At 36.2% G+C, this 69,041-nt stretch overlaps 8 protein-coding genes and 1 non-coding gene across 13 annotated transcripts in view; 7 read left to right on the top strand and 2 right to left on the bottom strand.

The window, feature by feature from the left end:
* The first annotated feature begins 13,230 nt into the window (after positions 1 to 13,230).
* LOC121754407 lies at positions 13,231 to 13,623 on the top strand. The gene has a single exon (XM_042149770.1). It carries the CDS (start codon positions 13,231 to 13,233, stop codon positions 13,621 to 13,623), a length of 393 nt encoding a protein of 130 aa, XP_042005704.1.
* A 9,038-nt stretch (positions 13,624 to 22,661) lies between these two features.
* LOC121754408 lies at positions 22,662 to 23,159 on the top strand. The gene has a single exon (XM_042149772.1). It carries the CDS (start codon positions 22,662 to 22,664, stop codon positions 23,157 to 23,159), a length of 498 nt encoding a protein of 165 aa, XP_042005706.1.
* A 13,065-nt stretch (positions 23,160 to 36,224) lies between these two features.
* Positions 36,225 to 38,819, top strand: LOC121753914. 4 transcript variants are annotated; one of them, XM_042149208.1, is made up of 7 exons: positions 36,225 to 36,436; positions 36,927 to 37,232; positions 37,558 to 37,629; positions 37,710 to 37,777; positions 37,875 to 38,025; positions 38,178 to 38,258; positions 38,341 to 38,819. In XM_042149208.1, the coding sequence occupies exons 2-7, from the start codon at positions 36,987 to 36,989 to the stop codon at positions 38,500 to 38,502; spliced, it is 780 nt and encodes a 259-aa protein (XP_042005142.1). In that variant the 5' UTR covers positions 36,225 to 36,436; positions 36,927 to 36,986; the 3' UTR covers positions 38,503 to 38,819. The 4 variants fall into 4 exon arrangements, with proteins under 4 accessions (XP_042005142.1, XP_042005141.1, XP_042005140.1 ...); XM_042149207.1 differs by having other exon boundaries at positions 36,944 to 37,232; XM_042149209.1 differs by lacking the exon at positions 36,225 to 36,436 and adding an exon at positions 36,507 to 36,539 and having other exon boundaries at positions 36,944 to 37,232.
* Positions 38,820 to 45,137: 6,318 nt separating this feature from the next.
* LOC121753919 (UDP-glucuronic acid decarboxylase 6-like) lies at positions 45,138 to 47,594 on the top strand. Its single transcript, XM_042149214.1, has 13 exons — positions 45,138 to 45,193; positions 45,442 to 45,563; positions 45,675 to 45,761; positions 45,858 to 45,945; positions 46,071 to 46,162; positions 46,312 to 46,376; positions 46,453 to 46,541; positions 46,623 to 46,700; positions 46,786 to 46,879; positions 46,966 to 47,032; positions 47,119 to 47,182; positions 47,275 to 47,315; positions 47,410 to 47,594. Exons 2-13 carry the CDS (start codon positions 45,477 to 45,479, stop codon positions 47,590 to 47,592), a joined length of 1,035 nt encoding a protein of 344 aa, XP_042005148.1. The 5' UTR covers positions 45,138 to 45,193; positions 45,442 to 45,476; the 3' UTR covers positions 47,593 to 47,594.
* Positions 47,595 to 48,209: 615 nt separating this feature from the next.
* On the top strand, positions 48,210 to 48,281 carry TRNAT-CGU. The gene has a single exon. It is a non-coding gene; the product is annotated as a tRNA-Thr (tRNA).
* A 2,516-nt stretch (positions 48,282 to 50,797) lies between these two features.
* LOC121755075 lies at positions 50,798 to 53,283 on the bottom strand. Of its 2 annotated transcripts, none has more exons than XM_042150356.1 (4): positions 52,666 to 53,283; positions 51,507 to 52,138; positions 51,172 to 51,429; positions 50,798 to 51,099 (listed from the first exon to the last, which is right to left on the bottom strand). In XM_042150356.1, exons 2-4 carry the CDS (start codon positions 52,127 to 52,129, stop codon positions 51,054 to 51,056), a joined length of 927 nt encoding a protein of 308 aa, XP_042006290.1. In that variant the 5' UTR covers positions 52,130 to 52,138; positions 52,666 to 53,283; the 3' UTR covers positions 50,798 to 51,053. The 2 variants fall into 2 exon arrangements, with proteins under 2 accessions (XP_042006290.1, XP_042006289.1); XM_042150355.1 differs by having other exon boundaries at positions 52,661 to 53,283.
* Positions 53,284 to 54,676: 1,393 nt separating this feature from the next.
* Positions 54,677 to 56,324, bottom strand: LOC121754253 (PLASMODESMATA CALLOSE-BINDING PROTEIN 2-like). Its single transcript, XM_042149628.1, has 4 exons — positions 56,174 to 56,324; positions 55,850 to 56,092; positions 55,724 to 55,760; positions 54,677 to 54,920 (listed from the first exon to the last, which is right to left on the bottom strand). Exons 1-4 carry the CDS (start codon positions 56,232 to 56,234, stop codon positions 54,728 to 54,730), a joined length of 534 nt encoding a protein of 177 aa, XP_042005562.1. The 5' UTR covers positions 56,235 to 56,324; the 3' UTR covers positions 54,677 to 54,727.
* A 7,756-nt stretch (positions 56,325 to 64,080) lies between these two features.
* On the top strand, positions 64,081 to 67,382 carry LOC121756266. The gene is made up of 3 exons (XM_042151764.1): positions 64,081 to 64,437; positions 65,335 to 65,476; positions 65,976 to 67,382. Exons 2-3 carry the CDS (start codon positions 65,338 to 65,340, stop codon positions 67,103 to 67,105), a joined length of 1,269 nt encoding a protein of 422 aa, XP_042007698.1. The 5' UTR covers positions 64,081 to 64,437; positions 65,335 to 65,337; the 3' UTR covers positions 67,106 to 67,382.
* A 1,409-nt stretch (positions 67,383 to 68,791) lies between these two features.
* The window catches only part of LOC121755047 (zinc finger protein ZAT9-like), a 2,163-nt gene continuing 1,913 nt past the window's right edge, over positions 68,792 to 69,041 (top strand). Inside the window, exon 1 of the mRNA XM_042150335.1 lies at positions 68,792 to 69,041. This exon is cut by the window's right edge and continues 1,913 nt beyond it. The gene's annotated coding sequence lies outside the window, so the exon portion shown is untranslated.

Here is a 69,041-nt window from a genome sequence, read left to right on the forward strand (position 1 = left end):
GCACAGACAGTGGAGGCCAAATTTCCCTAAATGACCAGGTTCTGGAAAAGCTGCAGAAAAGCACAAAAGACAAGCAGAAAGCACAAACATGAGCAGATCAGATCCTGACTACTAACAAACTTCGTCTTCTTCATGAATCAAACGGGAATAACATACTGAAACAAAGCATCAGCCACCATGAAAACAGAGCAAGATCCAAATATGAAATTAAACAAGAACCTTAAGACTAAACTCGACAGATTTAAACTACTGGGTCTAGCAGATATGAGAACAAACAGTAAACAGTCATAATCACGCAGAATTTAAACAACAACTCCAGATACACCACGATTCACGAAAATCACAAACGTCTCCATAACCGGATCCAACAAATCCAACAACAATCCAACAGATCCTAACTCCGAACATCCAACAAACAACAAATACGAAATAGAAAACCAGCAAACAAACATCAACTACACGAGATCCAACAAAAATAAATAGAAACTTCCATAATATATACACTAAGCTTGATTCCAGCAGATCCAAGTCAGAACAAAAATTACTAAACTAAAAACCAACAAGTACTTAAGAAAATGAAAGCTAATCCAAGACAAAATGTAAAATATTGTTTCTTCGCCCACGTAGGACGGTGTTACACAGCAGCAAACGAACGAAAACCACCACGGTAGCCGGAAATCACCCCATATCCAAGTGCACAGCAACTGAAATGTATTCCTGAAGTGTGGAGCTAAGTGAGTGAGCTAGGAGCCTCCCTAAAAGTGATCTAAAAGCGTATATCCCCCTTCCTCAATGTTGAGTCTTTATATAGGTAAGACTCTGATCCCTAAGGCATCTTCTTGGTGAATTGACGTTTGTGCCCTTGAATATGATCTTTTAAAGTCAGCTCTTTGCTCCATTATGCTCCTGTCGCCAACTTCCTGATTCTCCTAGGTCCGAGCGACGACTTCTGATGTTTCACTCCAAAATTCATCTCTTTTGCATCTGCCAGGTCAATTAACACAAACTCCTGGGTCCGGCAGATTTATTACGCACCTGAACTTAGAAACATTCATTAGTGTTCCAAAAACACAGAATATAACCCAAAACCAATGCATGAAACGAGCCTTATCAGCTGGCCTGAAAGCCGATAAAATTTTTGTCGTTCTGTTTGTTTGACTCATAATTGACACTTCAATGATTATTTTTATAATATAAATACAATAACCTTCAATTTTGTATTAAATATACATATGACTACTTCCGCCTCTTAAAAAATAGACAAATTTGTAAATGACACGAGTTTTAATATGCAATTGGTAAAATAAGAGAGAAGTACTGAAAAATATAGAAGGGGGGAAAGTTAGTGCAAGGAGTGTCAATGAATTGTAGGATCCACATTAAAAATGATGCGTATGATTATTATTTGTTGAAACCTTTCCATATTTCGACTTAGTTTAATTTTGGAGGACAATCCAAAATAGTAAAACTCGTCTAATTTTTAGGAACCGATGGAGGATATGATAAGTTTTTTGATATAATAATATATAAACAAATTAGAAACTTCAGATTCACTAGAAAAATATTTAAATTTCTAAACATGCTTTAAAAGTTTTGAATATATTTATGTTTTATTTTATTTATACAAATCGTAAAATTAGCATTTGATCATGTTTGAATTTGAGCATATATCTCAAATTTATCATAACTAAAAGTTTTACCTCCTACAAATATAACTAACTTTTATTGAAAAATCGTATGTTAATTTTATCAGTAACCCGATTAGCCCGAAGGATAGAGGGAGTAGTAAATTGTGCTTTAAAATATAATAAAATAGCAAAATTTAAGAAACTTCAAATTCACTAGAAAAATATTTAAATTTCTAAACATGCTTTAAAATTTTTGAAATATATTTATGTTTTATTTTATTTATACAAATCGTAAAATTAATATTTGATCATGTTTGAGTTTAAGCATATATCTCAAATTTATCATAACTAAAAGTTTGTCCCAATGTGTCTCAATGTGGGACCCTTATTCCACTACACACATCGATTTAATATCTCTATTTTAACATTCAACCCATCAATTTCTTAAATTCTGCTATTTTATTATATTTTGCTATTTTATTATATTCAAAAACAAAAAAGATATATAAAATATTTGTTAAAAAGATAGGGTGAGTTATAAGGCGGACTATAGTCCATCCCATTGCAAATGAATGGGTAGGACTATAAAATGTTAAAGCTGATCGGTTTATTTAATACTCTATTCTCAACGATTTAGAAATAAATAATTATGGAGACGTCATTCTTGATTTATCCAGCATAGAAGTATTTGCATCCTAGTGATAAAAATGTAATCAACTATTCAACGTATTAATTTTATAAGTAGAGGGTCGACTGAAGTTGGGCTATATAATGAAGGACAATCTGAATTGGGATCCTCAATGGAGCCAGCAAATTACAAATCATGTATTGTGTACCAATTTAGGTCTTAGTTTTTTAGGGTGTCCACAATGGGGGAGCCGCGGCCCGCGGCTCGGCGCGCGGCCCCCCATTGCAAAGGCCGAGAGCCGGGGCGGAGAGGCGAGAAGCGTGACTGAGCCACGGCCGCGGCCTTCACGCGGCTGATCCGTGTGAGCCGCGGCCCTCCCATTGCAAGCGCCGCAAATCGCGGCTGTGCCGCGGAATATAAATTTTTTTTTTTTATTTCGAAATTTTTTTATAAATATACACTCTCATTTCCATTTTTTCACTTCATTCTACACTTCAAATCCCTTCATTTTACACTCTCAAACACTACAAAAAATGCAAGGTGGAGATGGTAATTCCCCGGGGTATGGAGACTCGGGATACGGCAACTTCCCCAATCAGACGTGGAGTCCGCACTCGCCCCAGTTCCGGGTCCAGCCATCCCAGCAGAGGAACTTGGTTCGCCAACCATCGGGGTTCGGGGACTACCGACCGAATATGGACGCGATCAACAACCCATCCCAGCAATTCCAATCCTCCCAATTCCAATCCTCCCAATTCCAATACTCCCCGTCTCATCTGTCTGAATCTGATAGATTCACATGGGAACAGTTGATGGGTACATCGAAGACCCCGACATCCGGTAGTGTGGAGACGGAGGCCACCACCGAGGGTCGCCGAACCGGCGGTGGTGGGGGGCGAGGTGGCAGCGGTGGGATGGGAGGCGAGGCGGCGGCGGTGGGAGTGGGAGGCGAGGCGACGGCGAAAGGCGAGGCGGTGGGGGGCGAGGCGGCAGAGAGCATGGGCCCACCAGCAGCGGGCGAGGTGGAGACAAAGAGCCGGCCACCGGCGGTGGCCGAGGCGGTGGTGATCGGCGTGGCGAGAAGTACAACGACGACGAATCCCTCGCTGTTGCGCGGGCTTGGGAGGCGGTCACGACGAATCCGGTCATCGGCACGGATCAGACCGACATTTGCTTCTGGAGGCGCGTCCTGACGGTGTAGAACGGCTTCAAACCAGAAGGCAGTGCCGGACGTGATGAAGGCCAGATCTGGAAGAAGTTCGGCCGGATCAGTAGCGCTGTGAAGAGGTTCAGGAACATTTACGAGAGACAGCTCCAGAATGCCGAAAGCGGCCGCAGCGAAGGCGACGTACGGGCGTTATCGTATCAGTTGTTTAATACTGAAAGCTGGCCCAAGTTCACCTACTGGAATGAATACATGCTTCTCCGAGACTCCCCTCAATTCAAGGCGATCTGCGACGATGAGACCGGTCCTACTGGGAAGCGGACAAAAATCGGGGCCGACGGCACGTACAACAGTGGTACCGACTCACGTGCATTCGACCTGAATGACGATGTGAGGGATGAGCCCCCCTCGACAATGTCGAGGCGCCAGCGCCCGCAGGGCAAACAATCCGCCATCCGGGAAGCTAGATCCGCTTCCCAAGTCTCTCGGGCGAGCGCGGCGACACCACACCCTTCAACACCGACCGCGGCGTTGACTCAAACACTGGAGGTGCACTCCAGGATAACTTGTCCTTGTACGAGAAGTCGACGGACCCTATCACCAAGATGATGTACTACGACCTCATTCTTAGGTTGAGGTCGAAGTTGGGCTTCTCCGATGGGTCGGCGACGGGCGAAGCAAGCGGCAGTGGGGCCGGTGTCGGCGGCGGTGGAGGAGGTGAAGAAGATGTGCCGGATTCCGATGACGCCACCGAGTAGGAAGCGGTGATGTTTTTTTCTTTTTATTATTATGTTGTATTTTTAAAATATTTTCGTTGTAGAATTTTCCCCTATTAATAGTACGACGAAAATTTGTCTCTACTTCTCTCTTTATTAAATTATTTTTATTATCCAAATTATTAATCTACTAAAATTTAATAACATTAAATTAAATTAAAAAATAACATTAATAAAAAGCAAAAAAAAAATTAACATTTTAGAGGGCCACATTTGGTGGCCCTTTGAATTTGCATTGACTTTTTTACATTTGCCATTACAAAGGCCACATGGAAGCCACAATTGGTGGCCGGGCCACAAATGGTGGCCTTTGAAGGCCACCATTGTGGACACTCTAAGGGTGTCCACAATGGGGGAGCCGCGGCCCGCGACTCGGCGCGCGGCCCCCCATTGCAAAGGCCGAGAGCCGGGGTGGAGAGGCGAGAAGCGTGGGTGAGCCGCGGCCGCGGCCTTCACACGACTGAGCCGTGTGAGCCGCGGCCCTCCCATTGCAAGCGCCGAGAATCGCGGCTGGGCCGCGGAAATTATTATTATTATTATTTTTTAATTTTTGAAATTTTGTGCATAAATATACTACATTTCCACTCCATTTTCCAACTCCATTTTACTCCCATTTTCCTCCAATCTTCCCTTCCAACTTCAATTTAACCTTGCAATTATGGATTCCGACGATGAACAATTCCAACAAGCGGTAGATCTAGAGTTCCAAAACCTTGTTGCGGCGGTGCAACGTGAAGAGGAAGAGGCAGAAGAGGCGGCGGAGGCGGCGGCTGAGGCGGCGGTGGCAGTCGGCCGGCCATTCCATCATCGGTGATTTTTCGATCGTGATCATGTCGGGGCAGACCGCAGGTTGATGGAGGACTACTTCAACGACAACGCCCGTTATCCGCCAGAAGTTTTCCGTCGGCGATTCAGAATGTCGAAAAATCTCTTCGTCCATATAGCGACGTGTTTGGCGCAGCGGTTCAGGTGCTTCAACTTGCGATATGATGCCACCGGCCGACCCGGCTTATCGACTTTCCAGAAGTGTACGATGGCAATTAGACAGCTTGCCTATGCCGGGCCCGTTGACATGTTCGATGAATACCTACAGATGGGCGAAACGACTAGACTACAGACGTTGAGGCAGTTTTGCAGGGGGATCAAGGATATCTTCAAAGGGGAGTATCTACGGAAGCCATCGGCCGATGATTGCCAGAGATTGATTGCTATGCACGGGATGAGGGGCCGCAAGTGAGATTCACGGCCAACGGAACTCAGTACAACATGGGGTACTATTTGGCCGATGGGATATACCCTCGCGGGCCCGTGTTTGTGAAGACGATCCGACAACCCGTTGGGCCGAAGCAAACCTACTTCGCGAAAAAACAAGAGGGTGCTAGGAAGGACGTTGAGCGAGCTTTTGGTGTACTGCAAGCGCGATGGGCCATTATACGGTGCCCGACTCGACATTGGCACGAAAATGATGTCGCAGACATCATGACTGCATGTATCATATTGCACAATATGATAATAGATGACGAAGGATTTGCTGCAGAGCGATGGACACCCGAAGAAGGTGCTAGTACGAGCTCGGGTATTGCCATGGAGCCCATACAGATGGGTGTACCACGTAGTAATGAATACTTGATCCAGAGGTACACCGATATGCAGAGCCAAATATCGCATGATTCACTGCAGGTTGATATGGTTGAAGAGGTCTGGAACCGTAGAAGGGGCGCTGCAGAGTGATTTGAGTTTCCTTTCGTTGTATAATTTTCCTATTTCAATATAATACAACGAAGTTATTGTTACATTTTTTCTAGGTTGTGAATTTTCTAATTTACAATCCACATTAGTTTACTTTAATTAAATTTATAAATATCATAAATTTAAAACTAATAAAATTTATTAGACTTAAATTAAAAAATAATATTAAAAAAATAAACAAATTAATTTTTTTTAAAGAGGGCCACATTTGGTGGCCCTTGTTATTTTTGATAGTTTTGTTGACTTTACCATTACGGAAGCCACATGAGAGCCACGAATGGTGGCCGGGCCACAAATGGTGGCCTTCAGGGCCACCATTGTGGACACTCTTAATCACATTCAATTTTGTAATTTGGTCGACATAGGTCAACGATCTTACCAGTTACTGAGTTACGAATAGGCTTGCATTTTTGTGGTAAAAATTTCTATGATGAGTTTGGTATAGGTTATAACTTGATATACTCTTTTTTATATCTTAAATCATACACCAACATTAAGTCTATTTAACTTATTCTTTTTTTAAAAAAAAATTATACCTTTATTTTATTATTTATCAATTATTTTGATATTATTTGCATTTATACCATTTATTATGTCTATTTCACTTATTTTTACTATTTCTTTTGAATTTACACCTAATTTAAAATTATTGATTATTTCTTACACCATATATTAAGTATGTTTCACTAATTTTTATTCTTTTGAATCTACATATAATTTACACGTATTCTTATTTTTTTGAATATACACTTCATTTTTTACGTACTCCATCACTTATTTTTATATTATTTGAATTTAAACTTATATTAGTCTACTTCACTCATTATTATTTCTTTTGAATTTATACAATATTTAAAATTTATGAAGCGTACTTGACTGATTTTTTTCTCTCATTTGAATCTACGCTGTAATTTTAAGTTTATATATATTGTCTAATTCTTACACCATAATTTATACCTAATTCTCATAATTTATGTCTATTTCTCTTTACCTCATTTCCTAATTTTATTCTTTTCATTTATACTAAGTTGAATGTTCTCCAATCCATATTTCTTTTGAAATTTACACCATGATTTATATCTATCGATTATTTCTCTTTACCTCTCTAATTTTTATTTTTGATGCTGATATTGATTTGCTCAACAACTATATTGTATCTATCTTTAGTTTTTATCACTCATTCATTAGTTCATTTTGTCTTATTACTACCTCTCTTGAGCAAACTTTACCACCAATGCTACAATTGCTTTAAGCAATGCCGACAGAAAAAAAAAATCTTCGCAAGTATTTACATTATTTTGAATACAATCGCTATTTCGATATTCAGTATCCACAATTTTATACCCCTATTTCTAGTTTAATTCTTTGAATGTGCACAAAACAAACTAGCAAAACCCCACACTACACACTCATATATAGTTATATATACGTATAACAACCTAGATTGACAGATTGAAAACAAAAGTATGAATATAAAGTGTCTCAACTTTTCTTTTCCGCCTGTTCATGACTAAGTGTCATATTTACTTTTTTATACTATTTTTAATAATAATGAACCACACTTTCACTAACTCATCTCACTCACATTTTATTATAAAATTAATATATAAAAGTAAGACTTACACTCCATTAATTTTTCAATCTAAATGCCAAATCAAATTTGTGTTGACATACTCATGTCATTGTGTTAACATTTTTAATACACAATATATTAAGTAGGTAGCAAATTGCTCATTAAATTAGTTAGCACTTTAACAAAAATCTTTTAATGTAATCTACAAAAGCATGAATAGAGCAATGGATTTCCAAGTGCATAAGAAAAAGAGAGGCAAGTGTATAAACACCTAGGAAGAGTGTCATCCCACAATTGGTTTACTTTTATCTAACTTGCCATATTAGTCATTGTTAACTTTAAAGTTTTTTTATCATAATTAATGACGAAGTCTATCCTTTTACTTGAGATAATATAATTATATATATAAACTGTACATGTATTAGAAATCATTACAAAATCGGATGCACTTTATTAGGTTTGTTTCAACTTCCATTTATATAAATGGCATATGGGGTACCATTTAATTTTAAAAATGCTTTATAATAGTTAGAAATATGTTGTGCAGTGCTAATTTGTAATTTGGTTCATTGGATGTATCCACCCACGTTATACTACATGCAACTCTTGGTGCAAAGAATCTACATGTAAATTTAGTTTATATTAAAAAATTAATAACCACGCTATTCGTGATATTCCTAGTAGGAGTAATAGGTATAATTTTGTTGCTAAATAAATTAAAATCTCTTTCAAATTAATTAATAAAGCTTTGCGATGCTTCAATTATGAGAGACACCCCGGGAAGATGCAAAAAATATTTTTTAGTAGGTGTTCTTGCTCTAGTATGTATCTTCTTCCTCTTCGAAACAGTGGACGTCATTGTTGTTTTCTTCTGCAACTTAAAAATATTTGATATAGCCCTCTTATTATCCCATCATTTTCCTCTCCCAAATATTTTTTTAAAAAGTAGACTATTATTGTCTTTTTTTTTTGCGTTTTGATTTGTTATATTTGTGGGATTAAGAAGTTGTTAGCTGACCAAATATGAGAGTCCATCCCAAAAGATTGGGGGAGAATTTAACCGATGTCGGACAACTTGCACTGATTTAATGAGAGCATTCGCAGCGGTGCTCTAATGCAAGAGAACCCGTCGTGCCGTCGGCGCGGCAAGTACTGTGCTCGCCGCTGTGCTCTTGCCGACGGCACGGACGTGCTCGTTGGCAAGAGCACCGCCGTGCCGAAGAGCACACTGACGTGTCGCATCCCCATTGGCCAACGGAAGAATTTCTATTTTTAAATCGAAAGTAATTCCAAAATCTAAAAAAATATTTTTGGGTTCCCAAAAATATAGCCGTTTTATTACAGTTATTTTTTTATTTTAAAAAATTATCCCAAAATTATCTATAAATACACACATTCATCATCCATTTTTTACATCAAAATATCTCTCACTCATACTTCTCTCATATTTTTGAATTTCTCTAACCTACATCTTCCTCTCTCACTCAAACACTGTCTAAATTAAAAAATGGCTCCGAACGAGATCATTGCGGAAGCGGAACGCGAAGAACAAGAATACTATCAACAATATTGTGCCGCCTATGAAGCCTATGTCACCGAGTAGTGGGTTTTTTTAATTCAGCCACGAGTAGTGTGTTTTTTTTTAATTTTATAAATTTAATTATTCAATTTTTTTATTTTTAGGATTTTAATTATGTAATTTTTAATTTTTTAGTAATTTGTAATAGTATTTCAGGTATTTTTAATGCATTTTAATATTGTGAAAATGATTTTAGTAATTGAAATATTTAAATTGAATAATAGAATGATGGAACCCTTGAGCATGCTCTTGCAGAAGAGCATGAATGTATGTTTTGTCCTCTTACATAAGAACACAGAATTAAAAATGAATAAAGGTGGGTCCGGGCCCACACCCGTACTCTGGGCAAGAGCAAGGATGTGGATGCTCTAACAATGTTCTCGTTAGTTACGACCAGATCCTTGCCCAGAATGGTAGTCTACCAATCTGAGTAGCCAAACCTCCCAATAAAAGAACTAAAATTACAAACTAAACAAGAAACTCTTACAAATAACTAACATATTAGGAGAAAGAGTCTATATATAACAAAAACACATACATACGTATATTATTTTAATTAATGGCTTGGGAAAAAATGAAGGAAACTAGGAATATCGAAAGAGAGCCAGTGAGAAAAACAAGGACAATGGCTGTGCAAACTATATGGGCAAGTTGGAATGAGGTAATAAGAAAATTATGCATCTTGTGTTTGTGTACGACGTCGTATTTGGATGTGTAGTTCCATCCATTTTTCTCCATCTTGTAATGATATGTGTTGAGCCTTTCCTTCATCCTCAAATTTTCCACTCTCCTTATCAAAACACTCATGTTCGTATCCACTGCCTTTCGAGAATTTCCTGTCAATTTAGATATTAATTAGAGAGAATTTAGATATTAATTAGAGAGAAAAAGAAGTCAATATATTTTTGAACATCAATTTAGACATATAATTATTTATTTTATATATGGATACATGATTATTTTGGATACCACAAACAAAACCAAATTAATCATCCAATTTCCACTTTATGTGTGTGTTGATATATGAATCACAAAATAAAGCTCTCTTAATTATTTTCGTGTTTGAGATTTTCCACCAAAAAATTGTTCAACAATAGAAATTAGGTCAAGTTGTAGATCAAAGTACAACATTGTAAAGTATGAAAGATGCCTTCTTCATCTCCAAAATTCTGGAATCTAGCTTGTGGAATAAGTTGTACCTTGCTCCTGCAGGAGAAATAGGGATTGCTTGATTTACAAAAACTACTACAACCGAAAGAGGCCATCTATGAACTAATACTACATCAATCTAACTCTTTTAATTTTAATATTGGGAGCATTTTAATAAGTTTCTACACTGTTTGCTCTACGTACTATATATAAATAGGGTTATATGTAAGGAGTTTGTGATTGGGCCATCTATTTAGTTAACTTTATATCACATGGACAGTTGTCTAATTAACTAAATGCTTCCTCTTCTACCAAATTATCATAAATTTCAAATTAAAACTGCTATTGAATTTTCAGCCAATAGTTTTCAGCACACTTTGGACTTTTGAAACTGCTGGAACACGAGGCATAGAAAATCATGGTGCAGTACTGTTAAGGGACACGTCCTCCTTAACGTCGAATTCCACACAATCAAGAAACACACGCCGGAGTTGTCAGCGCCCAAGAGGTTTGGGTCGGCGATTCTTCCGGCGAAGGGGGTTGCTGAGCGTGAGAGAGATTTTCGTCGGCAGCGATAGAGAAATAGAGTTTTGTGATTCAAGCCAAGTTGGGCGAAATACCGATTTTATTAATTGACTGAATGAATAAAATGATAACAACATATCCCTATTTATAATACTAGAATACTAGCTTATGGAACAAGAAACAAATATAAGAAAAGATATGCAAATCCCTAATATATCTAAACTAAATAATAATAGTATAAGACTCGTATCAACTCCCCCACGGTTAAAATCCACCTTGTCCTCAAGGTGGAAACCATGAAGCAAAAAGGAGAGTTGAAATCCGAAGCTTCGGCGAGACAACTCCTCCTGGATCAAACATACACCGAACAACTTACGGCAGCTAGTTGTGCCGGGCAAGACGAACGAACCTTGAGACTGGGAGCAACAACAGGAAATGTCGTTGTGCGGTGACCCAACGATCGGTCGCACTGCGGTGGCTGGTACATAGGTTGCGCGTGCAGCACTTCCGGCGAATCCCAACAGGTAGGCAAGCATGGAGGCTGGTCCGGAGTTTGATTGGTCACACGCGTGGGCTGATTGTATAGGTCCCGCGGTGGCTGTTCGGTGGAGTAGCGGGGCCGGTGGGAGGCGGGCTGGACTCGCAGCTCTCTCACCTTCTCCTGAGGGTGAGGTCGGTCCCAGCACGTCTTTGAGCGTCGGGGCCGGTCAAAGGTTAGGTAGCCGAGGTCCTGCTGTTGCGCCAATGGGTCCCAGCAGGTCGGGCAGTGCCGCTGTGTTGCGGGTGTCGGGTGGCGATCAAACCCTAATTGGCTCTGATGATCTCCGCGATCAGATAGGTGTCCACCCCTCTCGACGTAGCCACCGCGGTGTCGGGGCCAAGCGTCTTGCGCGCGATCGCGGTACCCGATGGGCTGGTATCTCGGCCGTGGGCGACGATCAGGTGGATCCAAGTGGTGTGAGACGTAGGGTGATTCTGGATCAGGCCACGACGACGGACAGAGTACTTCCACCCGGCTACTCGGAGGGTCCCAACTGGTTACACGGCGAGGTTGGACGGGCTGGTAGGGACGGAATGGCTGTGTGGCCTGAGGGAAGTCGTATTGACGACGGCGATAGCCGGCGTAGTTGTATGACGTGTCAACGGACTGAAGCGTGATTGTGGTAGAAATGGTGGTGATGCGGCTGGGGTAGGAGACGAGAGGAGGTGAGTGTTGGCAGTAGGCCTAGATTGAATTTGCAGCCTAGCACACTACCCGTGATTGAGGTTACTGCTCCGGAGAAGCCTAAGGCTGAGATTGCTTCTCCAGTTGTTGTTACCGTGAGGCCGGCAGGGAGCAATCCGTTTGGCCAGGCGAGGCCAAGAGAGGAGGTGTTGAAGGAGAAGGGCCAAGATTGGAAGAAGATTGAGGAGAAGCTCGAGTCTACCAAGATTAAGGAGGTTGTTTCTGATGGACCGGATCCTCCTAGGAAAAACTTTTGGAGTGGAAGAGAGAGGCGGTAGGCGATGGTAGTGCTGCGGAGGGTGAGCTCTGGATGAAAGCACCAGTTGTTAAGGGACACGTCTTCCTTAACGTCGAATTCCACACAATCAAGAAACACACGCCGGAGTTGTCGAGCGCCCAAGAGGTTTGGGTCGGCGATTCTTCCGGTGAAGGGGGTTGCTGAGCGCGAGAGAGATTCTCGTCGGCAGCGATAGAGAAATAGAGTTTTGTGATTCAAGCCAAGTTGGGCGAAATACCGATTTTATTAATTGACTGAATGAATAAAATGATAACAACATATCTCTATTTATAATACTAGAATACTAGCTTATGGAACAAGAAATAAATATAAGAAAAGATATGCAAATCCCTAATATATCTAAACTAAATAATAATAGTATAAGACTCGTATCAAGTACTATCTCAATTATGATGATCATCATCATTACTAGTATTATTTATATTACTCTTATTAGTATTTTTTTTTGCGATGAGAACATTTTGTAATGATTTAAAACGTTTTCTTGCATGTGTTGGGAAAAACATTGTGCGACAATCTCAACTGAAAGAAGTCATTACTTAGATTTCAATTAATGTCCTTTGATTATGATTTATGCATGCATGGTTACCGTCGTCCATTTAAGCACTGGGTCATTTTTAACTAACTTACTTAGAGCATCCACAATAGTGGACGAGTCGGCGGACGAGCGACCGGTGAGCCGCTCGTCCGTCGCACTCGTCCACTATTGCGACTGGCGAGAGCGTCGCAAAGGAGCTACGCGGACGACCCCTCGTCCATCAGTTCGTCCGCCCTCTCGTCTGCTATTGCTGCACCCAAGGGACGAGCGCACGGACGAGACGGTTTTTTGATTTTTTTAAACTCTATATATACGGCTCGTTTCGGTTCGTTTTCATTCACACCACTTGTATTAACGAGTTTCTCTTCTTTCACTCTACAGTTCTCGACATCCCGAAATGGATAGTGATAGTGGTGGTGCTGATGGTAGTGGTGCGGGTGGTGGTGGCTGGGATAGTGAAGCAACGCGGAAAATCCGCGAACAGATACGGGCCTATACGTCCGCTGAGATAAATCGCCTGATGAGGGAGGCCTTGCAGCAGCAGCAGCCGGCGGTACCTCGCCCCATCCAGCATCGAGGTGTAGTACACCGCGACCACGTCGCTGCACACCAACGGTTGTTTGACGACTATTTCGCTGAGCAGCCGCGATTTGGGGACAACTTCTTCCGGCGGCGTTTTATGATGCACCGGGATCTATTTATGCATATCGTGAACGCTTTAGAGCGTCGGTACAAGTACTTCCGATTCAGGGAGGATGCGAGTGGCAGACCCAGTCACTCGCCTATATAGAAGTGCACTGCTGCAATTAGGCAGTTGGCTTACGGAGGCGCGACCGACATGTCGAGTATCTCCACATCGGCGAGACGACTGCCCGCGATTGTCTCAAGTATTTTTGTCAGGGCGTCATTCAAATATTCGGGGAGAGGTACCTGCGAAAGCCTACCCCCCAAGACTGCCAGGAACTGATGGATATGCACGGGGCGGTGCACGGGTTTCCTGGGATGTTGGCTAGTATAGATTGCATGCATTGGGAGTGGAAGAACTGCCCCACCGCCTGCAAGGGTCACTACACGACCGGCTTTAAAGGCAAGAATCCCACAATGATCCTCGAAGCGGTAGCTGACTACCGGCTTTGGATTTGGCATGCATATTTTGGGGTAGCCGGAGGGAACAACGACGTCAACGTCCTCCAGTCGTCGCCCCTTTTCAACGAGCAGTGCCAGGGCGTTGGTCCGACCATCAGTTTTGTCGCCAACGGCAACCAACATCATATGGGCTACTATTTGGCGGATGGGATATACCATAGGTGGCCCGTCTTTGTGAGGACAATCAGATATCTGCTCGAAGATAAGAAGGTCTACTTTGCGAGCCGACAAGAGTCAGCGCGCCAGGATGTGGAGCGGACATTTGGTGTGCTCCAAGCTCGATGGGCGGCGGTGAAGGGTCCAACCTGTTTGTAGTATGACGACTGCATTGCTGATATCATGTACGCATGTATTATGATGCACAACATGATCGTCGAACAAAAAGGTCCAGAACTGACTGATTGGACCAATGAAGATGTCGTCGGGCCAAGCCACGGCGTGGCCACCGCCAATGTACGAATGTGGATACCTCATGATGACGCTGGGCGGCTCCAACCCAATGCCGACATGCGCCAACAAGAAGCCCATATTCGACTCCAGCAGGATATAATTGAAGAGTTGTGGGCGCGAAAGAATGCACGTTGATATTTATAATGTAATTTCTTGAAATTGATTTTTTAATTGTACTTTTTTATTGCTTTTAATTTAATGAAATTCTGATTGCATTTTTTTCGTATTGGTGTCGAAATTTTAATCCCGTATTTAAATTCCGTATATAAAATGTGAATTTGTTTGTTGGGAAGTCCTAGTAGCAGTCCACTATTATGCAGTGGGAAGTCCTAGTGATGTGATAGTGGGGTGGGAAGTCCTAGTGACGTGGCAGAAGGTGTTTTTAGGAAGTCCTAGTGCTAGTACGTGGGAAGTCCTTCCTATTGTGGATGCTCTTAAATTGGTATGGTGACCTAACTTTAGTACCAGCATAAATATCAAATATTAACTTACTTGCTAGTAGGTTGTTAGCATATTCACTTCTATTATTATTTTTCACTTTTTTCTTTTAATTTGCTCATGCAAGCTAATACTCCCTCCGTCCCCTAATAGGAGTCGTTGTTTGACCGGGCACGAGTTTTAAGAAATGTAAAGAAAAGTTGATTGAAAAAAGTTAGTGGAATGTGGGACCCACTATTTTATATTGATTTTATAATAAAATGTGAATGGAGTGAGTTAGTGGAATGTGGGACCTACTACCATTTATGGTAAAAATGAAGAGTGACTCTTAATGGGGGACGGCCCAAAAAGGAAATTAGCGACTCTTATTTGGGGACGGAGGGAGTAATATTTTGTAAAAATGGTTCAAACGAAAACCATTAATTCTCACGAGAACAGGGAACTAATTTAATATCAACTCTTTAATTGTAAAAGTCTGGAGGTTCAAAATAATAAAAATCTAGTACTACTATAAATTATGAAAATTCCTTCTTTATAAAAATTTGAATCATTGACATATTTATAACTATTTTAGATTATTCAGATTATGTTTGGCTCACAAAAAGATTTTTTTTTGGTCAATCTCCCAATATATACTATTAATATATACCTTTTAAAGTCATTTCAACTCACATGATATGCTGCCTTCCAATTAATATATAGTATATACACACATTATATAAATTAATAAAATTGAGCTATTCAGAATTCCAAACACTACCATAAACAGCATGGGAGGAATATTTATACTACTTGACTATATAAAGTAAATTAATTATTAATATCGAATGTAAGTAAAGCTTTTTACAATCTAACCCAAGTATCATGCTAATCTTCGACGATGTATTTAATTATTTATTGTTGCTATAAATTGACGTGAGAGGCACATGTCTATACATGCAAGGGTGCGCCCATATAAACAATTACTAATATATTTACAAATCATGAAAACTATTAGCATTAATTAGACATGATCTCACGATTCGTGAGTCACCAATACTTCATTTGGCGATAAAAAAAGTAGGCGATCTGCCTAAACCACAGAAGAATTAGGTATATAGTAATCATTGACATAGCTATAGTGGTTTTTCGCCTCCCAATAATTAAAAAATAATTGCCATTTTCATAATTTTATGTTGCAGTAATAAATTACTAAAATATTATTACTATTATTATTAGTAATTGGTTATATTTGAAATTTTAGTTTGTGGTTTAATAGAAATAAGTCCAATCACTAGTAAATACAAAGACTATTTCTATATTTTAACTATACTTATAATTTTTAATAAAAAATATAGTAGTACTAGTATATTTTTTTGTTGGAATTAGGCGTAGCAAAAATTTCATACTTGAAAACTTGGTTCTTCGAAATCTAATGTAAAATTTAAAAGTATTACAATTACAAATTAAAGCTCTTTATGGAAGCTTTCCAATTTTACTTATTGGGCTTTGGCTATTGAAAGTATTCAAAAAAGGCTAGAGACATGTTTCCGTAATTTTTTTTCTCTTTTTATTGAAATTAAATTTGATTTATATATTGCTAATGTTGAGAGATTTTAAATATTGGTACATTAGAATTTCACATAGAACTTCGAAAAATTATCAATTGAATTTGGACAAAAATACTGTAAACACATGTTTTCATGATGTAGGGGCTAATCAGTTCCAATATATCATGCTTAAACTCTAATGAGATACTTACTCAATTTGTTAAAAGCATTTCTTTGTGGCATTCTTGATCAATTATTAACTAAAGCAAAAAAGAAAAAGTTACTAAGATGAATTAAAAAGTTAATTGAGAATCAATTAGTGCAGATTTATCGAACTGAAAGTGTAAATTAATCACAAGTGGCACCAAATAAAATCTAATCATTGTGGAAACATGCTAAAAAAATTACTATATGGTTGACTCAGAACAAAGTGTTATCAGCCTCGTAGTACCATTTTGTAATACCCTCATATCTCTACAGCATGCTATGAATTGTTCCATGCTTTATAATTTATATGTTATTTTATTAGCATCACGCAAACATAATTATAGTAAAGAGAATCAAGTATTAAATGCTATGAATTGTGGCTTTTTGCATGATATAATTCGGGTTTTCGGGTTTGGTTTCGTACAAAAAATTATGTTTTGAATTGCTTATATTGTAAAAAAATTATTTTTTTTATTTTAGTAAGAAAAAGATTATTTATTGAGATATATGAGATATTAGCTTACAATTTGAAGCTTTTTTTTCTTTTTTCTAAATAAACCTTTTGAGTATCACAGATCACTTTATAATTTCCTAAAACTTACATAATTCCTATATTTCACAAGTAAAGTGCCTTTTCCCGGCCTTTGCGAAATTTCCAAAAATAGTACTATTACTCCTTTCATCCCGTCATAAGATATTTGTTTCTTTTAAGTAGAGATAAAATAAAATAAGAGAGAAGAGGGACAGCTCGATTTACATGGGGCATCCATAAAAAAACGAATTGCTTATAAGAGAACGAGGAGAGTAGTAAATTTTTAATTAAGAATGTTAAGTTACACGACTTAGCTAGGAAACGGGAATAAATTGGGCTTTTTGATATTACGATAACTAAATACTCCTTAATACAATTAAAAAAAACGAGTTTGATAATATTTTAGTGAGGATAAGCCATAATCAAGAAACAACAATCACTTAGGATTATGATCGGGCCAATGGTTAAATCGTAAATCAGCCCAGACATGAAAATTGTATTTGTGTACTCCATACACAAATGAAAATCATATTTGAATCATTAAAATTAATCTCTTCGAGCGTGTTCGGTTTACAAGATACTATTCTGAGTTTAAATATATAATGTGTTTGGTTCATGAGATTTAATCTCATATCTCAATTCTAGATGGATAATCATGGGATAATTAGTCATGATTAATCCTCTTAAACTAAAATAATCTCAAAACTCAATCATAGATTATATTTTAATACTATTTTATCTAGGAAACCAAATATCAACCGAGAGTGTCTTATAGTCGATTGAGAAATTTGTGATTAGAACTCGACTTCAGTGGGGACTGGGGTGCTTTTTGTTTATACTATATAACTTTGTTTAATGTCGGGGCATTAAAATGTGAATTTCCAATTAGTTTTTAATAATTACTATTAGAAGTCTATAACATTTATTGATATTGATTATGTTCATCTCCGTTGTCTCATTTCGTCACTTTTTGTGTGGATGACATTAAACTACAGAGTTACTGAGTTTTCAATTTTCATATAAAAGAAAACGATAAAGTTGGATCATCTAACTTACCTGCTCAAATTACTAAGGTTATCTGCCTACCATTTTTTTCCACGTGGAATACACGTATCACTTAGGAAATTATTTGGTCCAACTATAAAACTTCAAAATAATCGGTTTTCCTAATTTAGGAATCTCGAATTATTTAATCACCACTTCCACGGTCAACATCATATCTACGATATTGTCCAATTTAACTCTAGCAGCAGATTCTATATTGGTTGTTCAACCTATTATATATTGGAGTTATATCTTAATTAAAACAACCACTTCTAATGTTATTTTCATATTAACAGACTAACAGTACATAATCATATAGATATAATATGTGAATAAGTGTAGAGTAATTACTGTTTACCTATTTCATCCTTTCTTATGCCTCCTTTATGTTAAGTTTTTGAGTTTCACTTTCAATCATATCTTAAAAAGGAGTACATAACTAAAATTAAATATGGTCAATTAAAGTTAAAAGATGGAAAGTTGTATATTTTGTTGGTTCGAGTGCTATACAAATACAAAAATAACATCACATTGGTAAAAATATCCAACAAATATTTACATGCACAATTCGAAATATACTTACATATTATCATTTTGATATTATATATGGGATATTGAATTTAGGTTATTACTTACATAGTACATTATATACACTCACAATAGCGCCCATATTTTCGCCCTAAGCAATCGGCGGGTTTATAAGCACTATTGCATGGGTTCGCCTAGTCGTCTGCCCTTAGGATAGGGTGCGCCGATCGGCTAGGACGGATTGATAGGTGCTCGATTGCGCTATTACAGCACATTCGGCCAAAAATTCCATCGATTTTCATTTATTTTTATTTGTTACACTATTTTTATTTTATAAATATCCTATTTTTCACCCCATTTATCGCCCCTTCACTTCAATCTCTTCTCTGATCTCTCATCTCATTTATCATTCTCAAGAAAGAAAAAAAAGAAGCTTGGTGATTTTCCAACAAATCCCAACGAAACTCCGATGTTCCCTGCCTTTAATTTATGTTATTTTTCTATTTTCTTTTATTTTATAACACCAAAAAAATGAAAAGTAGTGGTGAAAATTGGCATGGGCTGATTTTAAGGGAATAATTTATAGTACTATTGCAATTGTTGTGACTGGAAGATAAAAGCTGGCATGGCAGGGAATCAGGGATAAACGGATTTATAGGGAAATTTTTAAGGACACTATTGTAAATGGCCTTATGCCATCGTGAACGTTGTCCCTTATCCGTCTCTTAACCGTCTCATCTCTTTATTATTCATGAGCCTCACTGTACTTTTCATCTCATCTCTTAACTAAGAGACAACACCTGCAACCCTCCATCTCTTAACTATCTCATCCCTTAACTATTCATTCAATTTCATTTTTTATTTTTATTTCCAACAAATTCAATTAATAAAAACACACTTCATTAAATAACATAAAATTACAGCTTAAAATTAAAAAAAAAATACATAATTAAAATCCTAAAAAAAATAAAAATTACATAATTTAAAATACAATTTTATAGAATTTATAAAAACTACTCCACCAGCGAATCATCCCCCGAAGGCGGTGGCGGTGCAGTCAAGCTACCTAGAGGCGGAATACCAATTTGTCTTGCCATAAACTCAATTCCGGCAAGATGAGCTTGATATTGGGGAGGCGTCATGCGGGAAGTGTCAGCCATCGGGGAGGTCAAGTACATGGACAATAGGGTGTTTGAGCCCGAGCCCGAGCCAGCCTGGCTTGATTCACCTCGGCCCCTCCTCCCTCTAGCCGCCTTCGCCGTCTTGGTCCCTTGCGGCCGACGGCGCCCACGGGAGGACCCCCTGCATCGGTGGTCGTGCCCTCAACCTCTTGTGAGGAAAACTCTTGTAAGGTGTTGTCTGACCCGCCCTCACTAGACGAGTATTGGCCACCCGCTGTGTTCTTCGTGCGTTTCGAGCTCGAGCCCGTGCTAGACTAGACATCGACGTGTTTGAATTCTTTGCAGTTGTCGTCAAAAAAGACTCGCAAATCCGCTCTCAGAATGTCGGCTCCACTGGCTCCGCTTTGGTAATTCGCCACTTCATTCTTGTAGATTCCGTAAAATTTTTTGACATCTCTGTCGACTCGGTCAAAATGACTGCGAATCATCTTCATGGTGCGGCGGCGGCCCCTTCGGCTTGTTCTCGTTGTAGGCGTCGATGACCTTTTCCCAAAAACACTTGCGGGTTTGTTGATTCCCGACGATGGGATTGTACGAGACGCTGACCCAAGTGTTGAATAGAGTCATCGTCTCCTTGCGGCTGTATGGATGACGACCGATATCCTCCTCCTTCGCGTTCTCCTCTTCCTCTTTCTCCACGGCGTCGAATGCGCGACCCCCGGAGCTTCCACCGCCTCGTGCTCCTTCCGGAGTGGGTTCATTCAGAAAATTCTCCATAATTTGGGATAATCCCTGCGAATACCTCGGGGCGGAGGGACGAGTGTATGCATCCACATCAAAATGGGGTGGTTGGTACGCCTCCAAGATCTCTACTTAACCCTTTGGTTAAATGATCGGCTAAATTGTTATGAGTTCTCACAAACTCCACAGATATCACACCATCCGTAATAAGTTCACGAATCATGTTATGTCTAACACCTAAGTGTCTTGACTTTCCATTATACACTTGACTATATGCCTTAGCCAAGGTAGCTGCACTATCATATCTGATAGATATAGGTGATATCGGTTTAGGCCACAATGGAATTTCATAAATTAAATTTCTTAGCCATTCATCCTCTTTACCAACTGCTGCTAATGCCACAAACTCTGATTCAATTGTTGAATTAGTTAAGTTTGTTTCTTTGATGCCCAACATATAGCACCACCTCCAAGACGGAATACTCAACCACTTGTGGAAGAATGATCTTTCATATTGGTAATCCGACTTGCATCCGAATAACCTTTAAGAACAGAAGGAAATCCAGAATAAGACAAACTATAATACATGGTTCCTTTTAAGTATCTAAATACTCGATTCATTGCTTGCCAATGGATTAAACTTGGATTGTGAGTATATCGACTCAATTTTCCAACTGCAAAGGCTATATCGGGTCTAGTACTAATCATAGCATACATGAGTGATCCAATAGCCTTTGAATATTCAAGCTGATTCACAACAACTCCTTTATTAGGCACGAGTTTTGCACTAGGATCAAAAGGAGTCTTAATTGGAGAACAATCTTTGAAATTAAATTTTTCCAGCACCTTCTCAATATAATGTGATTGAGAAATGGAAATTCCTTGTTCTCCATGTGTGATCTTAATTCCAAGAATCACATCAGCCTTCCCCGTGTCTTTCATCTCAAACTTAGATGACAAAAATTCCTTTGTTTTATCAACTTGATCTTGGTCAGTACCAAATATCAACATGTCATCTACATATAGCCAAATGATCACCCCTTTACCAGTAGTATCAAATTTGCTATATACACACTTGTCTGCTTGGTTTAATACAAAACCATTAGACAACACCACGTCTTCAAACTTTTGATGCCATTGCTTGGAGGCTTGCTTTAATCCATAAAGAGATTTTACCAATTTACATACCTTAAGTTCATTACCAGGCATGACAAAGCCTTCTGGTTGTTTCATGTAAATCTATTCATCTAATTCACCATTCAAAAAGGCAGTCTTAACATCCATTTGGTGAATTATAAGATTATGTATAGCAGCAAGTGCTAACAATAATCTAATGGTGGAAATCCTAGCAACGGGAGCATAGGTGCCAAAGAAATCAATTCCTTCTTTTTGTCTATATCCTTGGATAACCAATCTGGCTTTATATTTGTCTATGATTCTATCCACCTTCATCTTCGTTTTGAAGATCCATTTACTATCCAAAGGTATACACCCAGGTGGTAAATCAGTCAGTTTCCAAGTATTATTTTGGATTATAGAATCCATCTTATCTTGGATTGCCTCTTTCCAAAATGCAGCATCCCTCGATGCCATAGCTTCTTTGTAGGTTCTTGTATCATCACCAATATTAAAAAAATATTGATATTGAAAGTTAATTTCATTCCTTGATCCTTCTACCAAGTACAATTGGAAATCATCACCAAAAGACTTAGCTTTTCTTGCTCTTACCACTCCTCCTAGCCTCAGGAGGTGCATTGATCACTTTATTAATCACATCAGAGTTACTAGAGCTTGCGATCATGCCTCCAGGTTTAGGTAAAGACGTGAATCTATCCTCATTGTCAAAATCAGCATCTCTTGACTCAATAATAGAGTGCACAGATACGTAGTCGTTAGGTTCTATTGTAGTATAAATAGTGAGCTTGAGCTCTCTTGTTTTTTGATTGAGATTTTATAAATAATATTCTATTTTCTCTCAATTCTCTTTATTTTCTTATTATCAAAATGAATCGTGTGATTTAGTTTTTGTAAATTTCACATGGTATCAGAGCAAAATTGCTTCCGGTTATCATCATCTTCTTAGTTTTTTGTAATGGCGGCTCGGAATCCTCGTGGTGCTAATGCGGCTCCAATTCCTCCAATTGAGGATAGCTCGAGCCCGTATTACCTCCATCCAAGTGATAACCCGAGTTTTCAGCTAGTTCCTCACGTTCTAATCGGATCCAATTACATCAATTGGAGTAGATCCGTCACCAAAACTCTTTTGGCGAAGAATAAGATCGCCTTCGTCAATGGCACTCTTCCTCGGCCGACTGAGGACGATTTGTTATTTTCAGCATGGCTTAGATGCAACAGTACGGTTGTATCATGGCTCAGAAATTCCATGTCAGCTCAGATCTGCTCGAGCATCATGTATATTGATAATGCGCACGAGATCTGGTCCGATCTACGTGATCGCTTTTCTCAATTGGACACAGCTAGAGTTTATCAACTGCGACAGAAGATAATGTCACTCACGCAGGGGAATGAAGATGTTAACACATACTTCACTAATCTGAGGATACTCTGGGATGAGTATAGGCATTCTTAGCCTATCACTTGGTGCATTTGTGGCACTTGTCGATGCAATAGTGCATCTAAATGGAACACCTATCAGGAAGAAGAATAATGCATGCAATTTTTGATCGGCCTCAACTCCAGTTTTTCACAGATCCGGTCTAGCATATTGTCTATGATTCCAAAGCCTTCTTTATCCAAGGTGTTCTCTCTTGTTTTGCAGGAGGAGAGGCAGCGCACAATTGATGGAAACTCATCTTATACATCAGTTGTTACTCCTTCAGTGAGTGAACAACTATACTCTGCTAATGCTGCTCAGTCTTATAACAGGAACAGGATATGCTCTCATTGTGGTAAAACAAACCACACGGTGGATAAATGTTTTGTTCTACATGGATTTCCACTGAGTTTTGGCAAAGGCAAAGGAAAATTTAATGCTAAGGATGGTGGAAGTTTCTCCAAATCTGTCAATTATGTGGAGAACAGTTTTGATGAATGTGAGAAGAGTTCTATCTCCACCAGTGTTGCTGTGCCATCTCCTGAGCAATGCCAGCAACTCATTCATCTACTGCAAACTCAGCTTGCTACAGCTGCTGCCACTCCCTCTCCACTACCTTCAGCCATACCAAATAATCCTCCTACTACAAACTGTGCCTCATTCACAGGTACTATCTCATTCACTCCCTTTGTTGCTTCTGTAATCACATCAAAGGCTCATTGGTTGCTAGACACTGGTGCTACTCACCATGTTTGTTGTGATTTATCCATGTTTAGCACCTATTCATCCACTAAAAATGCCTCTGTGCACCTTCCTAATGGTGCAGCTGCTCCAGTCACACAGATTGGATCCATTATCTTAAACTCATCTATAACCCTTGCTTCTGTTCTTTGTGTTTCTAGTTTTAGTTTCAATCTTATCTCCATCAGTTCTTTGACTTCCTCACTTCAATGCACTGTTGTCTTTTGATGTAAATCAAATAATGCTAATTTTACTCCAAGATTTCTCCTAATTTTTATATTAAATCATATATCAATTAATCATTAAAGATTCATTATTATTTAGTAGTTGATATATGTACATGTAAGTTGGAGATATACGTATTATACAGTGCAATTTGAGTTTTATTTGTTTTGATTAGCTATAAACTTGGGGCCTAGCAATTAGATAGAATTAAAAAATAAAGTAGTTAGGATTTGGAGAAAAAAAAAGATGGCGAGACATACTTGGGCAAGGAAAAAAAAATATAAAAGAGGAGTCAAAGGCAGACGCCATTTTTTGGAGAGCATGACACAGAGAGAGACGCAACTTTTGATAGAAGAAAAACTACAGAAGCTCTGGAGGAATATTGAGCGTGAGGAAATTAAGAGAGAAGAGAAAGGAGAAAATTCCAGCCATCATCTACTCTAAATTTACTCCATGGTTTCTAGGGTTTTATCTCCATTTATCATTGTTCTTGGTTTAATTATGTTAGGCTAAGAATCTTGTGTTACTCCAAACACGTAGTATGACATTTTGATTTCGTGATTTATTCTATACTCGTTTTTATCTCATGTTCGTTATTACTACTTATTTAATTGAATGAATTTATTACTTTAGGTGCATCTTTAGTGATAATTCTATAGTCTTGATTTAATGCCTCTTTAGCTTGAATTGGGATGGATTGTGGTGGTAATGAATTATCAATTGGAATTGTTTAGATGATAACTTGATAATGGATTTTGATCTTAATTGCAATTTTACTTTGAATCTCGCGCTTCCGTAGGGTTCTTAGGATTATTGAATTTGTTTTAAAGAGTAAGTGTTTAGATATTCTTTGACTAGTTGATGCTTAGCATGTTTAGTGCTTGCAAGGTGAATAATTTTAAATTGTCCCAAACGTATGAGATAGAATTGAATGCATATGATTAATCTGTGTCTTGTCAGCAAGTGTTTGGAGTAACAATTGTCTCACTTGTGTTAATTTGAATTCAACTTTATTTTTCATTATTTTCAGAAAACAAACTTCAAACAAAAACCTTCATCTTTATTGTTATTTTTATTTATTTGGAGTTAAACGAACTTACCTTCCCTGTGGATCGACACCTTAAATTACTACACACGAAGCTGTACTCTTGTAGTGAAGTGGTAATATTATGGGTAATTTTGTGAACTTGAGTGCATATCTATTCTGATTTAAAAAGACCTAAAATTACACATCAAGTTTTGGCGCCGTTGCCGGGGAAGGCAATAGGTTGTTTTACTTATCTTTTATTTTTATTTAATCTTTTTAATTTTATTTTATAGGTACTTAATTCGTGTTCTTACGCGTGATAGCCATCTACCACGTCTGGACTCGAAGACGAAGGAGTGTTTTATTTGTGGTAGTATCTTTCTAATTTCTTGTGTTTTATTTTAAGTTTGCTAGTACACATTCAAGCACACAATTTTTCTAAGACTAACCCCGAAGTTCTCGAGAGTCTCGCTTTCGGTAGAATTGGTATATTTGAGTTGTGCTTGGTTTCTTTTCTGTTGTGTAGGTGTTGTAGAAAATTAAAAACAGAAAAATAAAAAAAACAGTGGATGCGAACCAGATCTAAGGGTACACCGCAATTTGGGTTATTGATACATCATAGAAGAGGACAGAATTCAGTTGTGGTTGATACACATCAGGACTATCAGAGTCCAGTGAGAGAAAATCCACTTTTTGAGACAAATTTTGAGAGTAGTAGCAGTGATTCAGAAGCTGAGTCGATGGCCGAAAACAATAACAATGCTCCTCCTGTAGAAAAGTTTGGCGATACTGTCAGATCGGGAGTTGATCACCCGGGAAATTTCGCCTATGCTACGGATAACATAAGCATCCCACCTCACTACATCAGCTTGGTGAATGGTGGTACCTTGTTCCATGGCCGTGAAGACGAAGAGCCCATAAGCCACCTCAATGCATTCTATGAGTTGACCATGAACCACATACCTGCGAATGTGCCACATGATATTATCAAGAGAGCTCTCTTTCCTTTTTCGTTGAGAGACAAAGCACGAGAGTTGTACGACTCACTTCCGGGGTACAATGTGGCAACCTTTGAAGATCTGAAATCCAAGTTTCTCCTGGAATATAATTCACCAATGAAGATCGAGAGATTGAGGGATGCCATCATATCTTTTCGGCAGCAAGAGGATGAATCTTTTGCTGAAGCATGGAAAAGGTTTACTGAGATGTTGAGAAAGTGTCCTAGCCATGGTTTTGCTCTTGGCCGTGATCTTGTCAAATTTTTCCAAGGCTTAAACAATGAAAGCATGGGACTTATAAATGCAAGTACTGGTGGAGATCTTGATAATAAGACACATGAGGAAGTGAGGACCTTGTTTCAAAAACTAGCAGATAATCAAAGAAACTGGTACAATCTAAGGAGAGGGGTTGAGAAGAAAGGAAATACCTTTGGAGCTTCAGTAGAATCTGAAAGAATGACAGCGGTTGAAGCACAACTAGCTAATACTAGCACTCAAATGTCATCGGTGGTTAAAGCAGTATCTTCCATGCAGCTGAACCCACAACCTCAAGTTGTTGCAATGGTTAAATGTGGACTGTGCCAAGGTGGGCATCACACAGATCAATGTCAAATGATCCAATCCCAAGAAACAGTCGAAGATGTGAATTACATAGGCAATAACCGCCAAGGTTTTAGCCAAGGAGGTCAATTCAACAACAATAATCAGAACTGGAAGTATCAACAACAAGGGAATTGGAATCAAGCTGGGTCAAGTAACAATGGTGGGAACCAATGGAGAAACAACTCCCAACCCCTTAGTTTTGATAAGAAACCTTCACTAGAAGATCAGATGGGACAGATATTCTCTTTCATGTCAAAGAGTCAACAAGAGAATGAGTTCTTCAAAGAAAACCAATTGAGAAGTTTAGACAGCTCGAGGCTTCTATGAGGAATTTGGAAACACAAATAGGGCAGCTTGCTACAGCTTCTCATACAAGAACTCCCGGCACCATTCCAAGTGATACGATGCCCAATCCCAAGGGAAATGAACATTGCAAAGCAGTCACCCTGAGAAGCGGAAGAAATTTGGATTCAATGCCTTTAATGGACGACCAATGTACTTCCGACATCTCGCACGTAGGGGCGGATGAGATGTTAGGCTTGCATTCCTCGCACGCAGGGGCGGACGAGGCATGGAAGGGAAGTCCTGCGTTGGTGCAGGATGCCCAACATGGTCAAGAACAGGCTGCATCTGGCAGCAAGGAACAAGACGATGAATCTAAGTTAAATGGAAAACTTACAGCAGGAGAGAAAGACAAAAAGGCCAATGAGACAGAACCTAAGAAGAGCAAGTCCAGTATTCCTAACGACATTCCACCGCCTCCATATCCATTCACGAGAAAGAAGCGAGTGCGGCAAGAAAAGAGTTTTGAGTGGATGATGAATGTGATTAGAAAGGTGAATGTAAACATCTCATAGGTGGATCTTTTCACCAATTTTCCGAGATTCTCCAAATTCTTCAAAGACATGATGGCAAATAAGGAGAAACTTCAGGATGAGGGGATTGTGGCATTGAGCACGAATTGCTCACAGCTGATATCTGGAATCATGCCGACGAAGAGAAGAGATCCAGGAGGTTGCATAATACCATGTGAAATTGGTAACACAATTTTCACAAAGTGTTTATTGGACCAAGGTTCAGGGATCTCACTGATGGAATTGAAAACTGCTCGTACCATTGGTTTGGTGGAAAGAATGGAGTCTATCGACATCGCTCTACAATTGGCTGATCACTTCATAGTGAAGCCCACTGGAATTGTTGAGGATGTCTTGGTTAAAATCGATAAGTTCATCATTCCCGTTGATTTTATTGTGCTCTACATGCCAGAAGATAAAGAAGTGGCAATTTTATTTGGTAGACCATTTCTAGCAACAAGAGATGTATTGCTTGGAGCAAATGATAACTCTGTTACATTCAGAATTAATGGTGAGCAACTGACCATCAATGTTGAGAAGGCCTATGTTGGTGGTGAAAGTGATAATGAAGCAAGAGAGGTGGTCACATTAGAGAGTCCGAAGTGTAGACCGAGGATGATGAAGGTCGAGCCAACGACTATAAAAAAAGGCGTTGATTGGGAGGCAACCCAAGTCTTTTATTGTTCTTTTGTTTTTGCTTTCATATATTGGGGGTTTTGTTTGCTCAATTTTTTCCCTCAATATTTATTTTGAATTGAGCATTTTTTATTTTTTATTTTTGTTTGTTTTTGTGTAGGAGTGAAGATGGAGGTCGTATCTCTGCTGTTGGAAAAAAGAGTCGCCCGACCCACCCTCCCATGAGCTTCACAATGACAGGGGAGTATCTTTATACCTACCTTATATTTGTCTTCTACCTTGGGGACAATGTAGAATTTAAGTTTGGGGGAGGTTTGAAATTCTGAATTCTGTGTGTGCATGTTAGAATGATTTCTTATGGATTGTTACTTGATCAATAGTTGTTGGGAGTCACTAAGTGGACTTAGCTTTTCCTGTGAACTAGTGCTATGAACTTAGTTGTCACTTACTTGCTTCTGGAGAACAATGAGTCTTACTTGTTAATTTAGGAAATAATAGTGTTCTTTGGTGTCCGATTTCTTGAGCTAAGGAGAGAGAACTATATCGGTTTTGAAAATGAGTTAAAAATATCTATATGGTTAATTTGCATAATTTGAGTAGGACTTGAATATATTTGTTGATGTCGATGCACAAAAATGATCTAGGCATTAGGACTAAAAGCCTCATTGCCAAAATATCACATGTCTGACCCTATATGAACCCCTAGCGAGCCAGTTTGAGCCTTATAGCCTATTTTCTTTGTTAAAATTTTGAAGTCACTATACTAGCCTACATGATATTTCCTTTTGTTAGCCCTTCTTTTCAGTCCTTGTCACTAAAATTGAGGTGCTAGCACATCTTTGGGTAGTTGCTGTTGGTGGCAAGAAAAAAGGCCATAAGTTTAGATGCTTGTTATGTAATATCCAATTTATGCTTGAGAAATAAAGTGCAAAGTTGCTAAGTTAAAAAAAATAAAAAGAATAAAAAGAAGGCAGCCTGTTCATAGAGAAAAAGTCAAGGCAAAAAAAAAACTCAAATTAGTGCTCGAAAGAAAGAAAAAAAAAGTAGTAGCTTGATTTGTTATGTTGAAAAATCTTAAGTTTGGGGGTGGTGAGCTGTGGAAATTTCATGCTTAATTATTATGAAGCTTTGGGAGATGTTGTCCTATGGGATGTGCTAGTATTCTTGATTTTGGTGGAATGAGCTACTAACTAAATTTGATATCCCACCTTAACCAAAAGCCCCATTACAACCACAAATAAAGACCTTTTGATTTGTGCAAAGGTGTTGATATTTTGTTGATGAGTTCTGCTTTGAGTTTTGTGGAAAGACCTTATAGATTTAAAATAGAGAATAGCCGAATGAACTTCTTTTGACCATTTAGCAACGATGGTTTGAGACACTAGAGTCATTGCTTGGACTTGGATTGCTTGTTGGATAACTAGATCTTAGGAAGCTAGTTTGTGTTCATACTTCCATTCTAAGTCATGTTCAAAGGAGAATGTGGAGTTAGCTTTGTTAATCTCTTGACTTGTGAGAGTTGTTATGATACGAATTTGGGAGATTATGAGTCTTGTTTTGAAGTGAAAACCTTTGTGCTTGATTGCTTACCTTGCTCGAGGACGAGCAAAAACTTAAGTTTGGGGGTAAGATTTCTCCTAATTTTTATATTAAATCATATATCAATTAATCATTAAAGATTAATTATTATTTAGTAGTTGATATATGTACATGTAAGTTGGAGACATACGTATTATACAGTGTAATTTGAGTTCTATTTGTTTTGATTAGCTATAAACTTGGGCCCTAGCAATTAATTAGAATTAAAAAATAAAGTAGTTAGGATTTGGAGAAAAAAAAAGATGGCGAGACATACTTGGGCAAGGAAAAAAAGATATAAAAGAGGAGTCAAAGGCAGACGCCATTTTTTGGAGAGCAGGACACAGAGAGAGACGCCACTTTTGATAGAAGAAAAACTGCAGAAGCTCTGGAGGAATATTGAGCGTGAGGAAATTAAGAGAGAAGAGAAAGGAGAAAATTCCAGCCATCATCTACTCTAAATTTACTCCATGGTTTCTAGGGTTTTATCTCCATTTATCATTGTTCTTGGTTTAATTATGTTAGGCTAAGAATCTTGTGTTACTCCAAACACGTAGTATGACATTTTGATTTCGTGATTTATTCTATACTCGTTTTTATCTCATGTTCGTTATTACTACTTATTTAATTGAATGAATTTATTACTTTATGTGCATCTTTAGTGATAATTCTATAGTCTTGATTTAATGCCTCTTTAGCTTGAATTGGGATGGATTGTGGTGGTAATGAATTATCAATTGGAATTGTTTAGATGATAACTTGATAATGGATTTTGATCTTAATTGTAAATTTTCTTTGAATCTCGCGCTTACGTAGGGTTCTTAGGATTATTGAATTTGGTTTAAAGAGTAAGTGTTTAGCTATTCTTTGACTAGTTGATGCTTAACATGTTTAGTGCTTGCAAGGTGAATAATTTTAAATTGTCCCGAACGTATGAGATAGAATTGAATGCATAGGATTAATCCGTGTCTTGTCAGCAAGTGTTTGGAGTAACAATTGTCTCACTTGTGTTAATTTGAATTCAACTTTATTTTTCATTATTTTCAGAAAACAAACTTCAAACAAAAACCTTCATCTTTATTGTTATTTTTATTTATTTGGAGTTAAACGAACTTACCTTCCCTGTAGATCAACACCTTAAATTACTACACATGAAGTTGTACTCTTGCAGTGAAGTGGTAATATTAGGGATAATTTTGTGAACTTGAGTGCATATCTATTCTAATTTAAAAAGACCTAAAATTACACATCATCTTTACCCATAATTCTTTTGAAATTCAGGGAGCTCCTCGGGAAACTGTGATTGGGAGGGGCCGCCGAATAGGAAACCTATACACTCTAGAGACTTCAGATCATGAAGAGCATCAAGGATCTTCTGATTCATCTGTTGTTCCTTTATCTGTTCCTTCTTTTCCTTTAGCTTCAGCTTCTTCAGTTTCTACTTCTTGTTCCAATCCCTCTGTAATGCCTTGTGCAAATATTGTCACTGGAATTGATGTATGGCATAAAAGGTTGGGACATTTGTCCTTTGATAAACTGAAATCCATGTCTGATGTCTTATATTTCACACATAAATCTTCTTCATTGTGTGAGATTTGTCCCCTAGCCAAGCAGAAACATCTATCCTTTGAGAGATCAGACAGCATTGCTGCTGATTGCTTTGATTTAGTGTATTGTGATACCTGGGGGCCCTTCAATACTTCCACCAATCAAGTTTTCAAATATTTCCTCACTTTAGTGGATGATTGCTCTAGATTTGTTTGGACTTTTTTTATGCAATGCTAAGGCAATATTGCCTCAATTCTTCAATACTGTCTTTACTCAGTTTGGCAAGAGAATTAAGGCCATTCGATTTGATAATGCACCTGAATTCCATATTCCATCTCTTTATTCTTCCTTTGGCACCATTACACAACACTCATGTGTTGAAACTCCTCAACAAAATGCTAGAGTTGAAAGAAAACATTAACACTTGTTAAATGTTGCTCGAAGCCTACTTTTCCAATCCTTCTTGCCTATCCAATTCTGGAGAGACTGTGTGCTCAGTGCCTCTTACCTCATTAATAGGCTCCCTTCTTCTATTCTACCAAACAAATCAACTCTTTTTGAGATCCTATTTTAGAAAACACCATCTTACTCACACTTAGGGTGATAGGGTGTTTATGCTATGCCTCAACTCTTCAACGAGGCAGAGATAAATTCTCCCCTAGAGCAACAAGGTGCATTTTGCTTGGTTATCCCTCTGACTTCAAGGGATATAAGCTTTTGAACTTGATGACTATGGAAGAGTACATTACAAGGGATGTAGTTCTCCATGAGAATGTTTTTCCTCTATCTCACTTGGGTCCATCTCTTTTCCCAGAAACTTCAGAAACAGCTCCAGAAATTCCCTCTCCATCTAATAACACTCCTTCAACTCCAGAAATAATCCCAGAGATCCCCTATTCCTCTGATAATTCTCCATCGGCCAATAATAATCCCTCATCATCATTATCTTCTCCAGAAAATAACTCTTCTAGTTCTACAACTTCTAGAACTGGCAGATCAATAAAGCCACCTTCACACCTAACTGACTTCATTTGTAACTCTGTCAGCTCCACTTCTCCATATCCAATATCTGCTTTTTTCTCTCTATCTAAGCTTTCTCCTGAGTATCTCAAATACATTATCATCATGTCTGCCATATATGAGGCCACAACATACAACCAAGCATCTACATACCCTGAGTGGCAGCAGGTTATGCAAGATGAGCTTGCTGCATTTGCAAGAACTGAAACCTGGTTTATCACTGTGCTACCACTTGGGAAGATACCAATCGATTGCAAATGGGTATATAAAGTCAAGTATAATCCAGATGCATCAGTTGAACGCTACAAAGCAAGACTTGTAGCCAAGGGCTTCACTCAACTAGAAGGTGTGGATTTTCTGGACACATTTTCACCCGTGGCTAAACTCACCACAGTTAAGCTCTTATTATCCCTTGCTGCAATCAATGGTTGGTCACTTTCTCATCTAGATGTTAATAATGCTTTCCTCTATGGAGATCTTGAAGAAGATATATACATGCCACTTCCACCCGGTTATAAGGTTGATTGGCAGACTGTTGAAGGGGCAACATCACAATCAACACTTGTTTGCAAGTTGAAGAAGTCTCTTTATGGCTTAAAACAAGCATCTAGATAATGGTATTTGAAGCTTTCACAAGTCTTGAGAGGATTTGGTCTCCAACAGTCTGCTTCGGACCATTCATTCTTTTTCAAGAATGGCCAAGATGGTTTCTTTGGAATTGTTGTATACGTTGATGATATCTTAGTGGCCACTTCTAATCCTCAGATAACAAAATACTTCAAGGACTTTCTATCACAACACTTTAAGTTCAAGGACCTAGGAGTCGCTAAATATTTTCTTGGAGTTGAAATAGCAAGAAACAAGAGAGGAATTTTGATCTCCCAGAGAAAGTATGTGATGGATTTGCTGAGAGACACTGGGATGCTAGGATGCAAACCCTCAGCAGTACCCATGGACCCATTGAAGAAGTTAAGGATGGACTCAGGAAAGCCCATGGAGGATGCTTCAAAATATAGGAGACTTGTTGGCTGACTGCTATACTTGTGCATCACTAGGCGGGATGTAACCTTTGTTGTCCATAAATTGAGTCAGTATGTATCTAATCCCATTGATGAGCATTGGGAGGCTGCAGAGAAAGTGTTGAGATACTTGAAAGGAACCCCAGGCCACGGATTATTCTACTCAAGCAACTGCAAGATCAGCCTTAGCATTTTTACTGATGCAGATTGGGCTTCATGCCAAGATACAAGGAAATCGATGACATGATATTGTCTATATCTTGGAAGCTCTTTGATATCTTGGAAGGCTAAGAAACAAAACACCATTTCCAGATCATCAGCCGAAGCTGAGTATAGAGCAATGGCACAAGCTACGTGTGAAGTGGTATGGTTCATAGCTCTACTTGCTGATTTTTGGAATCAAAGTTGAGAAGGTTGTACCTCTGTATTGTGACAATCAATCGGCCATACACATATGCTCGAACCCGGTATTCCATGAGAGAATAAAACATATTGAAATATATTGCCATACTGTGAGAGAAAGGTACTTAGAAGGAGTTATCAAACCCCTACACATTAGAAATAATTTGCAGGTTGCTGATATCTTCACCAAGGCTTTAGGACCGATGGCTTTTCACTCTATACTCAACAAGATGAATTTTGAGAGCCTCTACAATCCATCTTGAAGGGGCATGTGAAAGTTGAAAAATGCAAGTACATGAAGAAGCTCGCATGAAGCAGTTTTTCCACGTCAAGATAGAAGTGAAGAGGTGAAGAAGCATACTCATGCATGCGATGAAATGGACGTTGGAATCTCACCGTTGTGATCATATGAGTGCTGACTCATAGCCTTGTCAGCGCTTAGTCAGCTTAGAAGCGGTTAGGAAGTTTGTTGGAAGTTAGTTGTGCCACCAAAATATCTTCATTGTAGTATAAATAGTGAGCTTGAGCTCTCTTGTTTTTTGATTGAGATTTTATAAATAATATTCTCTTTTCTCTCAATTCTCTTTATCTTCTTATTATCAAAATGAATCGTGTGATTCAGTTTCTGTAAATTTCACAATCGTATCTAATGAAATACGAAAGGTGACCAACCAAACCAATGAAAAAGCTATTATCAAATCGTCATAACAAACCAAACCCTCAAACTTTTGAGTTTCGAGTGCGATGGTTTAAATTTTTATTTAATTTCTAATTTTGTCAATAGTAATTGTCCCAAGTGTTCCAACCAAATCAACTTGCACACGTTTACCTTAAGTTACATGAATTATGAATCATCGTAGTTTTTATTTAATCAGTCATAGCTTTGTGGCAGAATTTGTCTGAAGAAATTGGAATTGTATTTGAACCAATCTGCTCAACATATTATTCCTTTATTAGATTTGAATATGGTCTTCACTCTTTGAAAAGATCAAGTCCTTCAATTTAACCGATCAACTTACATGTCACCAACTAAAATATGACTTATCAAATATATTCTTCAACTTCTCTTATGCCTTCCACCCCTCTATCTTAAGCTAAAATCTCATTATAAAATTTTGTAAACAATGTTTTATGTTTAATTTGATACTCACATCAATGCTTATAATAATAAATCTAAATCTTCATTTAATTATAAAATGTAGTTATTTCATACGAAGTTTTAGTTTTATTTTAACAAATTTAAACTTTCTATATATAGGGGGCAGTTCTAGTGAAACCTTTGAGAAAAAAAAACCATATTATTTTTTTTGATACATTATTATTAGTTGGCATCACAAAACATATCGGTTTTTAATATTGAGTCAAGAATTGCTATTCGTAGACCCACGAACAAACATGTTTGTGATTCTAGCTGATATTAATCGATTTTTGAACTAATATAATTTTGTATTCTTATTTTAAGAAAAATGTTGAAATGAACCATCTCCTATATATATATTTCTATCATCTAACATTTTATATAAAACTTGAACTACATAAAATCCGTTAAAAGGAATATTTCCGATATTACAAAAAAATATCCTTAAAATTAAAGATGTCTAAGGGAATATTTTTATTTTAAAAGACATTCTAATAAAGAGAAATGAGAGGATAACACGAGAATGAGATTAGAATGATTAAAAATGGTCTAATTTGTCATTTAGGCCGAAAGGATATAATGAGAAAGATTTAGAGACTTCTAGTTCTAGTGCAATTTATGTTTCATGAAATATTGTAAATATGGATCTTACATTCATCATATACCAAATATGCAGTTCACTAGAATTCTGGAAATGAAAGAGATAGATATAATTTAAGTACAGTATGTTATATCAAAATCTTTTTAAGCAAATTTATTATTAAAAAATCATTAAACTGTAGTTTATCAATTAATAAAAATAAATTATTTATCATAAAAATGAATCTTCGACTTTAATAAAAGATGAAATTAATTGCTAAGTAAACCACCAATTGGCTACTAAAAATGTAAACATAATGTCAGATATATTTCGAAAAAAAAATCGGACAAAGTAGCTAGTTGCAGTACCCAATATTCAAATAAAATTAAGTTCAAGTATGCAGTTCAATTAATAAAGTAACCTCCTAATCAATATTAATAACTAATGATTAATACTATTTCACTTTATTAATTAATCTAATAGCGATCTTCAATTAAGCATCTGGATATGACGTTTCATTAACTCCGCTTCATAATTAACTGATTCAAGGCTTAAAAAAGTAACGGAAGGTGAGAGCAATCGTTTCGCTGCCGTTAATTTTTAAATTGAAAAATAATGATTTCGATTCTATAATCATTCTTACTACAAATTTCACTGGTACAGTAAAAAGTAATGGTTAAACCGTTAAAGAAAAGACACTGTACTATTCTCGGACTGTTTGCATTTTCCCTCAAAAAAAAATTCTGTACCTCAAAAAACTCTCTCATCCCCCCTCTTCTCTCTCTCTCTGCACGCGTGTATATATATATATATATGTTCGATGCCATGATTGCATACAACAAATTTGTATTTGAACAATACATATTTTTGAATTACACTCAATCCGTTGCTTTAGCTAGAAAAGGAGACATTTCTTAGCTTTCAGATTATTCGATACCCTTCTTGTAAGTCTCTCTTTCTATTATATGTATATTCCCCCTTCACTTTGTATCTCAATTTTATTCCAATTACATCATCACCTTTGCTTAAATTCTCACAATTTTTGGGGTAGTTTAAGAAACTTGTTGAGATACACTGCACTTGATTGTATTCGCTTAATTCCAATTCCATCTTCGAATTGTTTGTTTTTGATGTTTTGGTGTATTGGGCTTTTGTTATTTTTGGTGTTTTTTTTTGAAAATTTGATTCCAAGGGTTCGTTTCTCCTTTTCCTCTTGAAGAAAAGAAGAACCCTTTTTTAAAGACTCTCTTTTTGTCTCTAATCTTGAATTGGGATTCCACCTTTTGACATTATCTTCAAAGGGTTTGCCAGTATTTTTTAAGATATTGTTGTTATTCATTAAAGACTTAATTTTTGTTGACTCACACCACACTTTGAATTCAACCTATTAGCCCTTTTGCACATGTTGCCTGAGCTAATTTGGTAATGTTGAAGCTCTGGTTCTGTGATAGGTGAGAGCTCGTCGCGCAAAACATCCCTTGTTTCGGCTTTAAAATGGGGGATCACTTTGTTTTGCTCGTTGATCGTTTGCTTACTGAGTCGACCCTCGAGGCTGCAATCGAGAGTAGATTGAAGCACGTAGTCCCCATCACTGTCGAAGAAGTAGCAATCGACTACTCGTACCAGAAAGATTCCGAGGCTAGCTTGTCTCCGAGGAAGGTGGTCGAGTGTAGGATATGCCAGGATGAAGGTTTTGATTCAAGCATGGAGGCTCCTTGCTCTTGCTCTGGAAGCTTGAAGGTTTGTTGCTAATTACTCTGTAATTTATCACTTCATATTCACTTTACTTAATTACATTTTTGTTAATTATTTTTTTTATGTTTAGAAGATTTCCAATTTGAAATTCTTGATCATGATTTATGCATTTGTTGCTCTGTTTTCACTAGGCCTTAATCTTGATTAGAGCTTACTAACCTAATCGTTTATTCCCTCGTTTCAAAACTTAGACGCGCGAACATAATTTCCATATAAAGGAATTGAAGGCTTAACTGAATCTTGTTGTCATTTGACACTTATCGAGTGCTGGAGATGTAACATGTGTGCTCTTATCGGCTTTGTTTGTCAGTATGCTCATCGTAGATGTGTGCAAAAGTGGTGCAACGAGAAGGGTGACACCATGTGTGAGATATGCCATCAGGTTAGTTAATATCTTCTTGTTTCTTGTTGTGTTTGCTTCTCCCGTTGCTTTCTTGCGCTAAGTGTCACTTTGTATTGCAGCAATTCAAGCCAGGATACACTGCACCACCGCCAATTTTCCGTTTTGGTGGACTTCCGATGAACTTGAGGTAGTTCTAATTCTTATCCTTGCGTAGCTTGAAACAAACAAGGATCAATCTTATGCACTAATAATTTCTTGCACTAATAAAGATCCATTCTTATCAGGGGGAATTGGCAGATTGCAAGAAGAGATTTGAACAATCCGCGCATTATTGCAATGGTTGCTGCTGATCATAGCCTCCTCGACCCAGAATACGATGAGTATGCTGCTTCCACATCACGAAGCATAGTCTGCTGCCGCACATTAGCACTAATAGTAAGCCCCTCTCTCTCCGTCTCTCTTTCGCAGAAAAAGTTGAGAAATTGAAAACAAAATGGACTACTTGAATGCTATACTGATTCATAATAACATGCTCTTAAACAACATTTTGTGGTCTTGATTCATCTTGTTTGTTCAACTTGATGCAGTTCATGGTGCTCCTGATTATACGGCATACTCTTCCAGTAGTTGTGAGTCGAGCTGGGAATTATTCGCTCTCACTGATCATGGTAAATTCTAACATATATGAGAATCAGAAATTGCAAAGCTGCATTCAACATTTCCTCAATTCTCTCTCAACCTATGAAACAGCTTTTATTGCTACGCGTTGCTGGGATCATTATACCGATCTGCGTTATACTCAAAGCAGTCACCTCCATCATACGCCATCGACATGAACAGGCGACGCCTGCGCCTGATGAAGAATCGAGCCCGTTACCTCTGAATGAGCAAGATTTGAATGCAGTCAGCTAAAGGGCTAGAAATTAACAAGAAATTTGCCAAGGAAGAGCAACCGGTTTCGCCTCGGCTGAGGTGAAATTTGCCATCTGTCACATTTCTGTTGTTATAATCTAGTGTAAATTGACCAGAAAAAAAAAGATAAAAGAAAAGAGGTAGGTTAGATTTTGAGGTTGGATTTAGAAAGTAGTTATTGACTTTGGGAAAAGCCTAGTTGATGACCTTGGAAATCAATTGATGATCCTGCATTAACTAAACCAATTTGCTCATTAATTTTGTATGATTACAGTCATTATAAGTAGTAATTTAAAATCATTCAAAAGACCCCATCACTTTTCCTATGCAGTTGATGAAACAATTGAGGTCATGCAGTTCCTCCAAATCCATCATAAAAGACAATTCAAGATTATCAGTTTTGTCCAATCTCATGTCTTTCAAGTGAGAATGATCACATTAATGAATCTATCTTAAACCATATATACACACGGGAAATTAAATGATATGCTACATACTTTACCCGAGCTCCTTACGTGAGCAACATTTTTGTTCAAACGCACGTTTAAAATTACTTATTTTATTTTATATATTTAATTAGCTTGATTGCAATAGACCAATACATTAGAAAATGCCATTGAAATTATTAATTTCACTAAATTAACAAAAATCAAAGATTGATTTGCTCGTTTTCTCAATAACTTCAAATAAATGAATAAAATAATAAATTAATAATGAAATTAAGTTGATTTACTGTCACGACCGCCCTTACTAAGGATAGTAAAGACGAGGAAATCGTGACTAGGGAAGGAACTAAGAAGCGGGGAAGAAATGGGGGAAACAATAAAGGCAACATTTAACACGAAAATCGATCAAATTTCAAAAGAAATATCTTCATCATTTAAACAGTTAAGCAGCGGATTCATGTCTCAAGGTTATTAATGTCATAAAACAGTGTGGGGCACAACGAAAGACTTTAACAAGAACGATTCGAAACACGGCAGCGGAAAAAACAAGTATCAAAGGAGAGTCATAGGATGACGTCCATGTATGAAGACACGACGCATCCGGAATTCTTAAGGCTCGACTCAACATCCACCGCAACATCACCGCTCAACCTGCACATAGGGAAAACACATGCAGGGTTGAGTACTTAATATACTCAGTGGGCTCATGCCGAAAATATTTGATAAAAGTTATGTCATCCATATCATAGTGAACTCGAGTTTTACATTTAGAAAAGAAATATCATCGAGTATCACAATAACAATTTCATAGACTAGCCAGTCAAAACAATCTCCCCACTTTCTCATCAATCAAACAATCACATCATCTTTCCATAGTGCGACGAAAGTGTGGCCACACTATTCGCCCACGAGACCGGCCGACCAGCAAGGACGGCTCACGATCCCCTCTGTGTACACAGCCTGATAGGGTTTGCGGCCCTACTCAGACCCGAATTCGTTTAACATAGCCCTATAGCCTAATGGAGCAAGCTCAACAAACTAGGCATCAGACAACAATCTCATCATCAAAACAAACATGGCATGACATAACACTTTAAACCACCCTTATCACACCATAATCATACTTTTGAAAGCGTAAAAGAGTTTAGTAAAAGAAAACCCACCTCGTTCGCTTAACAATTCAAAATCCAACTTATGGCAACTCTCGTTCCTCGAGCTCACATATACACAAACTCTCTTCCTCTTTCTCGGCTACTTTCCTAGCCTCTCCATTCTCTTTCCTTTTTTTTCGCTTTCCTTTCTCCCCTCTTCTTTTTAATACATCACGTAAATATTTTATATGTATAAGCCGACTTACTTCTGATCTATCTAATATGTATTAAAATACAATAGCCGACCTTACATTTTTTTTTTAATTAGAAAAGTGATGATTAAGAAAATTGGACACACATACATCTACTATTGTGACATCTATCATTATTTCATTTCTATATTACTATTTTAGGCATACACACGTTACAAATCTATTTTGCATGTACTATTTATTTATTTGAATTAAACTTAATAGTTAACACAACATATACATATACATAAACTTAATGATTGTGACGAGATCACCTAATTTTTAATAACACCTAAGCACAACTTTCATGCATCATTTCCCTTAATTATATGTGTACCCCATTCCACATGTATAAAACCCCAATTTAATTCTTTTAAAGCATTAGCTATAAGTATACAGTATACAATTTACAAAACTTTAGTAACTAAAAGATTTCATAGACTTATGCAAAAAGTTATACAAATATGTACATATTGTACGAGAAGTAAGTATATATACTTAGCGCACACAAGAAATATTATTATGCAAAATGATGCATGTTTCGAGTTGGGGATGTCACATGCATGATCCTATTTAATTAAATCCCCCATTGGAAAACATATCATATTATTTCACATAACTCTCAATCATTAATTTCACATCGTTAACACAACCACATAGAAATAAAATTTCATAAATGCATTTCCCATTCAACATCGACATCAATAAAATAAAATAAGTCACAAATTTTCGGGGTGTTAAATCCTTCCCCTCTTAATAGAAATTTCGTCCCGAAATTTGGTCGTCTCACATAACACACATTTATAATATCATGTCACTCATGCTCATGTTTCAACTTAATAATACCATCACATTATCATATTCATACATATTTTCATACACATGTATACTCTTGCCAATACACCCTTATCATATCATCATCAATTTCATATTCTTTCAATAACTTAAAACATACCTCACTTTCTTGTGGTTGAGCGTGATGCTTCGGATGTTGAGCCTTCGTGACACTTTTAGTCTAGGGGTACGAATCTAGACTTAATCTGAAAGAAGACTCTCGAACCAGAGCGAAAGAACGAAGCTCTGATACCACTTTGTCACGACCGCCCTTACTAAGGATAGTAAAGACGGGGAAATCGTGACTAGGGAAGGAACTAAGAAGCGGGGAAGAAATGGGGGAAACAATAAAGGCAACATTTAACACGAAAATCGATCAAATTTCAAAAGAAATATCTTCATCATTTAAACAGTTAAGCAGCGGATTCATGTCTCAAGGTTATTAATGTCATAAAACAGTGTGGGGCACAACGAAAGACTTTAACAAGAACGATTCGAAACACGGCAGCGGAAAAACAAGTATCAAAGGAGAGTCATAGGATGACGTCCATGTATGAAGACACGACGCATCCGGAATTCTTAAGGCTCGACTCAACATCCACCGCAACATCATCGCTCAACCTGCACATAGGGAAAACACATGCAGGGCTGAGTACTTAATATACTCAGTGGGCTCATGCCGAAAATATTTGATAAAAGTTATGTCATCCATATCATAGTGAACTCGAGTTTTACATTTAGAAAAGAAATATCATCGAGTATCACAATAACAATTTCACAGACTGGCCAGTCAAAACAATCTCCCCACTTTCTCATCAATCAAACAATCACATCATCTTTCCATAGTGCGACGAAAGTGTGGCCACACTATTCGCCCACGAGACCGGCCGACTAGCAAGGACGGCTCACGATCCCCTCTGTGTACACAGCCTGATAGGGTTTGCGGCCCTACTCAGACCCGAATTCGTTTAACATAACCCTATAGCCTAATGGAGCAAGCTCAACAAACTAGGCATCAGGCACAATCTCATCATCAAAACAAACATGGCATGACATAACACTTTAAACCACCCTTATCACACCATAATCATACTTTTGAAAGCGTAAAAGAGTTTAGTAAAAGAAAACTCACCTCGTTCGCTTAACAATTCAAAATCCAACTTATGGTAACTCTCGTTCCTCGAGCTCACGTATACACAAACTCTCTTCCTCTTTCTCGGCTACTTTCCTAGCCTCTCCATTCTCTTTCCTTTTTTTTTCGCTTTCCTTTCTCCCCTCTTCTTTTTAATACATCACGTAAATATTTTATATGTATAAGCCGATTTACTTCTGATCTATCTAATATGTATTAAAATACAATAGCCGACCTTACATTTTTTTTTTAATTAGAAAAGTGATGATTAAGAAAATTGGACACACATACATCTACTATTGTGACATCTATCATTATTTCATTTCTATATTACTATTTTAGGCATACACACGTTACAAATCTATTTTGCATGTACTATTTATTTATTTGAATTAAACTTAATAGTTAACACAACATATACATATACATATACATATACATATACATATACATAAACTTAATGATTGTGACGAGATCACCTAATTTTTAATAACACCTAAGCACAACTTTCATGCATCATTTCCCTTAATTATATGTGTACCCCATTCCACATGTATAAAACCCCAATTTAATTCTTTTAAAGCATTAGCTATAAGTATACAGTATACAATTTACAAAACTTTAGTAACTAAAAGATTTCATAGACTTATGCAAAAAGTTATACAAATATGTACATATTGTACGAGAAGTAAGTATATATACTTAGCGCACACAAGAAATATTATTATGCAAAATGATGCATGTTTCGAGTTGGGGATGTCACATGCATGATCCTATTTAATTAAATCCCCCATTGGAAAACATATCATATTATTCCACATAACTCTCAACCATTAATTTCACATCGTTAACACAACCACATAGAAATAAAATTTCATAAAAGCATTTCCCATTCAACATCGACATCAATAAAATAAAATAAGTCACAAATTTTCGGGGTGTTACATTTACAAGCATTAATTTTCTTCAAATTTAATTTGATTATATATTGCCGAAATAAAGCTAGAGGCCAACTTCAAATTTGACTATCAAAAAACGCTATTTCACTATATTACCAATTTAGCAAATTTTACAATCTCACATTAAGTTTTGTTCTTAAGTAGACACGCGTTAAGTTTGGAATATGAGAATTAAGTTTCTAATTAACAATTATATTTCAAATTTAATAAAATCTTCTCATGGATTTAAATTTTTCCTAGATCTTTAATTGAAAAAATATTTACAAAATTTATACTATGTATTAGAAATAAAATTTGAGAAACCGGTCCTCTTATATTGCTTATAACATCATATCCAAAATCAAGACCAGATCTCCATCCTTAAATTTTAAAATGAGTGGATGAGATTAAATCTTACGAATCTCAATAAATAGTAGACAAATTATCAATACAGTTTTATTGAGATTTCACATGCATTATATTTTGATTTTACCAGTATTATATTAAGATTTTATATGCATTATATTGAGATTTTTTATGTATTTGTTGATAAAAAATTTGTTTATCGGCATATACGAAAACTGAAATAAAAATAATCAAATTTCATCATCCGAACGTCGTCGGAACATATGCAATTGAGATCTCGTTAGAATCCTTATAAAATTATCTTTAATTTGATATATTTTTTGTGAAAAAATAATTTAAATTGAGAGAGTTACGTAAATTTAAAGTTTTTTAATAAGAGATAATTGACATTAATACCCTTTAATTTTATTTAATAATTATTTAAATTTAAAATATAATTCACTTGACATTATATCAACTACTAGATCTCCTAATCTATGGTTAAAAATTGGTCTTGATTGTTGACTAGTTAGCAACTGATCACCTCCCTCTTCATATATATTTAGTTTTATCAACCAATTAAAAACTTTTTGATGCCTAAAGAACTTAGGAGTATATATTATTTTATTACTTATTCTAAATTTCGATCTACTACTTTCTAGGGGTGGGTAGGTACGGTATACCTTACCGAAACCACCATACCATATACCTTACCGTAAATTCGGTATGCGAAAAAATCATACCTTTATCTTACCAAAATTTTCGGTATACCGAACTTCGGTATACCTTATTTTCGGTAAGGAGAATTTTCATACCGATATCGCACCTCATTTTTGGTATGCCGTACCAAAGTTCGGTATACCATACTTTTGCGGTATACATTACTTTCAATATCAATGAAAATTGAATATTTGAGTTTTTAGAATACAATTTATATTTTATAGTAATTTAAATAATATACGGGGTATTAAATACTAGTATATTTTATTCATATTATATTATATTTCACAATAAATTTTATAATTTAAAATATATAAAATATTTTATATATTATTATATTCATATTTTACGGTATATACCTTAAATTACGGTATATACCGAATTTCGATATGCCGCGGTATATAAAAATTCATACCTTTACCTTACCGAAATATTTCAGTAAGGTATCATACCGTACCGAAAATCACGGTATACCAAAAATTTGGTATTTTCGGTATTTTTTCGATACGATAAGGGCAGTATTTCGGCATTTCGGTATTTTTTTCCAACCCTACTACTTTCTACGTATACTCTTTTCTTTTGGTTTAGCATGATAAAAATTATAATTTTTTATTTAACACAAACATTTCTGTAAATGCATGATATTTAGTTATAAATAAAAGATATCACAAATCTATTATTTGGATTAGATTGCATTTAAAAGCGATTGGTAAATATTAGACACATGCATGATTGCATAACGTTCGCTAATCTTTAAGATTATCGTCTCTCCCTCTCTTCCCCCATTGCTATTTGCTAATGTCAGATTTAATCGCCATTTCTTTTTCAGTATTTATAACTTTGAAGATCACAATTGCGTTGTGAATAATATAAATAATATTTGCAATTTGAGCTGGAGACGCTTCCACTACTACATTATTCAATTGATTAAGAGGTGATCGATCATCGCTTCATTTTGTTCTAATTATTTTCAATTTAATTCTTCGCAATTTATTTGAAAGAAAGATTTGTGGCAAAGTGAATGCGAGAGATTGTTTTTTACGTGTGATTTTGTTCGACATTTTATGAGTAACGCAGATTTGGTTTTTGTTGAATGTGATAATCTTTTAATTTTGTTTTGTGATCTCCGTTTTGAAACAATGGCGGTTGAATAATTGGAATTTTGATGTTTATCTTATGTAGTTTTGGAATTCAGAACTTAAAAGGAGATCCTAGAAATGGCTAAGGAGGCATCAAATGGTAGTCGTGTGTCGACCAAGCCACCTCCCGAGCCTTCACCATTGCGAAGAGCGAAATTCTTTCAGGTACGATATCCATTCCCTCACTCGAAAATCGAGTTTCCATGTGCTCAATTTTGTCGGGTTTATAGTAACTAATGTGACCATACATCTTGGACTAACTAACCAACCTGACAGGCAAACATGAGAGTTCTGGTTACGGGCGGGGCTGGATTCATTGGCTCTCACTTAGTTGATAAACTCATGCAAAATGAAAAGAACGAGGTAGGACATAACAATGCCTTTTTAGACTGGCTTCATTCAAAAGGCAAGCTATGTTTGTCTCTCAATCGGTATCGTTTGTATGAAATTGTTGTTCAGGTGATTGTTGTGGATAACTACTTCACTGGTTCAAAGGATAACTTGAGGCAATGGATTGGCCATCCAAGATTTGAGCTTATTCGACACGGTGAGCATTCTTTATGGTTCAATAGTCACTCCCTTATGATGCAATTGTTCATAAATTGATTTATAATGGTGTTATTGTGTCTTGAACCATCTTGTTTCCTACTTATCAATTCTTTTTGTCTGCAGATGTGACAGAGCCTTTGTTCGTTGAAGTTGACCGGATCTACCATCTCGCTTGTCCTGCTTCGCCAATCTTTTACAAATACAATCCGGTGAAGGTCAGTCAGACGTCATGTCATGGCTCTGTCCCTCTCTAATCGTGTGCCTATAAAGCTCACGTCTTCGTCTAAGGAAAAATGATGCAAGTTGATTGATCATTTTATTTTTATCTTCTGATATCCATTGTCCATGCCATGATACTTGACAGACAATAAAGACGAATGTAGTAGGCACACTGAACATGTTGGGACTTGCCAAGCGAGTCGGAGCAAGGTATGTCTGCTGATTTGGATTCTCTTCCAATTTTTGTTCATTTTGGATGTTCTGACAATTTTGAAGTACCTCTTAGGATTTTACTTACATCAACCTCGGAGGTCTATGGTGATCCGCTCGTGCATCCTCAGACAGAGGATTACTGGGGCAACGTGAATCCTATAGGTAATATTTTGCTACCTTAAAAACTGCAAACAGTTACTAAGATGAAATTATGGGGTTCAACTTTATATAAGGCTATTGCAGGAGTGAGGAGTTGTTATGATGAGGGGAAAAGAGTAGCAGAGACGTTGATGTACGATTATCACAGGCTGCACGGAGTTGGTAATATCTGTCCCTACACCGGACATTTGAACATAACAATTTCGTATTGGAGTTCCCTGACCATTATTATCAAATGATTCAACAGAAATAAGAATTGCAAGGATCTTCAACACTTATGGACCGCGGATGAATCTTGATGACGGTCGTGTTGTCAGCAACTTCTTAGCGCAAGCCATACGGTAAATGCTCTTTATCCACTCTTCCATATTAGATTCCAGTCCACTTTGATGCTTCATTTCACTTTATTTTACACTGCTACTTGCAGTGACGAGCCTTTGACTGTTCAGCTTCCCGGAACACAAACAAGGAGTTTTTGCTATGTTTCTGAGATGGTTAGCGATTACATTCATCTTGGTGCATGACAAAAAACCTCTTTTCTTGATTCAAAACTTTGCTTCTTTTGCCAATGCCAAAAAAGGTTGATGGACTTACGCGATTAATGGAAGGAGATCATATAGGGCCAATCAACATTGGCAATCCAGGTCAATCATCCTATTTTTCCTACTTATATTGGTTTCTTCCATTTCTTTTCATTTCCATCGCAAATATCTAACTCGTTAAGATTTATTATCAGGTGAATTCACAATGCTCGAGCTTGCAGAGACTGTGAAGGAGGTAAAATCTTCACCTCATATTTGTTCGTATACATTTGGATGATTTGATCACAAACTCAACGCAACACGGGTGCTATCTATTCTCTATAATGTAGATGATCAACCCGAAAGTGAAGATCACGACTGTCGAGAACACCCCGGATGATCCTCGCCAAAGAAAACCGGACATAACGAAGGCGAAGGAGCTGCTAGGGTGGGAGCCCAAGATCAAGCTCAACGGTGGCATCCCCCTTATGGAGGAGGATTTTCGAAAGAGGCTTGGTATTTCGAGGAAATGAACTCGTTTTTGCTACCGATGTTTACGTTCGATCCATATTTTCAAATCTTGTAGATCCCGAAATCATGAATCTTAGGCATTCTTGACTATTGATCAATGTATTTAATTGGATCCAGTTTTTTGGTATCAATAAAGTTTTAAGGTTTTTTTTTCTCTCTTGTTAATTGCCTTTTTGAGTAGTTTGAAATCAATGGCGATGAAATTTGATACTATATGTTGTGGTTGGTGCTTATTTTGACGATTTACAATATTATAGAGAAGATTTCAATGGTACAACAATGGATTGGGAGATATGATTTGATAAGAATCTCAAACAAAATTGTAAATTGAGCTCAAAGAAGTAAACAAGCATAAGAATTTAAACTATTTTTGTTCTACTCTAGTTTGCTCCGACTAAATTCAATTCGAGCTCCATTAGCAGATAATCAAGGAAGCTGAAACATAAATTTCAAAGCTTTATTTTCTAACAATAAGTTTGAATAAATTGCAAGCATATCTTCAAGCACCGATCTATAGACTGATAATAAATTTCTGTTAATTATTGTTACAGGTTACAAATTAGCTCTATTTTCGTCTTGATCAAATAGTATTAACTTATTATCAACATTAATATCAACTGCCTCCGTAGCATAGTGGTATTGCGTTCGCTTCGTAAGCGAAAGGTCGCGAGTTCGATCCTCGCCGGGGGCTATTTTCCATTAAATTTTTGTATTGGTGCTCACTTGTTCCTATCATAATAAATATCATTTATAACACTAGCTAGTTAAACTGTAAGATTATATTTACTCATAATTTTTTTGAGGTATAGCGGCTGCGTTGTTGGTCGTCTAATTTAAAACTTTCAATTAGGTACATTATAAATTTTTTTCAAAAACTTTTTCTACGGATATGCAATTCAATACACTATGAATTACGGAGTATTATTTTGTAGGAGTAGTAATAATTTAGTTTTACTGTCATCAGTGGCACAAATTAAAGACAAGTTAACTAATTTAGGTTGCAAATATTCGCAATAATAATACTAGTGAATAATTCTACAAGGGTACAAATTAAAGAGCAGCCATCATATATTTTCTCATCATCATTAATGAATAGTTGAAAATTACTACACACATACAATATCTATATTTCGAGAGGTCAATGCCATTTTGAGCTTCTACTTTGATCAACAATGCTATTATTATGGACAGTGCTAGAGAATTCAAGAAACATTTCTTAAACTCAACAACAATGTTTCTCAAGAAATCAAAACATAAGTTAATCTTGTAAATTAAAGAAATTTAACAAATATCAAAACGTCCTTCTTTATAACATGAGTACATAAGTATATATCACAAAGTAATACAAATTTTGGTTTTCCACGACTCTTTTTTGTTCAAAAATATACATGAATTTCTAATTTATAAAATTTGGCTTATGTTCAAATTTATATTCCAATGCCCATTTTGGGAGGGGATAGGATCCTCTGCAGTGTGAAGGAAAAACAGCACCGTACTGTGCAAATAAAACGACGTCGCTTTACTTTTTTATGCTGTTTTTTTGTTCCTTTTTACATTTCCTTTCTATATACAGTACTTTAGTATACTAGTAATAGTTAATTAGCGATTCTTGATAACCTGAATTAATAAAAGTTAGTTTAGTATATTATACTAATAGTTAATTAGTGAATCTTTGATAATTATTTTTTTAATTAGTTATTTTATTATTATATATTTTATAACAAAGAAACAAAAGTTAATTTTTTTTGTTTAACCACATGTGTACCGAATTCGCCTTTGGTTGAATTTGACTAATCATACTCGACTGGGTTTGTGGATTAAGGCCGAAAGTCTCCCAGCGGGTGGTGGGGTTTGAACCCGTGACCTCAGGGTCACCACAGCTCCGCGATGCTGATGATAATTGCATTATTTATAATATACCAAATAATTGAACTGAATTTAAAACTAAAAAGGAATTATGGAATTAGAGCATCCGCAGCGGTGAGTGGACACCCGTCCGTGCCAGCGGCGCGGCACCGCCTGCTCGCCGTTGCGCTCTTGCCGCTGGCGCGGCGCTGCTCGATGCATCGAGAACGTCCGTGCCAGCGAGCAGCTGACGTGTCGCGTTCTGATTGGCCAACGGCATTTCCGTTGGAAATTCATTTTTTTAAAAAAAATCGAAAATAATACCAAAAATAATAAAAAAAAAAATCAGATTCCCAAAAATTTGGTCGTTTTTTTACCGTTTTCTGGAATTTTTTTGATTTTTTGATTTTTTTATTCCCAAAATCATCTATAAATACACACATTTATCATCCATTTTTCACATCAAATCATCTCCCATTTTTCACATCAAATCATCAAATTATGAAATTTTTAATTTTTAGGATTTTAATCATGTACTTTTAATTTTTAGATTTTAATTATATAATTTTTAATTATTTTGTAATTTTTAATAGTATTTCGGATATTTTTAATGCATTTTAATTTTGTGGAAATATTTTTATTTAAATTGAATAATAGAATGGTGAGACCCTTGAGCTTGTCCTTGCGGAAGAGCACGGATGTGGCTGTTGTGCTCTTGCCTAAGAGCACGGAATAAAAGTGGGTCCGGGCCCACATCCGTACTCGTTGGCAAGAGCACGGATGGGGATGCTCTTAGGGATCCAATCCTTTACTTATATTTCAAATTATAATTGGTCAGAAAATTAATTAGTTGCTCAAAGAAATACTTATAATTTTTTTTACTAAACACTTAATTTAATTTGGTTATAGCACTTTGGAGAATAAATAAATTTGTTAAACCAATAGAAGCAGAAGTCCCTATGTTAGAACAGTGAATTTTTTAAAATTCTTTTTCTATGACTTTAATTTATTAAATTTAAATTTCAGATTAGTATTTTAATATATTAAAAAAATATTTTGCAAGCTTGCATTTATCTATTATAAACAAATGTTGTAAAATGGTTAGTTAAACTTTAATATTGTAAACATATACATGAGAAGATATTATCAAACAAACTTTCATTTCCTTGTAACAAATAGTGCATCACAACTTTAATTATCAATGAAGCAGAAATATAAAATAGGAAGTATTTTATAAGGAGAATATACATATTTTTATGGGACTGAGAAAGTATTTCCGACGTCCAAAACCCAACATTTTGAGTACCATTCGAAAGCTACCGTCGATATCTTTAGCTTTTTTATAAGGAGAACTGATATTTTTACCATACCATAAAACAAAATCTAAAATATTGCTAATTAATTAATAGTATTCCCTGCGTTCAGAGTGGCGATATTTAATGGTGGATAGGAATTAGGATATCCCTAAATTGCAATATGAGATATTTGATGAGTAATATTTTAAAATTTATAATTAAAAATAAAAATTACTCCATTACTGAATTACCTTGGAAAACTTTCATAACTGTTAGGCCCCCAAGCCCCAATGTGGTGAGTAACAAACTCTTCAAACAATCAATTAAACTTCATGTTTGCTAGAACTGTCTGTGTTCCTATCCGTGGACCTGCATTGCACATGCCAAATTACTCACAAAAACACACTTCAATGAGAGAGTGAGAGAGACAGAGAGGCTCACGCGTGAGGAGAGGCAGAACAGACTCTACTTTTCCATCCGGAGCAGCAGCAAGAAGTCGAGCACCAAGGATGCAAGTTAGTGCAGCAGCTAGGGCAGCTTATGCAAGGATTGGAACACCAGCTAGGGCAGCTTATGCAAGAATTGGAACAGCTTGGCCAACGAAACCAAGAGCTGCAGCTGCAGTTTGGCCAACTACAGCAGCTACACATCCTAGCACACCACAAGCATTGACACATTGGACATCTTGACTCACTTGTCCTGTGCCATGTACAGACAAACTCATACAACTCATACATACCTCAGAAAGATAACGAATCAAGAACAAGGGCACTCACGATTTAGAAAACTCATTGTCACTATCATCGTGGGATTGGGGAGTATTAGACCCCGATAGATTTTGGTCTGTTGGGACACTTGAGGAAGCCTCAGGAGGGTAACCTTTCCGTTGTTCAGAAGCATACTTTGTGTCTTCTTTCACAGCCCTTCGCGCTTCCCCTAAAGCTTTTGCTGCTGCTGCAGCAGAGGAAGTGTATGATGTGTCTACAGACTCCCCTGACTTGGGAGATACTCGAGGCAGATATGCTTCGGATAAAGATAGCTCCCCTATGTCTCCACTTATACGCAACGAACTCTCCATGTGGATGCTGAACAAAGAATCCCCTGATTCAACACTCCACTGGCTTGGACTATCTGGATCTGAGGTTTTAGGCCTCTCCATCACTTGGATGGAAGGGGATTCAGTCAGCATGGATGGATCACGAGCAACACCTGATCGCTGATTGAATGATCCTGGAGAATCAGTGGAGGAGTTATCCAAACTGGACGAGGAAGAGTCTGAGATTTTTGCAGGGCTTCTTCCATTTTCTTGTTGCTTGCCCTCACAGATGCCTATTCTTTCAGAATTCGACGTAGGCTTCTCATTCTGGTTATCTAATCGCCTCCCATTTTCACCGGCCATACTCCATAACTGAAATCGAGGTTTTAAAAACACCAAATATCATGTTTTTGAGTTCCAAATACACTTTTAAGAAACATAAATAGATTACTAAGACGATGATAATGGATTTAAAGCATTTAACAGCGATTTCGAGCCCACCACACAGCTAAAGTAGTTGTAAAAGTTCTTAATGATAAGTAAGAAAAGCAGCATTGCTTAAATAAGAATTCAACAATAGACTTGATATTTGATCTCAATCAATAGATGAACAAATAACTCGAAATTACTGTCATCAGCACAAAAGCTCCAGAGATATATCGAAATTTCCTGCAGTGAAATTCAAAATAGCTAGAATCCTACAATGAATTAATTAAGTTTGTGATTAGTTTTCACAGAATCCTCAATTGCATTAATTGGCAACAGCAGACCAACATAAGCCAAAACCATGAAGCAGGATGAAGATATTCAAATAGAGAGATGAAAGCAACGTGGCAAGGGCAGATTTTTTGATGGAATGAATCACAAAAGCATATCTAATCCATGGATTTGTACCTTACGTTTCAAGGAAATCCTCGGTTAATGATTGATTTGGAAGCAAAGAAACGTGGAAAACACCGAGGATGGAGAAACTGAGTTAGGGCTTCTGGCGGAATTGAATTGAGGCGAAAATGAAAATGAAAATGAAAATGGAAGGGAAGGCGAAGCATTCGGATTGTGATTTTCTTTTTTGTTTATACCAACCAACTTCTTTGGCGCCATATTACCTCATGAGAGGCACGTGGACGAGAGATATAACTTTTTATAACAATATTTTGTTTTTATTTTATTTTATTTTATTTTATTTTTTAACATATTTTGTTACCTTCATAAAGATTTCATACAGTACATATTAACAACCCCAAAATAGCACATCAAGTGTGGCACTATAACAAGCAATTCCCTCAAAAAAAAAGAACACGAGGAGGCACATACATGCTTATATTTAATGTGGTTTTGTTTATAGCTCATGCAAATGCGCTGAGAATTACTATCTTCTTTTTTTGGCATAAGTATTAACGACATGACACTGCAAGGTGGTATTAGAAATTTATGAACCAAATTTTTGACAAAAGTTCCTCGACTTGCCTTTGAAGTTCCTGAGTTTTTTTCGGATTGACTTTGTATGTGGCTCAATTTAGAAGTGACTACCTCTATACCAAATCAATTTGGTGCTCTATGACTCGAAATTGCATTAATTTACTTGGTAACTCTTCTAGAAATACGTCCTAAAATAGAAAGAACATAATTTTAAGGGACGAACTAAAATGGAAATAGTTGTTATTTTTAAGGGACGGAAAAAGTATGAATTTTGAGTTGAAAAAAAATAAATTTCGGAGTCGTAAAATTTAATATTGTAAAAAAAATATAATTTATGTTTTGAGATAACTCACCGGCTACAACATTAGCATTAATCAACTACAGATTTTTTGGAACCACATGGAGCATGAGCTATTAGTTATTTAGTGCCCATTGCGGGATTGTGGGTGAGAAATGTATTGTCTCTGTTCAATAGAGAGAAGGAGTTTTGAGACATGGGCAGAGAGAGCCACCTTACTCAATATAGGGAAAATGCCCCTCCCCAAATATCTTAACATACACTATTTTATTGTTCAATTTTGCAAAATTATCTTATACTTGCTCATTCTTAAATTCTCAAAAATTTCTCATATATAATTTGGTCCCCTTTCAATTTTATTCCTGGCTCCGTCCCTAGTTTGGGTATCGTAGGGAAGAAGAAGAGAATTTTGGGCTGGGGGATTTTCAATTTTGAATTATTATTACTATTATTATTATTATTATTATTATTATTATTATTATTATTATATGAATTTGAATGGAAAATAAAGTAAATTTTAGTTTTAGGTAGAATTTGTAGTATTTGTATTTTTTTATAAATTTTAATAAAGTAATTTGTTATTTATGCTGTTATAAATTTCAATTTTACAATTATTTGAAGTTAATAAGTAGTACTCTCTTCATTCCGCCATAAGCGAGCCACTTCTTGCACAAGATTTAATGAATTGATATTTAAAGAGTTAAATTGGAAAAAGTAAAATATATATGAGAGAGGGAAAAATAGAGGAGTGGAAAGGAAAAAAGTAGGTGAAAAAATAAAGTAAGAGAAATATTTTTTTGCTTAAAATGAAAATAACTCAATTATACTAGGACGGAAGAGGAGCATTTTACAATTTTAATTTGAAATGTAAGTATAGAGGAATAACACATTGCGGGAAATAGTGGGATAATAGGAGTTATGATATGATTCAGAAAAAGAAAGAAATAATTATATGGAGATGAAGAGGCATGGCTTGTGGGATAGGAAAAGGCATCCATTGCCTATACTTTTAACTTTTAGAGTGAACTAATTTATGATCCTTAGACTATGGGTTTATCTCATTCATAGTCCATGACTTTAAAAATATTGTCACACATTCCTAGACTAAGGATTTATTTCGAAATTGGTTCTTTTGCCGTTTTTTTATACGAAAATACCCTTTTGAGAGTTTGGACAATTTGGTATTTCTACACTTTTTAGCATTTTAAATCTGATATTATTTCAGTGATATAATTAATCTGATATTATTTCAAAATTATCATTAAATTCCCTATTAGGGTAAGAAGGGGCACAACAAGCATTGATGAACCGCAGAGTCTCACACTAGCACTATGGCCGGTGTCGCCCGAACCGGTACTTCCTGTTGGGGCCAAGCTCCCGCCTTGGAAAGTGATGTTGCCACCACCAGTGGTTGGAGTCGGAGTGCCGCCGCCGGTGCTGCACAGTCGTCAACAAAAATGAGTGAATATTATTATCCGATTATATCATAAGTGCATAATTAATTACGTGTAAGTTGGCCTAATAACAAAGTGGTAATGTTTAAAATCAAAGGAGTCGAATTCGAATCCATGACATTATTATTCATTTGCCAAAATAAAAATATGCATAACCACACCTAATTGAATACTATAACAAACATTATTGTCATTTGCCAATAATAAAATGTGCATAGAACCACACCTGATTGAATGGAGTATAATAAAGGGATCTATAGGATGTTTAGCCCAGGATGGTACAATATTAGTAGTACAAGACAGCTCATATAAGTCCAATTCACTCTTTATTCTAGATTATATTCTTCAACATCAGAGACAGCTCATAAAATAAAATTAATTCTTTATACATTTTTCACTTGTTTGTGTGCTTATTTCATCTCCCCATAAAGCATCTTTTCTCTAATCAATAAAACATGAAAAACCTACTCCTATTTTCTTAATCTGAGTAGAAGCTTCTAGATATTGTTCTGGTAATACAATTACACATTCATATTTTGGTTTATATAATCATGGCAAACAGTAAATCCATTTAATGTATGAGTAGTTAAGTGAATGATGACATTTATGGGTACAAAATTAAATATAATTAAATTCCACCTCACGAAACATGCTGTTTTTCTCAGTAAAAAATCATTAACTATTGTTTTCCTAATTCAACAATTAAAGCTTGAGCAGACATTCAAAACTGAAACAACAAATTCTGTAAAAACTGGTTTCTTAAAAGGAAAATAGTGAAGATCAAACCTTGGGCTAGCCTGGTAAACACAGGCAGAGGGCATACCTACAAAAATTAGAAAAAAAAATCAAATAAAATGAAGTAACTAAAATTAAAAAAAAATAAATGAAGATGAGAATTGAGAAGTTAGTTACCAGTGGGTCCAGTTTGAGAAAGAGTAGCACTTCCTTGAAAATCACAGGTAGCACCAAGCTGAGATCTCCTCTGAAAATAGCTGTTAACTGCATAGCTGCAGTGATCCTTGACAGTGTTAGGATTGTAACAAGCCCCATTTTGAAGGATTGCTGAGCAATCAGCTCCGTTTCCGCATGAGTAATCGATGTTTTTCTGCAAAACGGCGTCGCTCACTCCAGCCTTGCACAGGCAGTAGGCCGCATCTGCAACAGAGAGACAGAATGAGAGTCAAATTTCATCCAAGTAAAGTTCAAGACGAATGGAAATTTAATTAGTTTTTAGACCTGAAGGGGCTGCCACCACTAAGGCTAACAAGATCACAAAGCTCCGCATGAAATCAGCCATGATTATGACTCCAACAAAGTGAAAAGAGATGCAAGAAAAGTAATAAAAGGAAAATAGTTTCTTGAAACAATAGAAGACAGGGGGGGGAGAAAGAGATGTCATGTAATTGTATGTATTGTACACACACACATATATACATAAAAATAGTCTTAGGTATAGATAACTCCAATTGTAATATAAAATTAATAAAATAATAAAAATAAAGCAAAAACATGGTTGAAGTGTTGTTAGTAGAAAATACTCTGCCTCAGTAATGAGTATAAAATTTTTGGATCCAGAGGTTAAGAAATTGTATTAAAAAGTATAAGAGGGGAATAAAGTAAGAAAGATAAATAAAGAGTAAAGTAATTGATGAAATAAAATAAGAGTAATTGGATGTTTTATTTTGTTTAAAAAAGAAATGACTCAACTTTGTTAGGACATTAAAAAAAGGAATATGACTCAATTTAGTTAGGACAGAGGGATTACTTCCTCTAGTATAAATAAATAGAGATTAATTTGATTTTAAAAATGGTTTTTTTGGTATGAACAGTATATTTGTGTGAATTTGGAGTCAACATTTTATGTATTTAAGTGTAATAAGGCTCGTTTCATGCATTTGTTTTGGATCTAAATTCTGTGTTTTCTATGGTGCTAACGTGTACTTATAAGTCCAGGTGCGTGAATATTCTGTCGGACCCAGGAACGTGTTCTATTTACCAGGGCAGAGGAATTAAGAGCAAAAAGTGAAGAAAATGAGCAGAATCCTCAATGGCACAAACGTCAAATCGCAAAGACCGTTGCCCTAGGGATTGGAGCCACGCCTATAAATACGAGGAAAAATATTGAAGAATCATCTCTTTTCTTTTGGGGTCCCGAGCTCTCTTTTTAGTTAGAAAACTCCTTAGGTGTTTCGGCTCTCTCTTCATCTTCGCTCACTTAGCTCACGCATTTGGTTTCATGGGTGATTCGGGGTAGTGTAGTGTGGTGTGTTTGTTTTGTTGGAAGTGTAACACCGTCCTAATAAGGGCGAAGAAACTATCATTTAATTTTTCCGCACGTACTCTCTCTCGCCGGCTTCCTTGCCGGAAGTTCGACGACTATTTTGTGTTAAACTCTGACGTTTTATGGTTTAATCTAGTTCTATTTTCCACTTTCACTCTGATTTGTGATGTTCTGTGTTTACTTTACTGATTTGGATGCTTTTCGCAATTGAATGTTCGTTTGAAGTTGAGATCGGAGAGACATAAGTGGATTTGTCGGTTGTTGGTTTGATTCGGAGTTGAATCGGGAGTTAGAAGTTGTAGATCTGGTTTTGTTGGTGTTGAATCTGATGGATCTAGTGTAGATTTCCTTTTTAATGTTTAAATCTGAGTACGTACTTTTGGATCTTTATGGAATTTTCCGTTATTGTTGATTTGCTTGACCTGGTAGATTAGATCTGGCGATATTTATCTTAATCGTCTTGTTTAACGTTCGATTTGAAGTATGCTCTGTTCTATGCTCTGTTTCGTTCTAGTTCATGTTTGCTTACTGAAGAAGATGAAGGTAATCGGTAGTTAGAATCAGATCCGCTTTAGTTTGTTAGTTGCAGCTTTCTTGTCAGTAGCTATTTAGGGAAATTTGTTCTGTTACTTTTTCTTATGCTCTATTGTCTAGCTGTTTTAGGAAACTTATTTTGCTTGACCCAGGAAATTTGGAGAATGATTTAAGCACTACAACAAAGTGAATTTCACCACTTTCGACCAGAAAGTGTTTATCGAAAAACTTACCGATGGTTCAATTGACCGCCAGATGAAATAATGTACAGAAACAAGCAAAGGATACAAACAGAAAGCTCTGTCACACACCCACCAACAAACACTATGGTCATACCACTATTTTTTTCAACACAATTAACCAATACACAAACCTAATTTCATAAAAACTAAGCAGCATTAACAAAGGATTCATCACCTACAATCAGTGTTTTCATTAACGCACAAACCCTAAGAATAATGATCATAAAATTGAGATTTACAAAAATACAGAATATAACGTTGAGAAAACGTTGTCGAAGCTTCACCACTTAGCCGAAATCATCGGCTTTGGTTTAGTTTCCACCGAATCTGCACTGCCAAAGCAACCGTACAACGACGAAGAAGGCTGAAACGAGTGAGAAACGTAGAGTCGAAGGCTTTTCACGGAGAGAAACGCCGGGGAGAACTGTTTTTGTGGTCCCTTTCTGGCGGCTAGGGTTTTGAATGAAAGTGGAATTGGGGGGAGGGGGATTTTGGAATGATAGAGAGATAGTGTGGAAGGGAATGTCAATCGGTTTCCCCAAAAATCGCGCTTAATTCGGACTTGCAGTTTTAAAACGTGTGATATTAATGATTTATTTACATTTCTACCCCTATAATGTACCAATTCCAACTAATAATGTAAAACGGACCCTCATCTCCTACTAATCTAATCCGTCCATCATCATATTCTAATGGCTAGTATTAAATTGGAACTTAACACTAAGGGGGCAATAGAAGCTTAATGCACCCCCATAATATATATATATATATATATATATCCCCTATATATAGGAATGTATTCATTTCCTTTTTGCATATTTTCTCATTTTTCCTTCTTGATCTCAGCCCCACGATTTTGTCATCCGACAGTTAGATTAATGTCACGTGTCATTTAATAATGCAGATTTTCTGTTGAATAATGCACACCGACTAATAATGCACCATTATAGTGTAATAATGCAGATTTTCCGTTGAATAATGCACACCGACTAATAATGCACCATTATAGTGTAATAATGCAGATCATCTGTACCGTTGATGAATGAGATCTAACGGCTCATATTAAGAAGAATAAAGGATCTAAGGGATGAATAGGAGAATAACGCTCCCCTATATATATATATATATATTATACTCCCTCCGTCCCGGGCTACTCGCTCATTTCATTTTCGGCTCGGAGATTAAGGAATGAGTGTATAGGAAAGTCAAAAATGACGGCTGTAGGTGAAATTTTTTACTAAAATGGAAAGAGTGCAAGTAACTTGGGACGCCCAAAAAGGAAATAAGTGCGAGTAGTGCGGGACGGAGGGAGTATTTATTTATATACATAATCAATAAGAAAAAAGATAATCATACCCATAAAAGAATACCCGCAGTAACATTTAATTTTATTTTTATCAACAGTACATATAAGTTATTATTATTATATTATGTGTAGTATGCATACATATATTTATTTATATATGTATATAAAAGCAAGAAAAAGAAAATCACACACATAAAGTAATATTAACAAAATGATGTAGGATTACTTTTTTAATTGCGGTATGGATATTATTATTATTTAAGTGTAAATATAAATATGAAATATATGTAGAAGCTGAAAATTTATTGGTAAAATCCATATTTATATTATGCATTTTCCATAAAAGTGGTATAATAATGTTTCCCAAATAATTGCATGTCTAGTTGGATATATGCCATTTTAAATTCCTATTTGTAAATATATAATGGTTGGACACATCACCTCATGGTGCCATGGTGGTGTGGAAGGACCATTGAATATTTTCTCGTATGGTAGGCGATAAGGAGATTGTTTTTTCGGTTTTATTTTGTCAAACTTTAATAGAAAAAGATTGAGCGACGTTTCTTCACAAAGATGCATCATTATTACTAGGCATTGGTCCAATGCCCTATAACTATTAATTGTATTGAAATTTATACTCTCTCCATTCTAGTTACACAGTAGTGGAAGCATTTTTTTCACTATAAAGATTTTTAAAAAGGCGTGTGATATACTTTTTATGTCCCATAGAAATATGTCATTTGGTATTGACACGAGTTTTAATAAATAATTGATAAAGTAAGAGAAAATGAGAAAAAATAGTTGTAATTGTATAATGGATAGTGGAGTCCATAAATAATAAAGTAAAAGAGAAGCAGAAAAAAATGTTGTCATAAAATGGATATGGACTATTTGTATGAGGCGAACAAAAAAGTGGTGGCCTATTTCTATGGGACGGAGAGAGTATTAAATAAAAAGATAATAAAGTGAGAAAGAGGAAAAAGTAGAAAGAGAAAAGTAAGAGTGAAAAATGTGTTACATTTTACTAAAAAAATGAATGAGTCTATTACTATGGGCGGAGGGAAAATGGATCCCCTGTCGGGCACATCAGGTGTTGTGCCATTTCCTACACACACAATTAATTAAAAAAAAGATAAAAACAAGTATACTTGCGTTTTATTCATAAAATGTTGTGTTTTAAACACAGCCCTCTGTTGTGCACAACAGTGGATCCTCATCCGGGCGGAGGAAGCAATATTTTACTTAATGATTCCTCGTAAGAGCATTCACAACAGGCGGACTATGGCCCGTCTCATGCATCGTCCGCCCACCTACAGCGGCAGAAGTAGGTGGACAATAAAATCGTCCTTATCGTCCGCCAACTTCCGCCACTGCAGGTGGGCGGATGATGCTCCTGACCATAGCCACGCCCTTAACTTAGTCTGCAGACTTAAGGGGAGCAAGCATCATCCAACCTATAGTTCGCCCCATTGCGAACGTCCGGACAATAGGTCGGACAATGCTTATCCGATTCTTTTTTTCATTTTTTACTCTATATACCCTCATTTTTATCTTCATTCTCACATCTTTCACTCCAATCTCTTCTCTCATCTCATTTTCCGCTTTATCAGTAGTGCACTTTCCCCCCCCTCTTTTCCTATGTTTATAATTATTTTTCTAAAATTAAGTAAACATAGGTTTTGCCTTTAATTTGTTGTGTTTTGATATTTTATTTCGCTATTTTAAATATCTGAAAACATAAAAATTTAAAATGAATGCAAAATAGTGTTAAAAATATAGAACGGGTTATAATCCGCCCCATTAAAGGTGAATGGATATGACTATAAAATGTTGTCATGAAAGACTATAAATTGGTAAGATCCGCCCCATCGTGAATGCCCTTGTCACCATTTATTTCATTCAATTTTCACCTATTTTGTTTTGACTTTTTTTCCTTTTTTTTACTACCGTTATTTGTCCACCTTTCTATGCATTCAATTTTTTTGATAAGCTCTTATGAAAATATACAATATGCCTTTTATTTATATATATTATTTTCAAAAAATAATTTATTCATGTAATTAACTTGGAAAGATTTAGTGCGGATGTTGTTGTTGGGGCTTGCCACAACTAGCACTACGTACGTACGACCTACCTAGTAACTTCGTTATGCACTCAGCCCAATATTTGCATAAGTGATCATAGTTACATGTTTGTGTTGTAGTCGACTTTAATTCTTGTATTATTTTCAATCCTCTCCTAATATTTTTTATTCTTAGTTGTTTTGAAAGAATAGGGTCATTTAAGACGTCAGACATAGATGGAGGCCAACAATGTCGACTCATCAGAGGAGTGCTTTTTGGCGTCGCTGCTTTCAACTCCCTTTTTCTTTTTCTTTTGCGAGAGGCCTTGATGGTTGTCGGTGACTTCATATATCTATTTGCATATATCTAAAAACTACATAAAAAATGGAAAATATTAAGTAAAAATGAATAAAATATTAAGTAAAAAACTTCATATTTATCTATTTATAATAACAATTCAACAAAAGAGGTGGAGAGTTGTAACGTTATAGTACTACTCTATAAGAGAATGACGAAAAAGTGTTTACATAGAATAATTGTAACATTATGATTTGCATTTGATAATATATTTAAAATATACATACTACATTATTTTTTATGAACAAATGTAAATTATGAGCCCCCACGCCCCAAGATACCTCCGTTGCTAGACGTGGGTCGAAACATATAGTACCCTTATTGTTTGTTTACTATTTAATCAATGGACTCGTAATTTATTGTCCACTCAATATTCAAGCCCTAGTAGAAAATAAACTAACTCCTTATTTGTGATATTTGCATTCTCGATAATGTGACGACATGGCTTTTAGATAGATTGGCGACTATTCCAGATAGAACAACAACACAAGTCTTTTGTTTTGTATCATGTATTGTACTCACTCACACGCTCCTTGACAAACTTATTTTTACTTTTACCACTGCCCATTAAATATTTTACCCTTTTTTGTTATTTCTTCTTACCCTACATTCATTTTCTTATTTTATTGTTGAAAAAGTGCATAAATAATAAAGATAATAAACGGGTTCTAATTATTTTCCTACTAATATGTTAGTATTATGGCTTTAAATTTGCATTATATTTTATTTTTTGAATCAAATGTCACAAATATCGAAGTAGTATTATGGTCAAAATTTATGTGCCATTCAATTTAGTTATTGTCAATCGTACTTTGTGAATAAATTAATATGAAAAGTATAAATGTATAGTATTTCACTAAAATATATTCATAGTTAATATATTCCCTTGACAAAAACATATAAGTGGAATTCGAACTAGTAACGAAATTGTCATTCCACTAATTATATCAATTGTTAGAAACATATAATCAAACCATTCATAGAATACAACTACGGCAAAATACAATTAAACTGCACGTAAAATTAAAGACATATTGCTTTTCTTTTCTTTTGCATATTCCATTTCCCCACATCACTCCATGTTAGGTCAAAATAAAGTAATATTCAATACAAATTACTTTTGTCCATTGAGAATACTATATTGATGAATGAAGTTCTCAGACATTTAGAAAAATCACCTAATTTGAATGTGACAACATACAGATATGGAGTAACAACTTTGGCAGGCACCTAGCCTTTTGATTAATAAATTCGTCAAGAAAATTATGTTTTCTTAACAAACCTTGTCTCTCTACGTACTAATTTTTTCTTAGTACGTAATCATTGATTAATAATTACCTGCAAAATTCCAAGATTTGTTAGTTACTTTAACTAACTATATGGCTACCTTTCCTGTCTTGAGCTCTGTCTATTTTATTTGGCACGACTGACATTCAATTATGTAAATATCACCTATATACACTAATTTTAAAACAAAATATTCAGCCAAAAAGATTAACATGCATTTAGTATAATCATTGGTTTGGTTGGTAAATATTTTATTTAAAATGTAAAAATCTTTTACATATTATAGTCTCATTTTGACTCGGCATCGGTTTTTAAAAATTGTTTAACTTTGTGAAGAAAAATATGAAAATGAATTAGTAATATGTACCTCACTTTTATATGGAATAATTGATTTATTAATATAATGAGGGTGTAATAATTTTGTTGAGTGGTGGATTCCACTTACTTAGAATGAAAAAAAGGTAAAATGAGACTTTAAATGGTAGACACTCTAAAATGACAATATGAGATATTTTTCCACAGATTGAGAGAGTATTAAAAAATATGAAATTTATATCAAAATTCATTATTTTTCATCCTCTATAAATAGAGATCACATTTGCTATATTTTGCACATACAAAAAAGCTCCTTTCCTACACACATAATCCTTCTTCTTTGACATAATTTACGTTTTTTGTTTGTTTGTTTTATAATTTTCAGCTTGTCATTTATAGTGCTTTTTTTTATAAAATATATAATGATGTGGTTGATGGTTATTAATTAAATATAAAAAAATTATGTATGAATTAAATTAATAATAATAATATATATAAATAAAACTAATTTCATATTGAAAATTTGTTGATTAGATTAATTGTTTTCATGCCCAAATTGTGGAATAGAGTGTAAAATGGAGTGGGCCGACATGGACTCATAGACGCTCAACAGTAGTTTTTCATTGAAACCAAACCAAATCAAATCGGGCCTTTAATTTATGCACGTGTTACTAGCCGTCTGTCACGTGCGGGTCAAATTCCGGGTCATCGCATGCGGATCCTCATCTTCTCTACAAAAAAAAAAGACGCGGTCGTACCAATTTTTCCCCCAAATTCCTCCGATCTCATCAAGTGGATTCTCCAAATTTATTTTATTTTTTAGTTTGACATACAATTCGATTTATTTTCTATTCAATTCGTTCTATCCTCTTTCGTCTGACGCCTCTCTTCTCGGAATTCTATTGATTCCAAAAATTCTAGGGTTTCACTGTGAATCCGTCGATGCGTTAGATTTATTCATCGAAATTATTTTGCATTTTTTTGGATTTATTATATAGAATTGATTTTGAAACCCTAATTTTATCCGGAGATTTTCGGATACCTAGGGTTTGCGTATTCTTGGGGATTGTTCAATCTCAAAGCTCCTCGGATCTGCGAATTGATTTAGGGTTTTGGTACGTTTATATCTTAATTTGATTTTACCTTTTGTATTTTTTTGGGGGCGGGGGGATTTGTACATCTACGGTTAGGTTTGGGTGTGAAATTGTGGTTTTTTTTATAGCTCTGTTTTTATCTCAATAGTTGTTGCAGTCAAGTCTCAGATGGTTTGTGTCATGAAAAATTATTTATCTTTAGCTTATTTAGTAGTAGAATTTTATTTTAGTTTTTGCTAGTTAAACCAATGATACGTGCATGCGTTTTTTTTTTGCATGGGAATCTTACAAAGTTGATAAAGAAAGTAATCTATTGGCTGATGTTATTTAGTTTTATATTCATAGCTTAAAGTATTTGTCAATAATGCCTTTTGTGTTGTTCCATGTAATCAGTTGTTGTTTTGTGTAGAAAGTTGGTGAATGTTGTTCATTAGTCTATACTCATTTAATGTTATTTCATCTCTTCAGTGTAAATCTCTCCAACCACCTTTTAGTAGCAAGGTGACTTTATGTCTTGCACTGGTTGTCATAAGTTGTAGTTGGGTCACTTGGTGTTTGTTGGATCATTGGATGTTGCAATCGAAACGTATCTATTTGCTTTATATGTTTTTACAAGTTTTGTAATATATACTTCCTAATTTCCTTCCCTTTTGTGGCACGGGCTTAATTGACGTATAGTTTGCATACATAATAAATTATGTTTGTCAATTTTGTTATTTTCTGTTTCCTAGCTTCTGAGATTGCGTTCATACTTCATTTGCTTGCTTTCTCAAATTTTATTGATTTCTTTTGCTCTTACTAACATGTACACTGGGGTCCCAAAATGACGTACATTAAAGGGCCTTTTGAGTTTTTACTATGTGTATGTTCTTTCTTTGCTAAGAATTAAATTTGATGTCCCCTTTATTCTTTATACAGAGAATGGGGATTAAACGTCCTTTTGAAGAGGGAGATTTTCCAGAGACCTCTTTCAGGCAACCTAAACGACAGGATTATGCCAGAAAGTTAACCTTAAATGCAGAAGAATATCACATAGCGACTCTGGCAGTTCAATCCCCTGGTGAGTTTTCCTATTTGATTCATTTTGTATTTACAAATTTCAGTGGTTTCTGTATGTTTGTGCGTTGATGAGCTTTTTGATACTCATGATGAGCGTAGTGCTGAAAAAGCTGCTTTAGCTACATACTCCATCAGTCCCTTAAAAATATGAAATTCTGAAGGGGCGCAGGTTTTAATGCACAATTGTTAAGTAAGAGATAGATAGAAAAAAATGGTTGAAGTATTGTTAGTGAAGAATGAGCCCCACCTCATTAGTAAGAAAAAGTTTTCTAAATTCAGAAGTTAATAATTTTAAGCGACAAATTAAAAAAGAAATATTTCATATTTTTAAGGGACGGATGGAGTATATGATTGGTCTTTCAATTGTACATCTGATATTCATGATGTTGCTTATTCTAATTTGAAAGAAGCAACTCATGCTTATGCTATCTGGTTACGTATTGCACAATCTCTGGTCTATCTGGCATTGTTCCCCCAACTGATGCAATATAGCATTTCAGGTGAAGCAAAGAGCATGTTTTATCAGATGCATTTTGAGCAGCTTGAAGATGGCGACAGTGATAATGCTTTTGTGCCTGACAAGGAACTGGAAGCAAGTACGCCCTTGTCTTTGGTCACCAGTAGCAGCAGCGAGGAAGATGTTGTGATTGACGGAACCTCTGACTGGTCTTGTTTTCCTGGATATACTGATATTAGTATTCCAAGGCGTCCCCTGAATCAATTTGACGATCCGTACATATCTTTGTTTAACTCTCCTCCTAAGAAACTAGTTCCTCTTGGATCTGATCATCAAGCTGAAGTCCCACCATGGGATCCAAATGCCAGTTACTTGTGTGGTTGTGACAGGGAGGGAAGGCTAGTCGGAACCTGCCTTATTGCAATGCCTGACAATGATTCAACCATGGAAGGAGTAGGAGTTGGGCGTGGCAGAACAGATTGTAGTTGCCTGGATATGGGATCCATGAGATGTGTGCAGCAACATGTGGATGAAGCTAGAGAAAAGTTACGGGAGACTATTGGTTACAAGAGTTTTGTGGAGTTGGGTTTCTGTAATATGGGTGAGGAGGTCGCATACCAATGGACCCGTCACGATGAACAAGTCTTTCATGATATTGTTTACTCTAATCCTGCTGCACATGGTACAAGATTTTGGAAGTACTTGAGTGCTGCATTCCCAACTCGAACCAAGAAAGAACTTGTCAGCTACTATTTTAACGTCTTCATGCTCCGGAGGCGGGCTGTTCAAAATAGATCTTATTTGTCAGAGATAGATAGTGATGATGATGAGGAGGAGCTGGGTGGTGTCTGTGGGGACTCCCATCAGAACAGATCATATCCATCATCAGATCAGGAAACAGATATTGAAGACCATCAAGGTCTGAAGGGGGAGTTCTATCTTGTTGAAGGAGAAGGCAAGGACTCCATGGTTGAGTCGTTCAGCGGCCAAGATTTAGACGTGAGCTGGGTGGATGACTACTGGTCCGAGTCCCAAAATGGCTGCGGAGAAGATGAGGCGAGCAATCTAAATCGCGGTTTCTCTGAAGGTAAAGTGACGAAGTTAGATGTTGTCGAGATGAACGGTGGAGAAGATGATGAGACGTTGCTTGAGGACCCTGGGTTGTATACTTGAATTTTTGTCGCCTTGAAATCCTGTACAAAAAAAGTAGATATCTATTGGGGCGGAGGAAAGTGAAGGCTAAATGTTGCCTGGCCTCAAATGCCCAACATAGTAAAGTGAACCAATTTATTTATATACATAAGCTCTCACTTTAGTGTGTGAGAGTTGGCCAAAAGGTGAAGTGGTAATGTCTGATGCCAAAGGTGTCTTGGGTTTGGGTACGAGTCCATTGTAGCGCGGTCTTTTTATTCATATTCATTTGGCCATTAAAAAAACTCTCTTATTAATTTGAAACTGACTCCTAACATTCATCTTGTCCTCATACTCGCTCTCAAATATTTTATTATTGTTAACCTAGAGTTAATAATTTTATGTTAAATTATAAATACTCTTCTCTTAGGTTTTGTAAAAACACAATGTACCATTCGACTATTTGTTACATAGTTAAAAGCATTATAAAAATATTACTCCATATTAAAGTAAAATGATATGGATAAATGATAATAATTAGAAAATATTCAAAGCCAATTACATTCGTACCATTGAATTCTAAATATTTAGCTTCTTGTATACCAATAAACTTATACAATCATAAGATAAAAATATGTTCAACATAATAAATCATGACCTTGTAGAGTATTATTTCGACTTACATAATATGTTAAATTTGAATTCTCGTATCAATATAGGAATGTAGATGATTTTGCTTTCTTATTGATGTAAATACATTCTCTATAAAGAACAATGTACTCTTACATAGACAAGAAATGAAAACACTACTATCATTTATTAGTTCAGTCTCACGAAAATAATAACCATGACCTTGACTGAGTAAAAGTTAATGTTATTGTATTAATACACTGGTTGAAATAAGTGGGAGATTATAATTTTGAGCTAAAAATTAAATCTTTACTAAGAAAAGGGCAAAATCACGTTACAATCATTTAATTATTGACCTTTTCAAATTATGCTCCAAATAGCATTTAAATACTTCAACTATTAATAGCATTAAACATTTGTACTATTAAGAGATTACATTCGATTCAATTTAATTTTCAGCGACGAATACCATATGTACCTCACTAAATAGTGACTTGAACTTTAAGCAAGGAGAAAAAATGAGAAGAAATCAAACGACATGATGCATTTCGCATTTGTCAAAAGTTTATGTAGGAATGTATTTGTTAAAATGTCTATAACTTGTGTATTAAAGTGTGATTATTAGTTGAGATAAAATGTGATATACAATGCTATATATTTTGAAATTCCAAAAATCTAACTCCCCAATTTAAATTGATTAGTTATTTTTGGGAGAAAGTGGCAACTTAGAGAATCAATAGAGGAATGATAACGGCTGGGGACCTTTTTTAAGAAGGTGACATTTCAGCAAAGAGTTTTTAATAAATGAAATCAAATCAAATCATTGAATAAACAAATCTGAAATTTTGTTTTACCCAAAAGATCCACACCGTCCGATTCTGCAGCAACCAACACTCCTCGCAGCTACACGTGCCCCCTTTGAATTTACTCACTCTCTCTCTCATGGTTTGCTTCCATGCATGTAATTCTCCACCTTACTATAAAGTATAAACACACACAAACATATGTAGATGTGTGTGTGTTGAGGGAGAAAAATAGGGAAGAAAGAGTCTTTGGGTTCTGTTTCTATCTCTTAATCTTGATAGGCTGTGGCTAGTTCAAGCCCATCATTATCTGTTCAAAAGTTTGATTCTTTCCACATTAATTTCTTCTAAATCTTGCAAGATTAATATAGGATTGGGGTTGTCATTTACTCATATGCCTTTTTCTTTTCTTTTTTTTTGCCTTTCTTCTCTGTTGTGTGTGTTTGTAGAGATTTCACCGATTTGGGTTTTCTCACTGTCACATCTCACTAGTGTGGTTTGATTTCACTAAAGGTACAGTCTTTGTGATCTATGCCCATCCATAC

This window comes from Salvia splendens, chromosome 11, assembly GCF_004379255.2.
Source record: "Salvia splendens isolate huo1 chromosome 11, SspV2, whole genome shotgun sequence".
NCBI classification, from domain to species: Eukaryota; Viridiplantae; Streptophyta; class Magnoliopsida; order Lamiales; family Lamiaceae; genus Salvia; species Salvia splendens.

Coding starts and splice junctions, on each gene's coding strand:
- LOC121754407 (XM_042149770.1), top strand. CDS start 13,231: ATGGATAGTGATAGTGGTGGTGCTGATGGTAGTGGTGCGGGTGGTGGT.
- LOC121754408 (XM_042149772.1), top strand. CDS start 22,662: ATGGCGGCTCGGAATCCTCGTGGTGCTAATGCGGCTCCAATTCCTCCA.
- LOC121753914 (XM_042149208.1), top strand. CDS start 36,987: ATGGGGGATCACTTTGTTTTGCTCGTTGATCGTTTGCTTACTGAGTCG. Junction 37,630..37,709: donor TGTGTGAGATATGCCATCAG/GTTAGTTAATAT, acceptor TTTGTATTGCAG/CAATTCAAGCCAGGATACAC. Junction 38,259..38,340: donor ATTCGCTCTCACTGATCATG/GTAAATTCTAAC, acceptor CCTATGAAACAG/CTTTTATTGCTACGCGTTGC.
- LOC121753919 (XM_042149214.1), top strand. CDS start 45,477: ATGGCTAAGGAGGCATCAAATGGTAGTCGTGTGTCGACCAAGCCACCT. Junction 47,033..47,118: donor TTTGCTATGTTTCTGAGATG/GTTAGCGATTAC, acceptor ATGCCAAAAAAG/GTTGATGGACTTACGCGATT. Junction 47,316..47,409: donor TTGCAGAGACTGTGAAGGAG/GTAAAATCTTCA, acceptor TCTATAATGTAG/ATGATCAACCCGAAAGTGAA.
- LOC121755075 (XM_042150356.1), bottom strand. CDS start 52,129: ATGGCCGGTGAAAATGGGAGGCGATTAGATAACCAGAATGAGAAGCCT. Junction 51,430..51,506: donor GACAATGAGTTTTCTAAATC/GTGAGTGCCCTT, acceptor TACATGGCACAG/GACAAGTGAGTCAAGATGTC. Junction 51,100..51,171: donor TGTTCTGCCTCTCCTCACGC/GTGAGCCTCTCT, acceptor TGTGCAATGCAG/GTCCACGGATAGGAACACAG.
- LOC121754253 (XM_042149628.1), bottom strand. CDS start 56,234: ATGGCTGATTTCATGCGGAGCTTTGTGATCTTGTTAGCCTTAGTGGTG. Junction 56,093..56,173: donor AGTGGTGGCAGCCCCTTCAG/GTCTAAAAACTA, acceptor TCTCTGTTGCAG/ATGCGGCCTACTGCCTGTGC. Junction 54,921..55,723: donor GTTTACCAGGCTAGCCCAAG/GTTTGATCTTCA, acceptor ACGACTGTGCAG/CACCGGCGGCGGCACTCCGA.
- LOC121756266 (XM_042151764.1), top strand. CDS start 65,338: ATGGGGATTAAACGTCCTTTTGAAGAGGGAGATTTTCCAGAGACCTCT. Junction 65,477..65,975: donor TCTGGCAGTTCAATCCCCTG/GTGAGTTTTCCT, acceptor ATAGCATTTCAG/GTGAAGCAAAGAGCATGTTT.